This window comes from Desmodus rotundus, chromosome 3 (assembly GCF_022682495.2).
Source record: "Desmodus rotundus isolate HL8 chromosome 3, HLdesRot8A.1, whole genome shotgun sequence".
NCBI lineage: Eukaryota > Metazoa > Chordata > Mammalia > Chiroptera > Phyllostomidae > Desmodus > Desmodus rotundus.
Genome location: NC_071389.1, coordinates 176,683,473 through 176,754,580, shown reverse-complemented (window position 1 = coordinate 176,754,580; position 71,108 = coordinate 176,683,473). Strand labels below are relative to the sequence as shown.

The 71,108-nt window shown below is 46.0% G+C and overlaps 2 protein-coding genes and 1 pseudogene across 2 annotated transcripts; 1 reads left to right on the top strand and 2 right to left on the bottom strand.

The window, feature by feature from the left end:
* Positions 1 to 20,502: 20,502 nt before the first annotated feature.
* LOC112318663 (ATP synthase subunit alpha, mitochondrial-like) lies at positions 20,503 to 22,030 on the bottom strand (annotated as a pseudogene).
* A 1,350-nt stretch (positions 22,031 to 23,380) lies between these two features.
* FAM234B (family with sequence similarity 234 member B) lies at positions 23,381 to 53,523 on the top strand. Its single transcript, XM_024575555.4, has 13 exons — positions 23,381 to 23,542; positions 30,157 to 30,555; positions 33,808 to 33,906; positions 37,118 to 37,306; positions 39,723 to 39,853; positions 43,321 to 43,468; positions 43,803 to 43,944; positions 44,942 to 45,085; positions 45,257 to 45,338; positions 47,827 to 47,982; positions 48,607 to 48,724; positions 50,168 to 50,388; positions 51,023 to 53,523. The coding sequence occupies exons 1-13, from the start codon at positions 23,506 to 23,508 to the stop codon at positions 51,026 to 51,028; spliced, it is 1,872 nt and encodes a 623-aa protein (XP_024431323.2). The 5' UTR covers positions 23,381 to 23,505; the 3' UTR covers positions 51,029 to 53,523.
* A 33-nt stretch (positions 53,524 to 53,556) lies between these two features.
* GSG1 (germ cell associated 1) lies at positions 53,557 to 64,144 on the bottom strand. Its single transcript, XM_053921787.1, is given in 6 exon segments — positions 53,557 to 54,641; positions 54,644 to 54,666; positions 56,439 to 56,550; positions 58,125 to 58,172; positions 59,327 to 59,645; positions 64,104 to 64,144. Coding segments are annotated over 6 exon segments (831 nt in total). The 5' UTR covers positions 64,113 to 64,144; the 3' UTR covers positions 53,557 to 54,321.
* Between the last annotated feature and the right edge of the window lie 6,964 nt (positions 64,145 to 71,108).

Here is a 71,108-nt window from a genome sequence, read left to right as displayed (position 1 = left end):
TATTATTCTCATAGCATATACCAATGCATTTTATTATTTCTTGTTCTTGCTTTAGGATTAAATTTCTCTTTTTTGTCTAGTTTCCTAAAATGGAAACTTAAGTTATTGATTATAGACTTTCCCACTTTTCCAACATAGGCTTATTCACTCTGACAGTCTCTGTCTTTTAATCGGTGTATTTATTGATATATTTGGAGGAGTCCCGACTGTGTTTGTAACTGTTTTCTGTTTGTTGTCAGATGCTTCTTTTTCTACCACTTCTGGTTTTAACCAAGCATTTTATATGACTCCATTCTATCCAGTCTCTTAGTTTATTAATTATACGTGGTTAATGTTTTAAAATGATAATTCTAGAGTTTCAGATATACATTTTTTGACTAATCTAAGTCTACCTGTAGGTCCCACTGTACCATTTCTTGTGTAGTGCAGGCACACCCCTTCCATTGTGGTAATTTGGCAACGCTGGGGAGTTTTAAAGGTAAAAGGGTAGAAGGAGGAATGACCGACTTGCTCCCTCATGGGTGGAAGGAGGTTTGAGGCTCCCGCTGCTCCTGTGCCCCTGCCTGTCTCTTTCTGTGTCCCCGACAGGCCTGTGCTGTGACTGTTGTGCAGTGTGGTTTGGTGCCTAGACATTCATATCATTTATATCTTTACTGTGAATTACATCCTCTATCGTTATAAAGTGCTTTTTAAACTCTTAGTATGTTTTGCTCTGAACTCAACTTCACTGTGAAGATCATAGCCCCAGCTTTCTCTTCGGTTAGATTTTTCTGATGTCTTTGCCATCTATTTTCAACTTTTCTGAATTTGGGGCACACATACTTGGACAATGGACAAAGAATCCTATCTCTACCTAGATGTCCTTTCCTGCACCCTATATCTGACATCACACTCTTTATATGCAGAGATCCACCCATAAATGTATAATCAGTACCAGAGATGTTTCCAAACGTATTTGTGACACATGAGGTTGTGTATTCAAAAGTAATGTAGGATCAGGCTTATCTTCAGGGGAAGCATACTCCTCCTGACTCAGCTCCTTCCTAGCAATCAGATTCATTTTCAAATGGACAAAGCAATATACAGTAGAAAATCTCTGTTAGGTGCCCTTATATGTAACAGTTTCACTTTGGGTTGTAATCTGACAACTTTTTCTTTTAAAAGGTGAATTTAGTCATTTAACATTAATTACAAGACTAATGTTTGATCATGAAATTTTAAGTTCTATTTTCTCTTTTCATAGCTTATAGCATCTTTGTTTTTTGTATGTCCCTTCTGTCAACACTAAAGCATTTGTTTTTTTTGTATACATGGTTTCCTTTATAACCATGTTATTTATAGCACTTTATTTCACCTGTAGTTCTTGAGATAGTGCTGATTAGTTCCTGACAATAACCAATAATAAATTTAGGGTGTTGGTTTTTCCACCTCCCTCTTTGAATTTGTGTGTTAGAACTGGCGTAACACAGTAACACAAAGTGGGTGGCTTAAGCAACAGAAATGTATTGTCTTATAGTTCTAGAGGCTAGAAGTTCACGGTCAAGGTGTTGGCAGGGTTGGTTCCTTCTGAGGATTGGAAGGAAAAGATCTATCTATTCTAGGCCTGTATTCTAGTTTCTGATGGTCTCAGACGTTACATGGCAGGTAGATGGGGTTCTCCTTGTCTTCATATTACCTTCCTTCTGTATGTGTCTGTCCCAGGGCCCAAACTTCTTTTTATAAGGAGATGGTCATATTGAATTAGGGACCACCCTAATAAGTTTATCTAAAGTTGATCATCCGCAAAAACCATGTTTCTCAATAAGGTCACATTCACAGTTGCTAGGGGTTAGGATACCAACATTTTGCGGGGGCGGGGGGGAAAGGAGGGTCCTGCCCTCTCTCCTTCACTACACTTTCAGCAGTGTCTACACTTCCCTTCACTCCAGCTTTGCTATGATAATTTTATTTGTATTTCTACCTTTCTTCCTGAGCTTTCTTGAACTTTTGTATCTCTGTTTTTTGCTTTTGTTCTATAGTGATAATTGCATTATATTTTTATAATTCATGGCAAAATGTTGGTCTAAATTTTTATCTGATCTATATAGAAATATTTTCCTGTTGAGTGTTGTTTGATTCCCTTGTTTTCTGTCCCTTCCCTCCATATTGTTCCTTGTTGTGTCTCTCTATAGCTCCTATATTGTTCCATTTTGGTTACTCAGTTTGAGTGACTTGGGCTCATGGAAGGTCAATGTGGGAAAGGGGTAAGGACATGTTTCAAGTTAGGGACATTAAAAAAAACAACAACTCTGAAATATATGTGGAAATTCATGAGGCCTTTTCCCCTCCCTCTCTAGCCAGATAAAAACAATTTGCAATATAAATGGTGTCTTTCCCTTCTTATGGACAGATGATGATGATGCTGTTGATGGTGGTGGTGATGCTGATGATGAGAACGAGGAGGAGAATGGGGGTGGGGGATATACCTACTCCAAAGGATTCTTCTTTAAACCTATGTCCTGTATTTTTTGGAATCAACCTGTGCGTCCTACTCCTCCTGTGGCAAACGAATTTTGATTTTGCACTTTGGTGTGTACCTTTAACCTTGATGAAATGCCTTTGCCAACTATTTCTGAGATTGACGGCCCTGGGTGATCTCTTCCTCTCTGACTTTTCCTGAATCCCTGCCTAATCCCCTCTGCTTTTAGCATGCTTTTGCCTACTTTGAGGTCCAGGACTTCAAATGTTTCTTAATTTTATTGAACATTGTGTTTGTGATTCTCCTTCTCTTTGCCGTTTTGGAGTAACTTTCTAAGAGACAATGGATAGATTCTGCTTTTACACCAACTTCTGTATTTATTGAAAAGTTGAAATCAGCATTTTGAAAGCTCTTGCATTGTTATAGGTTTAAAAATGACCACAAATCCTTTGACATTCTTTCTGCTGAGAGGTGGAATCTAATTTTCCTTTCCCTTGGCTCTGAACTGGCTTTAGTCACTCACTTAGAATGTGACAAAAATGACACCACATGACTTCTGAGGTAAGTTAGCGAGGCCACTGGCGTCTCTCCCGTTTGCTTGCCCTCGGGGCCCTGAGCCACTCTGCACGAAGGCCGGCTCCTTGCAGTCGCCACGCTGTGAGAAAGCTGAAGCCGTGTGGAGAGGCTACATTTAAAAAATGGGGTGATAGTTGCTAGTTTCAGCTGAGCTCAGCCTTTGAGTCATCCCAGCCTAGGTAGCAGACATGTCATGTTGGTGAAGAAGACTTCATCTTATTCCAGCCTCCCCCCAGTTAGGGCAACCCCCTTGTTTAAGACTTTTCGCTGAATCATCCAGACGTTGTAAAACAGAGACAAGTCACCCTCGCTGTGCTCTGTCTGAATTCTTAACACCTAGAAGCCCTAAGCATAATAACATGGCTGCTGTTGTACGTGGCACTAGACTACCAGAATGGCTTACTCATTCTGCGCAATGAAATTTGAGAACTACTGTCTATGAAAATTTCCACCGCACTCATGAAAATTGATGGGGTGGCTTTGTGCTGTTTGAATTTAGCTAAGTTAGAACTACATTTCTCAGAATTTCATTCCCGGTGGGGTTCCAGGTTGGAGTGGGCGACAAAAGAAATTTGTGCAAGGTTTGCAAGGTGGAAGGGCAGAAGCAGCCATTTTTAATGCCCTGGAGGTCAGTGCAGGGCATCAGTTGCTACTGCAACTCAGGCATGTTATTGCTCCTCTGCGGGTTCACCTTGTTGGCGCGGAGCAGGAGCCTGTGCTTCTTTCTGCTCCTGCTGGACAGGTTTTTTGTTTGTTTGTTTCTTGGAGTCCTGGGCCGGGTGAAAGTGCAGCTCCGTGATGAAAGACACCAGAGACTGGGAGAGTGAGCACACCTTGGGGCAAAACATTTAAACACATTTTTTAAAAAAAGATTTTCCCCCTTAGAGATCAAAAAGAATGCACTGAGCAGATCAACCATGTATACTGAGGCTGTGTTTTTCTGTTTCCCCTAAGGTATCACATCCGGGAGAGCAACTGTGACCGAATCTACTACTTGGTTAAGTTTATACAAGTTTGCAGTAGTAAACCAGCAGTTCTCAGAGTCAGTGTTTTTTCTTCTTCCAACTTTCAGGGTTAGAAAGGTAAATTAAACTGGGCTATGATGCCTCCTGTAATTCACTGAAGGTGGTACTAACTTCTGTGATTCTCCCTAGGGTGAGGTATTGCTTTTGACAGGCTACCATGGCTGGAAGAGGAGGCTTTCACATGGCCACTCCTACCATAATGACTCTTACTGAACAGGTCAAGAAACAAATCTGAGGACTTTCCCAGCTTGTTTAATTAAAATTCTTTTTAAGATGTTTATTGATTTTAGAGCGAGAGTGGGGGAAGGAGGAAGGGAAGGAGAGGGAGAGGCAGGGGAGAGAGAGAAAGAGAGAGAGAGAGAGAGAAACATCAATGTGAGAGAAACATTGACTGGTTGCCTTCTATATGCACCCTGACCAGGGATTGAACTCACAACCTAGGTATGTGCCCTGACCTGGGATTGAACCTGCAACCCTTTGTTGTATGGGATGACCCTCCAACCAACTGAGCCACACCAGCCAGGACAGGGTTTTCCCAAGGATGGGAAAGTGTATATCCCAAGGATGCACTCAGAGGCCTGATAAATTAGTGGTAGGTTCATGTACCCATTGTACCCACTGCAAGATGGATGGGGGCTAGGACTCCATTTAGCTCCTGTCCTTCACAAGTTTCCACTCTAACTTGGGAAGCATGATGGCATTTCAGGTCCCCTGGCATCAGTATCAGCCCAGATTGTGCACCCCACAGCCTTCAAAAAGTCTGGGTATTCCTCTTTCCCTAGTATACCTGGAAAATGGTTGCAGGTCCCTTTGAGGAAGTGCTTATAGTATGTATTTACAGAGGCATTGCAGGATCCTTTATCAAGGGGATCAGTCTTCTTCTTTAATGGGCCCTGAGTCTCGGAAATGCCCTAGATCTGGAAAATGAGATCGCAAGAACCTGTTGTGGTGACTGATATCAGGTTTTGCTCACTAACTTTCAATTTTTCAATATAAACCAAGACATTTTCTAATCTGTTACCCACCTATATTTCACCTATTAACACTATAGTCTATTTGCCGTTGCCACAAACCATAATAGGTCAAAGGACCTTGAATATCACTCAGGCTCATTCTGTATTACGATAAATATATTCACCTTACCTCTTAAATTAGGTGCCACCATGTGGACTCTGCTGTCCCGGAATCCCAGCACCCTGGTTGATAACAGAGCCTGATCCACAGCCACATCCCCTGCAGTCACCTGTGATGCACGGGGGGCATTACTGCTGAACTCCTCGAAGGTGCTGGTGCCCCAACCCCAGTGTCATCTGTATTGCTCCTGTGATGGAAGTGCCCTCTGGGCCTTCCTGGGGAACCTAGTGAGGCAGCAGGTTCTCTCATTCCCACACTTATAACACTCATTCTAACATGTATAACACTCATTTTAACATTTGCGCTTTCCAGAACCTACTAACACCTTCCTCAAAATCCTGTCAAGGCAGGTCACACATTTCTACCTCATGGCAGACCACCGTTGTGTCCAAGCTCCAAGGAGTCGTCCCAATAGCAGTTGAGCACTGACTTCAGGTGTCCTTGTCAGGACAGTGAGGGCCAGGTCATTGAGAGTGCTCCCATGTCAATAACTGCTCCCTTATCCTGTTTATACTCTTCCCTTCCTGTCTAATATCCTTAAGCTCCATTCCCATGCATGTCCCAGTTCCGCTGATACATGTTGGCCAGGCTTTCAGATTCACTGGCTGTGTATACAGTATGCTTCCAGAAGGCGAATTCCCTACTTGGGTTATGCTGTGACTTGTCCCTAGTAACTGGTTTGAAGGCAATTAGGGAAGATGGAGCCAGATTTTGAGGAGAGCAAGCACCATTATGTGAAGTATCTGCCACAGGTGAGATCTTTTAGGAGTCTCCAATTGAATGGAGGATGTTCTCTTTTGGCAAGGCAGAGGGAGCTGCTTTTGCCAACCTGGAGGATTAAGCGGTATCAAGGCTCAAGGTCATTAGGCTCATGCACCCAGATATCCTCATCTTAGGTCTCTGATTCACACTATCATCACACCAGGTCCTTGACCTTGACATGATACCTCTTTGGACTGTTCAGCATTCTTTGAGCTCTGCTAGCCTAGCAATTAAATCCTGGACTCAGTTTTCAGCAGAGTGTGCCCTGCCTTGGCTACAAAGCGTAAGAACCTCTTTAACCACAGCCATGGAGGCTTTCTCACTTTCACAGGATGTCTCGGGTTGTTCATATGAGCACATAGCTTTTATTTTTGTTGTCTTCAAGGTTTCTAAAGCCATGAACCAAAAGCCAGCCAACTCTAGTCTTTACAATGACCTCTTTCTTACTTATCAGCAATAGTAATGCCCTTACCAATATCTGACCTGTAAGTGTCCCAGTTCCAGAATCTTTCTCAGGGTCCACTTTCTAGAGCTATTTCTACTACCAACTGTTTTAGCCCAAAGTCTTCAAAAATGCAGAGTCTGAGACAAGGTCTTTCATGATGGCCATTACTTTGGAAAATGATTCACGAAGGGACAGGAGAAGGAAGAATGAAGCGGGAAAGGAGGAAAAGATAACCTAGGGGCACCTCACTGAGTTGATCCCACTGTGGGAACTACAGGTTAGTCCTTCTCAGGACTCTTTGGGAAGTCATATAGAATGCACGTGAGAAATGTCTGCTTGAAAGGGAAGAAGGGGATATTTATCCCTTATTCCTATTCTTCTATGAAGATTGCCCCATGAGGTATTAACTTTCTTGCATTTCCAGTTTTTAGAAAAATTATTTGGTTCTTTTGTATCCTCTGAATATGGACTTTACCATATTTCATATGTTTCACTTTATTGCAATCATTTTTATTGATAGTGTGCTATATTTGACTGCTGGGAGACCCTTCAAATTGTTTCAATTTTGACCATTGGGAGCTTCTTCCTGTGACCTTTCAACGTGAACCCAGTGGACTTCAACAGCATCCTTATTTTCTACTTTGAGTAGGTACTCCAGTCTCATTCCTGCTCCACATAGGAACTCACCCATTTCCCCAAGGAGCCCAGGTTCTTTTTTGTGAGACATGGTATTTAGATATTACAGTCTGGGCACTAGGGGTCCTCGATGGGCTGGTCATTGCTTGGAGGCCTTTTCCCTGGACAGAGCTAGAAATATGTATTCTTCTAGGAAAAAAAATATTTCATGAGTTAATACTCCTATTTCCAATCCAAATACAGTTTTCTTTATCTATCTCTTTGATTTTGTATCTTTTTACTCTGTCATTAGCATAATTACTTAATTTTCTTTAGCTTATTCTATGTGTATATACGATAGTTTCTTTTTAAAAATATTTTATTTATTTATTTTTAGATAGAGGGGAAAAGAAGGAGAAAGAGAGGAAGAGAAACATCAGTGTATGGTTGCCTGTCTTCTTGGGGGAGAGAAGTCTCTAATACAGGCAAGGTCATTCATCACAGCTAAGGTCTGACTTAAATGTATATTTTCTTTACCTTCAGATTTTTATCTATATACATATCCCCTACCCCAATTGTGACCTGAAATGGGCACCCTGTACACAATTTCATAAGGACTCAACTGAATCCCAATTCAAGGAGCCACCCTTATCCTGAGCAGGGCAATCGGCAAAGCTTGATGCCAATGGAGATGAGTTTCTTGACACAGCTTGGCTATATTTTTCTTCAAGGTGTGATTCATCTTCTCTACCTTCCCAGAAGCCTGAGGACTCCATGACATGTGGAGTCTCCACTTAATTCCTAAAATTTTACTAACCTTCTATGTGATTTCTGAAATGAAAGCAGGTCCGTTATCACTCTGAATGCTACCAGGGAGGACAAAGCGAGGGATTGCTTCCTTCAGTAACACTTTTACTACCTCCAAAGATTTCTCTGTTTTAGTGCGATAGGCTTCTACCCGTCCTGAAAAGGTGTCCACAAAGATTAACGAGTACTTCTACTCTCAGACCCTTGGCATCTGAGTAAAGTCTATTTGCCAGTCCTCAAGTGGGCACTGTCTTTGATATTGCTTCCCTTCTTTCCTTTGATGGGGCTCTGTTTCGGGGTTGTTCGTCTGGCACACAACACATCTAGCCATTATTTTTCTTATGGCTTTAGCAATTCCAGGACCTGTGAGCCACGGTTTGACATAGGTGGTTAATGAGTCTCTTCTATAGTGAGTGACCTCATGCAATTTTTCCATGACTGGCTCTACTAAATGTTCAGAAAGCAGTATAATTCCTTCCTTATTCTTTTTCCACAAACTGTCAGGACTTCCTTCATCAAAACCCTAACCCTTAGCTTTCTCTAAGTCTGCAGTTGAATATTCAGGGTCAAATTGTGACAAGTCCAGAACAGGCACCAAAGGCATTATAAATGTTCCTTTAGAAGCGTCTCTGGCTGCCGTTCAGCCAGATTGTTTCCTCTACCCACTTTAGTGTCCTCTTTCTCATGCCCCAGGCAGTGCATAACTGCCACCTATAAAGGTACCTGCACAGCCGCTAATAATTTTAGAATTTCTGCTGTATGCTTAATCTACTTTTTATTTGGAGGTTAACAGTTCTTTTTCTTCCCAGATGAAACCATGTGCAAAATTATGCAAACTAGGAAAGCTTACCTTGAGTCAATACACACATTCGCTCTCTTTTCAACCAACAATTCCAGAACTCTCGTCAATGCACTCAGGTCAGCTTTCTGAGCACAGGTTCCTGGCGGCATGGCCTTGGACTCTACTACTCCTTAAGAGACACAACTGCATACCCAGCCTTTCTTCTTCCTTTGTCCATATAATTGCTTCCATATGTATAGAGAGTCCAGTCTGCTTCGTCTAAAGGAAGGTCCTATAAATCAATTCTGCTACAATACACTTCCTCTGTTACTTCAGCACAGTCATGTATTAGCGCAGCCGAGTCCAGCTCCGGGAGAAGAGAGGTGGGTGTCAGCTTACTTAGAGTCCTGAGGGAGAGGTTGGGATTGTTGAGAAGAATGGCTTGGTACCTGCCCATTCTTCCAGCAGTGAGCCACATATTCCCCTTTTGCTCCAGCAGGCTCAACACTTGCTGGGGCGCATAACTGGTATAGGCTGTCCTAAGGAAACTTTTTCGGCCTCCTGCAAGAGCTCACAGGTGGCTGCCGCTCTCAAGCAGGCTGGCCAGCCCCGGACAGTGTGATCTAATTTCCTTGACAATTATACGGTGGGCTGCAAATGTCACTAAGCATTTGGGTGAGGAATCCTAGAGCAATGCCCTGTCTCTCACGCACATATTACCGAAAGGGCTTCAGTAGGTTTGGAAACCCCAAGGCCGGTGCAGAAGGCAGGTGCACCTTCAGACACTCAAAAGCCTGAGTGCACTCCTTTGTCCAGTGTAAAGGGTTGCACTCTGGTCCTTTCAGAGCCTCATACAGTAGTGGGTTAGCAATGAGCCCAAAGTTTGGAATTCAAATGTGGCAGTCGCTTGCCATCCCCAGAAATCTCCTTAACTGTTTTCTGGTGTTGGGAGGGGTCCTCCGTGGACTTTTGTTGCACCACCTGCACCATACTCAGACTTTTCTGCTCAGGGATGCCTTTCCCCATTCCCTCAAGGAAGCATGTCTTATAGTCCTCTAAGAGAGGAAGGCCATCCCCATTAGGGTCCCCGTTCGGCTCGGTTAGAGGTATGGCCCTGGGTGGGCCCAGAGCCCCATCTGGCTTTTCTTGGTGCAATCTCCGAGCCTCTTCATTTGCCTCATCCAACACCAGCCTCCGCTCATCCCCCGTAAGCAAAGAATTGAATAAGGCTTGTATGTCTGCCCAGTTGGGATGATGAGTGGCAAAAACTGACACAACCAAAATCAGTCATTTTAGCAGGATCATCTCTATGAGAAGGGTCTGAGCTTTTCCAGTTGAACAGATCCGATGTAGAAAACAGAGTATGTATCCAGCAGGCTGGCCCTACTTCCACTGGAAGTCTCTGAAAAGGATATTGCCCTGCCCTGGTAGGGGCTTTTCCTCCACCGAATTTGGTTCCTTGACTGATTCAACATGGCGATGCCAGTTCAGGTGCACTTTCCCCATTTCCCTCATCAGAGTGGATCCCCTGGGGCTGCGGGAACTCTGACCAGCTTGCAGCAGTCATAATATCTAGATCTTCCTGGTCCCTCTCCTCTGAGCTTCTCTCTCTCACATGCAAATTCCCTTTTCTTTGAGCCTTTAACTTGTTTTCTGTTTTTGTTGTTGTTGTTGTTTTAACTCTGCATCTTTATCGTGTAAACTCAAAAACACTTCTAGGTGAGGCATTTTGTCCCATTTCCCTGATTTTTGAGAAAACAACTCTAGTTATAGTAGAATACAGTAATTTAAAACCCCATTCAGTGGCCAGCGCTCTCCCGAGTCTAAATGATGCAGGACACAGACAGAACGGTATTACAATAAAACCACATATGCTCTAGATATGTGCTCATAGGTCAATGAATTAGCCAGAACTGGCTGGCCCCAAAGGGCTGTTTGCTGGAACGGAGACTTCCCTCCCACCCCCCATTCTAGCAGATGGAGCTCCAAATAGAGGATACCCAAAGGAGAGTAGACGTCATTTTTTCAGACTGAGCTCTGTAACCCAGGAAGGTACCTTTATCAGACGACCTCAGTCATGACCCGGGATTTTAACCTGAACCAGAAAGTGCAATGATGCAATCAATCGTGACAAACGACCAGAAGTGTGGGGAGTGAGGGGGAGAATCCCCAGGTGAAACCACTTGGCAGCTGCTTGGGATTCTCCGAACCCAAACCCCTGGGGCCTCTCAGCTCAGGCAGCCAATGGGACTCCCCGCCAAAAGCAGACTTATTGGAGAATCCTAAAGCTGGTCCCTGCGGAGTTGCCAAAATATGAATGCGGAAAAGACACCGGAGTTCGGGCTGCCTGTCACTACCAAACCCAATAAGCCGAGACAGCAATTGAATCTTTATGGGCACTTTATTCAGATGGCTGGTGATCTGAGAAGATGGTGGGTTCAGACCCTAACAGACGGTCTTAAATTCCATTTTTAAATGGCCCTCTTTATAAGGAGAACAAAGTATAGGTGAGGGGTTTGGAATTCAGGGAAAAGTTAATTGGATTAAAAAACCCCCAATTTCAGCATTCTCTCCCTGAGCAGTGGTGGTCTTCAGCTGTGTCAGGGGCTGTGGTCCTCTCACCCTGGAGTGCAGTGGCTCAGATACCATCTTGAATTGCTTGCAGGCCTCCTGAGGCACACAGGTGGAACTGCTTATGGTCTCCTGGAGTCAGGGTGGGTCACGCCTTCTGTTCCCAGAACAAAGCCTTTACCTGCATTGATTACTCAGCTTATCAGCTATTACTTAGACTAAAATTCTCAAACTCTCTTAAGTCCCCTATCAAACAGCACGTGACTGCCCATGAATGGGGCATAGATGGCACGTGATCAGTGCGTGAATGGAGTATGGGCAGCACGTGATCAGCAAGTGAATGGCACGTGAACAGGGCATGGGCGGCACGTGATCGGCACGTGAACAGAGTGTGGGCAGCACGTGATCGGCACGTGAACAGGGCATGGGTGGCACGTGATTGGCACGTGAACAGCACATGAACAGGGCATGGGCGGCATGTGATCGGCACGTGAACAGCACGTGAACAGGGCATGGGCGGCACGTGATCGGCACGTGAACAGCACGTGAACAGGGCATGGGCGGCACGTGATCCGCACATGAACAGTGAATGGATGGCACATGAATGTCATGTGACCAGGAAGTGAACATAACATAAACAGCATGTGTTTAGTGTGTGAATGGGCATAACCTGCACGTGATGAGCACATAATGGCAGGTGAATGGGGACTGGGCAGGACATTATCAGCATGTGAGTGGTGCACAGAGGAGACGTGGTCAGTGCATGAATGGAGTATGGACAGCACGTGTACAGCACGTGAACATATCATGGATGGCCTGTGAACAGCACTTGAACAGGGCATGGATGGAACATGTACAGCAGATGATCAGCACGTGGATGGGTCATGAATGTGTCGTGGACAGGGTTGTGGGTGGTGTGAACATGGCGCTCCTTCCCTTCTGGCGGATGTACATCACTGTCCTTCTTTGGGGGCTTTCTCGTTTCGTGTGGTCGTACATCGGAGATTTATTCCTAGTTTTAAATGTCCACATGCCGTTTCTGGGCCATTTTAATTTTTTCCTGTTTGTTGCTTTTCTAAGGAAATCTGCTTGATTTTTATAAATTGGCCTTGAACCCATGGCTTGGATAAAAATCAGGCATCAGGTGGGCAGTTTGTGGATGTTTCTGGATCTTCGCTACAGACACCCTGTCATCTGTCCTGCTCTGACCCTCCCTCACACTTTAGTTTTCTGGTCAGTGGTTGGCTGATCACTCCTGTGTTTCCCTTGGAGGAACAGTGTCAGTGGGCACCCTGGTTCCACTTCCTGGCATCGCCCACCTGGCACCCCAGCACCTCTGTCCAAACCAGAAGCCATTTCAGAGGCAGCTGTGTATTTGGCACCATTTTCCTTTTCTAATGGGGTGTCTCTCTTCCTTCTGCGCCTCCTGAGGTGCCAGCCAGTTGCCCGGAAGCAGTGTCGCCAGCAGTGGCTCTGTGACCTGCTTCAGCTCTACTTTCTGAGCCCCTGTCCCTGGAACTGCACGCGCATGGCTGCTCCCCAAGGTCAGCAGGGAGCCCCCACCTCACCCATCACGCCCCTCAGCCTCTGCTCTGGGTGGCCCGGCACCCTCCTCCTGGAACGGCTCCTGTGCTCAGCTGAGACACTGGGTGGTGTTGGGGGGCCCTGGCCAAAGGGTACTGAGGACACGGAACCCCTGGGTGCGCTCCACAGAGGGGTGTCCCCTGCAGGAGCTGGTGTCTCTGCATTCAGGAAAGGACACGTCTGTGTTTCAGCCATCTGGTAAATTATTAAAAAATCAACCTTCCACTTCAAAAGGGTTATAAAATGATATGCTCAGTGCGGGTGGAGATGCTGCCAAATGGTTTCTTATTAAAAACCATGATGTTAAAAAAAAAAGAATGCTGTAATAACCTGACAGCGCCGAAGGGCCTGGCGAGCCTGCGGAGCAATCTCTGTAAAAGACTTTCTGTAATTTCAGTCTTTTATTTGCTATTTGTCTCAGTCACTTTGGAAGCTCAGCATGGCTCTGGTTTGGGGATTTCACGAGTGTGTTTAATGCCCGCATCTGAATGATTTGATCCATTAACTCACTGGGTGGAGGGGCCGCTGAGGCCTGTCGATGCCCCTCAGCTCCTGGCCATCTCCGTGCCCCAGGCTCCTCGCTGGGGACCTTGAAGTGGAAGTGTATGGAGGGGACCTGGCCTGACCTTGCTTCTGACACACGTCCCTCTGGGTCTCTGAGCCCTCCCGCAACCCGGTGGTCAGGGCCCGGCCAGCCCTGGTGCCCCTGTCCCTGGCTCCTGTTGGGACATTACCGATGCGGGGCACCCTGTTCTCTGTGCTGCCGTTGCCGATGGGCAAAGCTCAGGGCGACCCACGGCAGGGGCTGTGTGCTGGGTTCTTGGGCCCTCAGGGGCTCTGGGGGCCGTGATGTGCCCACAGGAAGGCTCTGCCGGTCTGGCCAAGCCCTCACACCAGCTGCCCGCTGGGCGCCCTTCCTCCCAGGTGCCTGCATGCAGGGCCAGAGGGGGCCTCCTTCCAACAGCGCGTCACCAACGTGGGGATGATTCCCCCAGGAGGGGAACGTCCACCCCAACAGTGTTCCCCGAAGGGGAGGGGAGGTCGCTGGCCCAGCCCACACAGCCTCCTGTGCCTGCAAGGCTGTCCCTTTGATCCATAACCAACTCCGTGGGATGGTGGGCCCCGCTGACCAGGAGGAGCGATCTGCATTCTCTCACCTCATTGTGCCTCCAACACCGCCCGCTGAAGGCTGGCCGGTAGGAGTCCGTGGCCCAGGCTCAGGCCAACGCATGCAGGAGACCCCCTCACCTCTGAGCCAGGTCTGGGGACCCACGCGCAGGTGGGAGTCTGCCAGATCCGACCTGACCCTCCTCGAGCCCTGGTCGCCCAGCCGAGGACAGCGGCTCCCCCTTAGTGTCACATCTGTGCGGGATTCTGTCCAGAAAACATCACAAGTGGAAAATATTTTTAAAACAAACACTGTTCAGTGGTTCCACAGACAGCCGGCCAAGTCTGGGTCTGACTATGAGAGGTATTGTTAGTTACTGTTTACTATTATTATTATTGCAATAGGACAAACCCAGTACCCCGAAGCTCGGGCTACCTGGCCTCCTTCAGCATCCCCTACTGGGGACCTGGCCCACAACCCAGACATGTACCCTGACTGGGAGTCAAATCAGTGACCCTTTGGTTCACAGGCAGGGCTCAGTCCACTGAGCCACTCCAGCCAGGGCTGTACATGGTAGTTTCAAACATCATTAACAAATTACTTACTTACTTTATCCTATTATGTTCACATGTAAAAGTTACGAACTATTGTTATTAGCAATATGATCTGTGTACAATTTAAGATATTTTTGCAATTCTATTTTTTCCTTTAGAATATATCCCAGTAGGACAGTACAAATTGCTGTATTTTAAGTTCTTGAATTAATTCTTCTCTATACAGTTAAGCAATAAACTTGATATATTGTATATTTTGTTTTCAATTTTCAAGGGTTGATATTTTCTTATGTTGATTAATTTTGTTTTATAATTATGTCAACTATTTACATGGTTTCTAAGTCAAAAACTATAAAGTAAAGTATATTCAGAGAAGTTAACTTCTAGCTCTATTCTCTGGATCCTGCTCCTTCCTTCCTGCTTTTTCCATTACATTTTCATTTATTCTTCCATTTTTGAAAATATGTACATTTTTCATATTTCCTCCATTTTTAGGTAGAATGCTATACACTTTGTCCTGCACTTGGCTTTTTTCACTTAACCATACATGATGGAATTCACTCCATACTGGTACATAGAAATTTTATTCCTTTCCACAGCGGCATCGTTCTCCATTGTGTGAATTAATAAATTGAAGAGAGCACCAATAGATTTGGAATTGGTAACAAGAAGGAGAGGATTGTCACTGTCACTTATTACACTGAAGAAGGCTGCAAAAGGAATAGGTTTTAGGGGCATTATCAGGAGTTTAGTTGAGGACACCTTTTGTTTGAGATGCCTATTAGACAACCAAAGAGAGTTATGAGTAGACGTTTTTTTCTGTATGAGTCTGGAGTTCAATGGCAAGGCCCAGGCTAGACATTTAATTCGGAAGTGAACAGCCAGGAAGTATGGTGAGGGAGTGGAGGAGTAAATGCTCCAGGCCTGTCAGTTCTCCCCTGTTTTTATTAACCCCTAACTCTAGCTGAGATCTCAGTTGCCTGATTTTATCCTAGGGCTCCAGTTTCACTGATGTGCCTGGTGCACACAAAGGCAATCAGAAGAGGGAAGAAGCAAGAGGAAGTGTGAGCGTGTTTCCACTCACCTACTTCTCTTTGCCCCAGGCTATACAATGAACCTGTCCCCCCTTCAGGTGCACTACTTTTATCTCCCCAGAGGTTTCTTACTGTCAAAGTCATTATTTTCTAGAACGCATGTTCCCTTTAAGCTTTTCCTTCTTTGATTCTGGGGAAGGGAGTCAGCAACCTGTGCCAAGTTTCCATCTTTGCAGGAACCAGAAATTCTGTTTGATTTTTAAAATTAAACATGGCAAAGAAATACTTATTTTTTCAAGAGAAAAAGATGAGAAAACTCTGGTTTATTGTCTCTTTCAAATATCCTGTCAAAACATCCCAAAAAGATTGAATCTAATTAGAGTTAAGTTTAGGAAAACAGGGCTTCCACAAAGCTGGGAACTGCATACTGGGTAAGAAAATTGAAAATTGACTACTGCTAGAAGAAAAAAGTATTCCACTCAGAGAAATGTTATAATATAAAAACCCGGAAATTGTACCGTGGCTAAACTTGTGTAATGTCTCCTTAAGAGATACTTTCCTGGTCTACAGTATTCAAGGGGAGAGATATCAAAGTTCATCACGGATTATTTCTTAGGAAAGTCACCATCAATGTTAAATACAATCACCATGAAAATAAACAGGAGAAGTATATTATAAAATTAAACTAGATAACTAAATTTGAGGTAAATAGAATTTAAATCGAGATTAGAAAATATTCCACTGGTAATTCCTATCATTTTATATAATTTCTCTTGATTGACTCTATGTCCTTAGTATATTTTCTTTTGTATTTCTGTTCTGGTGACAACTTGAAATTTTTTTTACAAGACACATATGCTTTTTATCCATGAGTACAAGTGACTATGAAGTCCAAAGTGCTAGTTTTCCTGCAACAGCACTCTCCCTTCAGGGAGGCAACACGACATTTCTCCCAGAGATAACCGCCCTGACAGTTTTGCATTTATCTTGCCCATCTTAGTCTGTTCGGGCTGCTACAATAGAAGTACCATAAACTAGGTGGCGTATAAACAGCAGGAATTTATCTCTCACCATTCCGGAGGCTGGGAAGTCCAAGATCAGGGTGCCAGTAGATTTGGTGTCTGATGGGAACCTGCTTCCTGGTTCAGAGATGGCCCTCTACTTGTGCCCTTACATGGCAAATGGGTGAGAGAGTTGGCTGGAGTCTCTTTTATTAGGGCACTAGTCCCACTCATAAGGGCTTTGCCCTCAGGACCTAATCACCTCCCAAAGACCTCACCTCCAAATATCATCACTCTGGAGACTAGGTTTCAACAGATAAATTTTGGAGAAAGCAAACATTCAGTCCATTGCACCTTTTCATGTATATTACACAATTTTACGTGTACACACACACACAGGATCATTATATATATTTTTTCTGGAACTTATTACAGTCACGTTCCCATAGTAACCCGTTTAGATCTATGTTATTATTTTGAATAGCTGAAATTCATTTTGTATATATATATTAATACATTACATTTTTGTTTTATTGAAATGACATGCAAAAAGATAAATCAAAATGAATCATATCTTCTTTTGTTTTTTTAAAATGGCAACATTATAAATACAGGGTGGGGCAAAAGTAGGTTTATAGTTGTGAGTATGTGAACACAGTTCATTCTTATATTATTATTTATTAATTACTGTATTATCTTCCATACAAACATCTGTAAACCTACTTTTGTATCACCCTGCATAATCTTTGTAAGTAGTACCTGGACATTGGTCCCAGTTGCCAAGAGACATTGGTCTCTCTTCTAAGTTGCCAGTATGCATTTTTGCCCATTCACTAAAAAAAGAGAACAAAGCCACAGATCTGTAAGGCTGAAGTGTAAAAAGCAATACATCAGTAACAGAAACAAATAGACTCTTGCATCCTGCTCTCTAAGAATGGTGATTGGAGGGACAAGTATTCAACAGTTTCTCAGATAAGAAAACAAAGATGCAGGATTAAAATTAACATTAAAGAAAGAATTTGTTTATATGGGATTACATGGGTCAGGCAGAAAAGCTTCATGCAAACATCCGTTCTCTGAGGTGCTTTCTCTTATTTAAGGTTGGCCTAGTAAAGAAGAAAGGAGCTGCATTCTTGAAATGAGAGCAAAACCTCAAGTCTTTAAGGTTGACATAGAAAGAGAAACGGAGAGAGTTCTTGAAAAACCTTCTCTCTATTGAATGTGAGGCTTGATTGCTGAAGGAAAAATAATGTCAAAGGAAACCTCTTGCACTAGGAGACAAAACTTCATGTACTTAAGGCAAAGGGAAGGGGAGAGGGAGAAAAAATATTTTTGATAAGAAGGAGGAAATAACTTCCAGCAAAATTTCTTAAGAGTCCTGCCTTAGTATTTCAGGCATTTTAAGAATTGCCATGTGGCCCGGGGATCAGGCCTTGTTCCTTTTGACCTTGGAAGGGTTAGTATTGCTGGGCGTCACCCGAATTATCCAACAGTAGGTATGATGGGGGACTCAAACGGGGCGGGGGGGGGGATTTTTAGTTTAGGTAATAGCTAATAAGCTTAGTAATTGATGCTTGTAAAAGCTATTGTTCCAGGAACTGAAGGTATGACCCACCCTGACTCCAGGAGACCATAAGCAGTTCCACCTGTGTGCCTCAGGAGGACTCAAGCAATTCAAGATGGTATCTGAGCCATTGTGCTCCAGGGTGAGATGCCCACTGCCCGGGGCACAGGTGAAAGAATGCTGCAGCTTTTATCTAATTAACTTTTCCCCTGAATTCCAAACCCCTATCCTACTCTTTTCTTCTTCTTATAAAAAGGGTCAGTTTAAAATGGAATTTAAGATGGTCTATTAGGGTGCAAACCCACCATCTTCTCAGATGGCCGATGATCTGAGTAAAGCACCCATACAGATTCAATCCCTGTCTCTGCTTACTGGGTCAGGTAGGTGACAGGCAGCCGAATACCGGCTTTTCCGGTTTCAGGTATCTGCTGCAGCCACCAGCTCTCAGGAGCTGATAATGTCCAAGCAGACAGGAAAGGCATGAAGATTACAGAAGCAATTCCTACTCAGTGGGGATTAGATTTGCAGACCTTTGAGATCCCTTTCAATATTGAGATCCAATGTTATTAAAAGAAACAACCACACATACTCAAATCCCTTCAGACATTAGACATGGGGGTGGGTTGTGAGGTGGGGTGGCTCTGTGCAGTGGAGAAACTATTGGAGGGTGGAGGGGGCTGGGGAAATATTCCTAGCAGGCCTCATCAATCTAAACAGTTTGATTTAAAGTGTATTGTGAAGTTCGTGGGCATGTGGGTAGGAGAACTCCCCGAAGTAGACAAAATACTGCATTTGACCTTGAAGAATAGGCAGCATAGCACTGTTATTTTTCTAATAAGTACATCATAAAAAGAAGAGCGAGGCAGTCTTCCCTAGTTGCCATTACACCACACTGCTTTGACATTTTAACAGCATTAAAACATGAAATGGTATTGACTGGTGAGAGATACAAGAAGTAACACTTTCTGAAAGGAGGTAGAAATGGCCGTGAGGTCTGGAGGTCTCAGTGGTACCAAGGAGGGGTGGTGACAGGGGTTGGTGAACATGGAATTGGTTCCAGGAGGAAGCAGTAAAAGCTCCTGGGAGGCTCAGGACCAGCAGAGGTGGCCATAGTGTCCAGGGAACGGTAAGTATTAGATGGCCACATTGGATCATGAATGAGCCCATGCAGGATGCTTAGAGATTTTGCACAGTACTTGGGCTATCACAAAGGTAGTAAGAACCAGCGAATATAGGTTTCCTCTGCAAGGTAAGATTGGGGAAGAATACTCCCACTGCAGATCAATGTAGAAAGAACAGAAGGGGCTCTTGTGGCTTCAGTTGTGACTTTCAGAAATAGAATTTCTTCCCTTCACAGCAGCATAGCAGTCCGGCAGGTTAGGCTCTCCACAGCCATCCGTCCCCAACCACCTTGTTTCACTTCTCCGGGAAGTAAACCAAACTGGGAAGTCAGGAAGCCCTGAGCAGTTGGCATTTTCCACAGTGACCTCAGTGGGCATTTGGGCAGTAACGACACTCATATTCCGCCAGGTAACTTATAGAGGACTCACAGGTTTTCTCTATGTAAAAGGCAAAGATCCTGATTCATCTGAAGGCTGCTTTGAATTTTTCCTTTATTTGGGAGAAAAGTACATTAAATTTGGGAAACACTGTTCTAAGCTGTGATTCCTGTGTTGAAATGGAAAACAATGTGGGGGGATGGGAGAGATTTCGAGATAGCAAGTAAGGCAAAGAGGAGGAAAGCTCCGGGAACCAGGAGTGAGCAACGCCTCAGCACCTGCTTCCCCCGAATATCATTTTGGCAAAGCTTGGGTGATTACAGGGAAAGTGGAAATGCCACAAAGTTTAGGCATGGAAAGCTGAAGGGCTGGAGATGCCCCATCTATGAGATGTGTATACACTTACACGTTTATGTGCACACACAGAATTGTGTTTACGCACACAGGTGCTTTGGGTGACTATACCATCGAAAGCAAAATTTTAATCAAACTTTAAACTGTGCAACTTCATTTGACATCCACCACATGAGAAGGGACTGTCCTGGAATATACCCTTTCACTAAGAAAGTGGGCAGATTTACTCTTTCCTTCTCTCCTGTGTAACCTGGCTGTTCCCGCCCACCGTATTCTCTCCTAGAAATGCAAGTGCCTGTTTTTCTGCAGCCAAAGTGGACATTTTCTATATCTTACTCACTTTAAAGCTTCTTTTTAAATCACTTTTCATGTCTTAAGACAGTGGTCCTGTGAACTAATCTGATATCAGGCAAGTCACCACTGACTTATTGTGACTTGATGTGTTGCTACTCCTAGATGACCTACATAGATACATGTTTTGTTTTTTGCGACATAGAACCTTTATTTTTAAAGTGATCTGTAGCATAAGAATAATCCTTTTACAAATAGAACTGATTACTAGAAGAAACAATCAGAAAACCAATTTCTGGTTTTGATCAAACCTGGTATTTGATGTGAATCCTTAGGAGTTTAAGCTTTAAATCCAGCCAAGAAGTGTGTTACCATCTTTCAGCTTTGCATTTGACTTTTCCGAGATCATTTCCTCAGCCCTGACTTTGTCCAACAGGGCTTGGTGTTGGCTGATAACAAGAGACAAGAAAGCATTCTCAAGCTTTGTGATTTTGCTGGGCTCCAGTTTATCAAGATACCCCCTTACACTGGCATAAATAATAGCCCCTTGTTCTTCAATAGCCATGGGAGAGTACCGTCCTTGCTCCAGCCGCTCAGTCAGATGCCCACCATGACTCAGGAGTTGTTGAGTGGCAGCATCGAGATCAGAGCAAAACTGAGCCAAAGCCACAACCTCCTGATACTGAGCCAATTCCAGCCACTGGCTTCATGGCCCTGGTCTGGGCAGCAGATCAAACTGGGGACACAGACAAACCAACATTAATGGCAAGGTGGATACCTCTGTAGAACAATTCTGTTTCCAAGAAGATCTGCCCATCAGTGGCGGAAATGACATTCATTGGAATGTAAGAAGGCACATCACCACCTTGTGTTTCTGTAAGTGGTGAAACGGTCAAGGAGCCACCATCAAAAGAATCATTCATTTTGACTGCTCTCTCTAGCAGACAGGAGTGTAGGTAGGACACATGTAAGGATAAGCCTCACCACCCGGGGGTCGGAGCAGCAGCAAAGGCGTCTTACAGTAAGCAACAGTCTGGATAAGTCGTCACAAGTGGTCAAAGCATGTTTGCCATTGTCCCTAAAATATTCTCCCCTAGAACAGCCAGAATAAGGAGTAGGTACTGCAGTGGGGCAGCATCAGAAGCAGTAGCTGACAGCACAGTGGTGCACTTGGTGGCATCTGCATCTGTGGGCCTCTTCACCAACGGGGAAACAGCGATCTCTTCTGACCAATAGCTATGTAGATACATTGTATGTTCTTTCCATCAGATCCATCATTGAAAACGTTTCTGGTTAATGATTGTGTCAATAACAACTGATGTTTTGTCAGTGTCAGTCACTAATAATCAGCTCACACTGACCACGACTCACTGGCTCCATGCAGTCCACAGTCTTAACGCCAGTCTGCTTTGGTTCCTGCACAGAGATTGGAGGAATGATTCCAAGGGTTTTCAGGCCAACTCACCTACAGGTCTTGGAACCAATTGAACCCTTTCCATCGACAGCATTACCAAAAACATCTACTACATGACCCAACAGATCCTTACCAATGGGGAACATCCACAGTGATTCCTGTTTGCTTCATAATACCTCCTTCCTTAATTAGTTTATCGTTTCTGAACACAGCACCACCAACATTGTCAGGTTCCAAGTTCAAAGACACGCCCTTTAAGTCTGAAGAAAATTCTACCATTTCTTCTACTTGAACATTCTTCAGCCCATGTACTTGGGCAATGCCATCACCAAGACTGAAGACATGCCCAGGCTCTTCAAGGTCAACAAAGGTATCAGCTCCAAGAATCCACCTCTTCAAGATTAGGAGACATCTCAGCATTGCCAGTCTTCTGAAGACATGTGCTAGGGCCATGGGGATTCCTTGCAACCATGATGACCCCAGAGCATTGTTGGAGACCAGCCCAGCCACCGAGGAAGGGAGCAGGCCATAGCCATGGCAACACACATGAACAGAATTTCTGCAACTTCTTGGTAGTCCCTCTGTAGCCACAGCCTCTGTAATGACTAGATATGGTTTTTAATTGCGCCTTGAGAGTAGTGGCAAACAGTAGAAAATTTGAGTCTTATAAAAGGCTGAAAAAACCCCTCATTAAATTATTATTATATATATTTTGTTATTAAATGGTCAAAATGAATAAATTATTAACAAAAGAACTAACCCTTATGAAACACTTTCTAGATGCCAGGCACTGTTCTAAGTGCTTTGCACATTATCTATTCAATTGTCAGGACAACTCTGTGGAATAGGTTCTATTTCATCCCCGTTCTGCAGATGAGGAAATTGAGGCAGCGAGAGATTGAGCAACCAGCCCTAGATCTGACATCTGGGATATGGTGCAGTCAGGGGTTGAACTCATGACCTACCTGACAGTGGAGTCCTTCTCTGTCAGTCAGTGGCATTTTTTTCCTGGGGAAATGGGTAATGGGAGTGGCTGTTAGAGAATCTCAGATTACACCCACACCATAGTCCTATCTACAGTTTTTCATGGGAGTGAGGCAGCCTCCAACTTGAGAGGTATCTTAGAACATTTGTTTGACACTAAGAAGTCACGACACCTTTTAGACCTCAGTTTTCTTTTCAGTAAAACAAGGAGGGTGGACTAGATAACACCTTCGGCATCCCTGCACTGAAACGCGATCTCTTGATGCCTGTGAGGAAGAAGCAGGTCAGTTTCTGCTTCCTAGACCCTCCAGGCTAGGAGCTGCAGGTAGGGTGTCGCCGACTTAAACTGGTAATAAGAGATGAAGGTTAGGGGTCCAGGAAGCCTGGACCTTCCTAAGAAACAAAGAAACAGTTGTCTATTGTGTGCTGTGTGTTTTAAACAGATTATATAATTTCATTCTCACAGTATATTTGTGCAGAAGATAGTATTGTCTCTATTTAAAAGAAATGAGACTGAAACTTAGTCCTACCAAGTAACTTGCTCACAGTGGCCCAGTTAGGAAGGGATGAAGGCAGGACTGAAATCACGTGTCCTGACTCCAAAGCCCAGGGCGCATTTCTTAGCCCGCGCTTCCTTTAACATCAGTAATGTCATTGCATTCTCACTGCAAGCCTACGTGATAGTCACCATCTCCCCACTTCGCTGAGGAGGAAAGTGAGCCTCAGCTCACTTGCCAAGGAAGGGGCCTTGGTTCCGAGTGGGCGGGAGAAGAGGCCACAAGAGCGTGCAGGAGCGCGCGGGGACCGCAGGCGAGCTCCTCCTTTTCACCCTGATTGGCAGCGCAGCTCCGCACCTTTTCAGGTCCCAGGCCCACGCAACGCCCTCCTGGAACTACACTTCCCGACAGGACGCGGGCGCGCGCACGCGCACCGAGGCCTCCACCATGGCGACAGTGCTGTCCAGGGCGCTAAAGCTCCCGGGTAAGGAGTGGCCCCCTCTCGACCACCCCGCCCCGACCGGGGCAGGGGAGACGCGGAGGCCAGGATCTGGGGGCGAAGCGGGTCGGGTCCTAGCCCCAACCGGGGCGGAGCTGCGTGCGCTTGGAGGCGAGCGATGCAGTCCCTGTGGGCTGGGGTTAGTGGCGCCTGGCGGGTCGAGGGTCGCGGGCACGGGGCAAGCCTGGGAGACCCTCAGGGAGGGATCGCTGGTGGCGCGCGGGGCAGGTGGCCGGGAGCGGGCTCACGCTGCAGCTGTGGCGAATGTCAGAGCGCGCGTCGCCGCCCCCTCAAGGGTAGGGGTGGTGAGGGGAGCATCCTTTCCCAAATGTCGTGGACGGTGTACCGCTGCGTCTCCAGCTCCCTCTCTCTTGGGTTGCACCTGAGCGGCGGGCGGGCTGGCGGGGGCAGCAGGACGACGTGTGACCCTCTGGAGCAGCCTGCCCTCTAATTGATATATCTAATTGATATATAATTGGTATTTTCTCCCCGAGTTTACAGAAAAGGAAAATGGGAGTTACTTGACTTGCCCAAAAGTCGCGAAGCAGTATTGGAAAAACCTAGACTTGAACCCCGCGGGTGTTTTAACGCTAGATCCTGGCCTTTTGATTCCACTTAGACTCTAGCTGTCCAGGCTACGCATTTAGGAGGGAAATGATATGGCACTTGCAAGTTGCAGATAAAGTATTGAGTATTTTTTAAAGAAGCACTAGTGGTGATGACAGCTTCCAGAGCCAACTCAGGACTTTAGGCAGCAGTCCCAAGATTTTTGTTTGCTTGTTGTTTTGTTTTTTACCTTCAGAATGGAGGTAAAAACTTGCTACTCGCTGCTAGAAACTTGCTACTTTAGTAAATGCATATACTATTCTGCCCAAATAAAATTTAAACGTTAAGGCTTTAAAAATTTCGTGGTTCTACTTAAATAATTTTTAGACATTAAACTATAATAATTTGCTGCTAGCTTAAGGGGTTAGTGGGCAGAGCAGTTGCTTTCACAGGCATTGTTAGAAAGAGCTAGTCGGGTGTCCATCCGGTGGTTATCCAGCGTAGGGTGCAAGGGCTTGAGCCACAGAAGACTGTGTTGGGTATGGATTTGATATGAATTTGCATTTCTGTCTCCAGACTTCATGACCAAAGACTCCCCCCCCCCATGGGTTTATTAGAACATTGGAAAGAACATGGATAATATCTACTTTGGAGTGTGTATGTAACATTGAGCTGAAAGGGGGGAATGTCCCTCTACCTGCAGGATTGATTAACTTTGAAGAGAGTAGCCTGTGTCTCCTTAGTGTAGGATGATATCTTCCCAAAGGGGGTGATAAGGTGTCACACATACTTAGTTTTACCTCTTTTTTCTTTTAGTTTCTTCCACCCGCACCCACTCACCTCCCCCAGCATAGGTAACAGTTATTCTCTGAGGATGGGAATGCCAGAAAATCTTGCTTTCAAAACTCAAGAAAATCTTGCTTTCAAACACCTGAGCTCTTCTTCATTCTCGTATCCCGAAGCTGCGGCATTTTGACTCCCTGGAGTATTCAGTTGCAGTAACGCCGCCATCTGATAGGGTAGTGAAACCAGTCTGGTGCTTGGGCCTGTGTTTGGTCAGCAGCTTGCCCTGAGCTGTCAAGTGAGTTTGATATTTTTTAATGCTCAGATTAGCCATATATTCTTTTCTCTGATATGGGTTGGTTCTTTGTTTTGAGGGGTTTTTTGTTTGTTTGGTTTTTTTGGCTTATACTTCAATTGTCTCTTGCCTTTTCTCCCTTCCACCGCAAATACAATTTTTAGCTTTTATATTAAGTAAAATTTGCTTTCTTTTAGCTCTACACTGCCATTGGGATTGTGAGATGGCTGTCCTGTTTGGGTTACTGTGTCATGCTACCTTAGTTAACTTCCTCATTATTTTTTAAAGGGGTGGAAGTGACATATGTAACATTATATTAATTTTAGGTGTACATAGTGATTCAGTATTTGTATGTATTGCAAAATGATCACCACAGTGGTGTCCTTCCTATTTTTATGTGGAAGGAAGCAGAACAGAATGGCAGCTAAGAGCCTAAGACAGGCTTGGATTCAAATCCAGTCTTTACCAGATTGGTTACTTAATCTCTTTAAGCTTTAGTTTCTTCATGTATAATAATAATATTATTATGGTACATTCACTGTCTTCCACACAGTACTACATATTGACCTCATGGTGTTATTTAGCAAAGTCAAAGAGACGGATATACTTGAGAGGTTTGTTAACCTTGACATGTGTTAGTTATTCAATAAGTGTTAGCTATTATTATTATCATCATTCACACCATGGTCATTTATGAATGTGATACCGGTAGGAAGGTCTATGTAATAGTGAGTTAATGACAGATGTCCTCAACCTCGTGAAGAAAGAGCAGTGGCTGGGACTGTACTTCACAGTCTCATACCCTTCCACTAAGCTCATGATGGAAAGATGTTTGGCTCACATGCATAGAATGAGGTTAATTAATAACAGAAGGACAGTGTGACATTTATAAAGCAGCCTGTGAGACTTTATCTTTTAAGTATATATATATATATATTTAGTTCATTTTAGAGTTTGAAGGTCAAACACTGAAAGGAACATTGGCATAATGTTATTGCAATGATTTGGTTTACTGTGTGTGACCTGGAATGAGCATGTGCCCTGCCTGAGTAAACTAACCCATGATGTGGATTATTTACCTTTAGTTGCAGTAGAGTGCGTAGTATAGTCTATGTAAAGCACAGTACATGTCAGAGAACAGTATATATTATATATGTTCTTGGAAACCTTTGGGGATGGTACAGTTGCATCTCTTTCCTATTTATGTTTTCCTCCATACTGCTTTGGGCATGGTGTGTAACTGGTGTCCTAAGTCTTTCTCTGGGGAAAGTGATAGCTATGGAAGGCTCACTTGTATTGATGTATTGTGAAATCAGTGTCTTCTCCCCTATTCTTTGAAAACCTTTCATTGGTTAAAAGTGTGGGTGGTAGCTGAAGTCATCAGAGAAGAGAGTTCCAAAGTGCCCTGAGCTTAGGAACATGGTTTTGATGTTAGCTCCTCGGCCTAAAGAGTTGATGTTTATACACCCGTATTGTCTTTCTGTGAAACACAGATGGAAAAAAACAGTCACTTAGGAGTTCTCTAATCAAAACTTGCAGTCTGTAATAATTAAGCGGAGGTTTGTCTTTGAACTACCTGGAAAAATATGTACTATTAATAGTGTAAAAGTAAATATTTGTCTTAAGGGTTTGGACAAGCTTGGGTCCTCATCTTCTGTGATCTTTAAAAGAAAGACGCGAGAGTGAGGTAGCCTCTGAGTTCTTGCACGCTTGCCTTTTATACTTCACAAATGTCGTGTCTGGACCGGAGTTCTTGGACTTCACACGAACGTGTGCCTAGTGTGGCATGGTCTTTTAGGAATGTATGTTGGTGTGGAGAAGTCAGTCTGATTTCTGTTACCATCGTTAGTGACTTGATTCTTTTTCCCTTGGCCTGGCTACTCATTTGTTTCTTTCTTTGTCCTTGAAGTTCAATGACTTTACTAGACTAAGTGTCAGTATTGATTAACCTCTATCAGTTTTTCTCAGGAGTCATTGTATTCTTTGTTCTGCAGTTTTAGGTCTGGCTTTATTGAGGGAACTTTTTTTGGTATATCTTTTATTTTATTATTTTTTTTCTTTACTCCTCACCCAAGGATATATCCATTGATTCCAGAGAGAGAGGAAGAGAGAGAGAGACATCGATGTGAAAGAAACATCTATTGGTTGCTCCACCTCACCCCCCTGTACACGCCTTAACCGGGAACCAAACCCACAACCTGGGCACGTACCCTGACTTGGAATTGAACCTGTGACCTTTCGGTTTATGGGATGATGCTCCAACCAACTGAGCCACACTGGCCAGTGCTGTATATCATTTAAATACTGTTTTTGGTTCCATTCCCCCACCCCCCATTCTCCTCTTCAGTTTTGGATCATCTTTGTTTTCTATAGTCATCCCTTTTTTCCTAGACCTAGTAAAAGCCTTCCTTGTTTCCATGGGAGGCACATAGGTAGTCGGTGCAGACTTCAGAGCCAGATTGTCTGGGTTGGAGTCCTTGCACTGTCACTTGCTTGCTGTTGAGCCATGGACCAGTTAGTTAAATGTCCAAACCTCAGTGTCCTCATCTTTAAAATGGAGATAATAGTGTGTCTAGCTCAAAGAGCTGTCACGAAGACTTCCTGAGATAAGACAGTAAAAGGGTTGAAAGGGTGCATGGCAGAGGCTCAGAACTGGTTATTTCCATTTCATTTTTCCTAACTTTCACCAGTCTGTCCTTTATTGTCTCTGACTCCTTTCAGCATGTCTGTTATTTCTGCCGATCCCAACAAAGATATCGTTTCTAAAGTTGTTTTATTATTGTCTTCCACTTCTCTTTGCCCTGCTTGTTTACTTGGTATCTTCTCTGTCGAACTATCATTTCTCCTTAGAAATACAATTTTTCTTTTTTCAGAGAAGGCTATTTTCTTTCATTTCTTGGATTCCATGGGGAAGTATCTGTTCATTATTTCTTACATTTCGTGGTGTCATTTGTTCTTTGGTGGGTTTTGTTGGATGTTTTGCTGTAACTTCTTTCTTGATTACTGGTAGAACTTTGTAGTATCTTACAGAGTGACTGCTAGTGATGGCTTCTTTCTGATTGTTGTTCATATGTACATGGGCGGTCGTTTTACGATGGGCAGAGGCTGGGCCAGAGGAGCCAAGTAGGGCACCTGGGATCCAGAATTGAATGTAGGCCTGCTAACTCAGATTCCTTTTTTCCTAACCGCTGCTCCTTGGTGATGTCACTATCCTGGCTGGCAGGGGGCTGCCAGTTTGTCACCGGGCCTCGGCGTGCTGACTTAGCATTTACTTCTCTTGGTTTCTTGTGCCAGTTATTAATTTATTGCCCCTGAAAGTGGATCTGGGCCCATTTATTTTTTATTTTTTTAATGCTCACCCAAGGATGTGTTTTTATTGATTTTAGAGAGAGGGAGGAGAGAGGAGGAAGAGAGAGAGAAACGTGTGTGCGAGAGAAACATGGATCTGTTGCCTCCCGTATATAGCCTGACGCCTGATACCTGACACCCGCCAGGGGATCCAACCTGCAGCCTTTCTGTTGGAAGGATGACTCTCCAACCAACTGAGCCACCCAGCCAGGGCTGGAATGTTCATTTCTAAATCAAACGTTTATTGACTTTCTGTGTACCGAACACTAAACTTTACACTAAAGATTTTACTTCCCATAGGCCCTGGTTGGGTACTCAGATGGTTAGAGCATCGTCCCAATACACCAAGGTTATGAGTTCAATCTCCAGTCAAGGCACGTGTAAGAATCAACCAATGCATGCATATATAAGTGAAACACCAAACTGACATTTCTCTCTCTCCCTCTCTCCCCATCTTCCTCTATCTGTAGAATCAATTTTTAAAAAAGATTTTACTTCCCATATGGTGTTTCATTGCTTCATTTCATGTCTTGAGCAGACTGAGACATAATATATGAAGTGACATCACCAAGATCACAGTGACTAGAGGCAGAGATTAACATTTAAGAATTCTTTTTCCCTTTTAAATTAGATTTTTATATTTCTTCTTAACAGAACATTTAAAGTAGCATTTACATTAGTAACAGTTTACCAGGTGCCTTCCAAAACCAGAAACTTTTTCTTGGTTTCTACGTGGTTATGACATGAAATAAAGGATAAAACCATCCAGTCGTTGGCAGTGAGGGCCAATGGGTGGCCTGCGGGGAGGTGCGCGCGCCCTCCTGTAATTTCCACCTCTTCGCCACCCCCAGATAAACATAAGGTCTGAGTAAAAGCAGGCCCTTGTTGTGTGAACCATCCTTAAGACAAGCCCTCCTACCCCCGAGTTCCTGCTCAATCCCAACCCTCCCAGAATACATGCTCAGAATAGCATTTTTAGAGATAAACACTGTTACTGAAACAGGTACTTGAAAGGGCATCAGAATCCAGGAAGGTTCTCAGGAGTGGATTCCCAGGGAAGCTGCTCCCCATGGCGTTTAGTGTTCATCTTCTCAGTTGTTTCGTAGAAACAATTGGGAAGCCACAAATACTGGACTGTGAGAGGCAATGTAGAGAGAATAAAATCCTTCTAGAAGTTTAGGGAAGTCCCAGGAGAGATTGGAGCACCGCATACCTAAGAAAATATGGAAGGTTTTATGGAAGGCATATGGAAGGTTGATGATGTAAGAGCCATCATCTTTTTGCGTTAGAGAGATTCAAACAAATTAAAAGAAGTTTTAAATAAACAAAAAAACCTAAAAAGGCATTTGAAATTTGCTTTCTCTTTTCCTTCCCAATTTCTTAAAGTCATGCAAGTGATACTTCTAGAACACCGTGATTTTCCTTCCCTCCATGCCACCTCCCCCCCCCCATTCCTTCCTCCATGCTGGTGTCTATTTTATAGAACCACAAAGGACCCGCTTGTAAATCTGCTTTGTTCCATTTTGTTTAGTTCTGTGTATTTTCCTAAGTGTTTAGAGTTGCCATGTGCTTGGTGAGGGTTTCTCCTTCCTTGTTCTCCTTGAAGCTTCTCTTTCTGATTTTTCAGGGAAGAAGAGCCCAGACCTAGGCGAGTATGACCCCCTCACGCAGGCCGACAGTGATGAGAGTGAAGATGATCTCGTGCTGGACTTGCAGCAGAAGAACGGAGGGGTCAAAAATGGGAAGAGTCCTTTGGGAGAAGCACCAGAGCCCGACTCTGATGCTGATGTTGCAGAGGCTGCAAAGCCTCACCTTTCGGAGGTCACCACGGAGGGGTACCCCTCGGAACCCCTTGGAGGCCTGGAGCAGAAGGCAACCTCCTCCCTCGTGTCCTACGTGCGCACATCTGTATTTCTGCTGACTTTGGTGATCTCGATGATCCTGGTGCTTGTGTGTGCTTTCCTGATCCCCTGCCCCCCGAGAGACCTGCACAGCACTTGGAGCCACCGCCTGGGCCCCCAGGGAGGTGAGTTGTGGGATTTTCAGCCCTAATTCTGTAAAGCTTCTGATTGCATTGAAAGTTTCCTCCAAGTCTTTAAAAACTAGTGTGTGTCATATAACATTTCTCCCCGTGTGTAGAGGTGCGTGTAGGAGCTTAAGATTTGAAATCAAACAAAAAGACGGATTGATACAGCTCAAAAAACTTGGGAAGATCACTGCTTTGTTGTGTTTCTGTTGGTGTTGGGGTTTTTTTAGCTTTTATTTTTCAGTTATGGCTTATTTTCAGTATTATTTTGTATTGGTTTTAGGTGTAGGGCATAGTGTTAGACAGTGGTACACTTTACCAAGTGATCCCCCCGATATTTCCAGTACCCACCCGGCACCATATATAATTACCACAATATTATTGGCTTATGTCCCCTGTGCTGTACTTTACATACCTGTGACTATCTTGTGACTACCAATTTGTACTTCCTAATACAATGGAATATTATTCAGCCATAAAAAAGAATGAAATCTAACGATTTGTGACAGCATGGGTGGACCTAGAGGGTATTACGCTCAGTGAAATAAGTCAGTCAGAGAAAGACAAATACCATGTGATTTCACTTTTATGTGGACTCTAAGAAACAAAATAAATAAACAAAATTGAAACAGACTCGGACACAGAGAGCAGACTGGTGGTTGCCAGAGGGGAGGGGGACTGGGGGGAAGAGGTGTTGGCATTGGTCTTCATTGGACGTAGATGACAGAGCGTTGGTTGCTCGGTGCAGCCAGCACTGTCCGGGCGGAGCAAAGCAGCAGGGAGGGCTGTTGAAGAGAAAAGTAAGGCTCAAGGCCTGGCCAGACCAGAAGCCAGTGCTCCTGCAGGACCTTCAGGCAATCATTGATTACAGAAACCTGACCTAATTTGAATTTTAAAATAATTTCTTTTCAAGTAAAAGAGAGTTGCTTTCTTGCAGCAACTTTTCTTCCTTGTCCCTAATGGTTAGTTAAGATGGTGCTTCCCAGGTCATTCTAGCTATTTTGTCTCGTTTTTGGAGGAGCACTCTTCAAAATAGCTTGCTCTGGGTCCAGAATGGGGATTGCATGTAACGTGTCAGTGCTGAGCTGTCAGCCCTGTCTTTTGTGAACTGCAGGAAGCCGGAAGGGTTCAGAACACACCACCCTCAAATATGTCGCTTTGGCCTATTGATTAGTTGGACATAGAGGCACTTGAACAACAGCAGGTACAAGAAGGCCACTCTGACCTTCAGTTCTTCCTAAAATCAAGAGATGAAGCTCCCGTGTGAGAGATGTTCTTCCTATCCCAGCAGGAGAGAAACATTCTTATCACCAGAGACAGGAAGTGGAGGCCAAGAGAAATGTGTACAAACAGACCTTTTAAGAATACCTCTTATCTTCCTCTAGTCTCCACATATATTTTAGTTACTTTTTTACAGTTGCCTCTCTTATTGAACCTGGGATATAAGCACTTAGGCCTAGCCACCGCTGGACCTTCATTTTCCTGGGGGAACTTCTAGTACATGTACAGTTTTATTAAAGAAAATTTAAATGCTTTTTTTGTTAATCTCTCTCATGTCAGTCCCAGCTAGAAACCCTAACAGGGCAGAGGAGCAGTTTCCCTTCCCCTACAATATTCCCACACCCCTGTACAATCTTGATCTAGAAACATTTCATCTCTGACATTTCTGTGATCCTAGTTGAATTAGCTTTTGACGAGTTAGTTCTGCGTTGTCATCATTACTTTCTCTTAGGGTGAAACTGGGAGACTGTGACGGAAGTTATGTTTCTACGAATTAGAACATCTCTTCCCTTCTTTTCTGATTTTTCTAAGTGAGCTCCTGTAATACTGATAGACAGTGTAAAAACTAGGAACAAACTTCTGGTATACCCAACACCCAGCTGAGGAAATAGGGTATCATAACGACCTCTGAAATCCCCATGTGTCCCTCCGGACTGAGTCCCCCTACTCTTCTGAGTTGATTTTTTTTTTTTTACTTCTCTTTATAGTTTTACCACTTATGTATCCATAAACTATATGGTCTCTAATTTGGCCTAGTTTTGAATTTTATATGAATATAATGTAGTCTTTTGTGAGTGGCTTTTTTATTTAACATATTAAAAAACATTTTTGTGGTTCACCCAAACTGAGGTGCTGTATCTGGCGTTGGTTCATTTTCACCACCGTGTAATTTTCCATGGTAGGTCCATCTTATGAGTTATTAATTCATTTTACTGTTGATGAACATTTGTTTAGGTGGCTTCTGTTTAAAGACATAATGTTGCTAAGCAGATTCTTGTACGGTATTTGCTGACGCACTGTATAAGAATCTCTCCAGGGCATACACCTAGGAGCCACGCTGCTGGGTCGTATGGTATGTGCCTGTTCAACCTCACATTTGCCGCGGTGGTTGCGCCAGTTTACACTTCCACGAGTCGTGTGTGGGTTCTCTCCAGATTTGGCAGGCACCCTCTGACTCCACACTGTTTGGGGGTGGCGGGTTGGTTATCACTGCCAGGTGGAGATGGAAGTCCAGCCATCCCCTAAGCCTCTGCTGACGCCACCCTGGTGGTGGCGAGAGAGGGGGATGGGGCTCCCTCATTAGGGCTGGGTGGGCTAGAACTAGAGACTTTCTGGGTATGTGGGGGGCCTCAGTGGTGCTAGAAGGTGACAGTCGTGGCTCCCCGCTTGGCCTTCATGTCAGAACAGGACCCTGGTGGAGGAGGGAGGGGTGCCTTGTTACCACCGGCAAGGGTGAGAGACTAGGCTCTGTCTGCACTTGGCCTTTGCTGTGGGGGTGGGGCCTCAGTTTTATCTGTGTTGTTTGGCTGGACTAGAGCAGTTATTAAATAAAACGTTTCTGTCTTGCCAGGGTAAGGGAGCCAGCTTTTCCAGGGGCTTTTTGCCTGTACCTGTTGGCATTCCTGGGTTGCTGGCTTCTGCAGCGCCTTGTCTGGGATAGATGAGGCCAAAAAAAAAAAACCCCAAAAAACCCCAGGGGAGTCATCACCTTGTCACTCCATGGGTTTCGCAGTCCCTAGCTGGTCTGCCTTCTCACCACCTTCCAGAGTCTTCTGTTTGTTTTATGTGTAATGTCCAGGGGTTGCAGCTGTATTTAGTGAGAGGAATAGGCAGAACTGTGTGTGTACTCTGTCTTACCTAGGAACCAAAAGTCTGCCTGATTTTTATGGAAGTGCTGGCACTATGTGTTCATTCCTTTTTTAACTGGTTTGTGGTAACTTGCTAAGGACTTTTTTTAATTGTGTTTATCAGGTGGGGACCTGTCTCCATTGGAGTTGGCTGATGTGAATGGCGATGGCCTGCGTGATGTACTTCTCTCCTTTGTAACTTCAAGGAATGGGAGTGCAGTCGGTAAGAGACACCCACTGCAGGAGGCGCTCGTTGATTGGAGGGGCTGCGAGCTAAGCAAAGGCATTGTGAGGGGCACTGTAGAAAAGGGTCTGCGTCAGTCACCATGGAGCTGTCACACGAGATAAACCCTATCAGCAAGTTCATCAGCAAGTTCCCGTGTTTGAGTAAAGCTCATTTCAAGAAATCATAAGCCTTATAGCTGGAAGGCTCTTTTTGTGGTCAGCAGTCCCGTGAAGAAGCTGAGACCCAGAGAGGAAGTGCCTTGCCCACGCACCTGCAGTGCTCACCGTCAGTTCTTAGGTTTCTTGAGTTTTCTCCCAGTCAGTTATCGATAGCCTCTTTGGTTATAATGAACATTGACGATCCTACCTCCCCACCCCGACAGAAAGCTTTTGTTCATGTACTAATATATCTTTCACACTTCTACTTTGGCTGGGTGTTTTCCTACTACTCCTTCTGTTTACTCCTTTGCCTCTGCTCTCCATCCTGCTCTCTGCTTTGCAAGGCTGACCTGTGTGGGTTATGTCAAGGGTCTCCCTTGTGTGCGGACTTCCAATTGGGTTTGGCCAATGGGAAGCACAGGCAAGAAATTGGAGGAGGGGAAGGGAGCAAGGAGAGAGTGTATATTCCTCTGGCTCCCTTCCTGCTGCGGTTGCCTCAGGCTGGCTGCGTCCTGATCCCAGGTTGCAGCTCCTGTCAAGGTGATCCTCTTACAGGACTTCCTGGATTCCAGTAATCACCTCCTCCACTGTCCCTCTGGGCCTGGGAGCAGGAACAGTCCTGAGATTTCGCTGTGCCCTAACCACAGCTTGTCTCTTTATTAACCCTTTCACAACCTACCCTAACCGAGTGTGCTGTTTCCTGAGGCCCCAGCTGTTACACATGTCAACTGGAGAGAAAAGTGCTGCATTTTCGGCACAGGTACACGGGAGCTTTGGTTTGTCTTGTAGCCTCCATTAAAATGCATTTGAACTGTAATCTGTAAACTGATACAGTAACTTAAGTTTGAGGCTGAGGATACCCTAATAACTACTTTTAGGTCCATCTAGGTCCGTTTTAGAGGATTTTAGGCTGTGTGCCTCTCTGATGTTATAAAAAAAACACCATTCCGGGGCTTGTGCACTGTATAGAAGCAATTTGGGCATAGGTCTGTTACAGAGAACCTCCAGATAAGAAACTCACTTTTCTATGATTGACCCTGAGTTGTATGTTTTTCTTGCATATGGCTAATTAGGTAGCCTTTCAAGTAAACATTTTCCCCATCCACTTTTAGATTTAGAGATTTTTTTGTTGTTGTTGTTATTTGGTATTTTGCATATTTGCTATGTATTAGGAACTTATAATGACAGGGTCATGGGTTTGGTTGGACACAACACGAACCAGCCTCATTTGACCATAGGTTGTAAAAAGAATAACATAGCTAACATATGGTACTTTCTGTGTACTTTCTATGCATTGTAAGTCCATAACATATATTATGGATGAATTTATCCCTCAACTCCATCCCATGCGGTAGACTAATATTATTATCCCCTGTTTGCTGATGGGGAAACTGAGACAAGTGAGGCTAAAGAACTTGCCCAATATCCCCAGCCGGTAAATGATAGAGTGGGGCTCCAAGTCCTGGGAATCTGGCTGTGGAGTTCAAGTTCTTGACCGTTGTATCAAAGTGCTGTGCATGAAACTCCAGACACTGGGTTCAGAGATCTGTGCTACTGAGCATACGGAGGGTTGTGTTTTTTTATTTGTTTGTTCTGTCGCTCATCCATTCATTCAGGGACTGTGCATTGAATACCTGCTGTGTCCTTATGTAGAGCTATGCTGGTTATCTTGAGTGAAACAAAATGAGTGTGGTCTTTGCCTCAAGGAGTCACAGACTGGTGGGGAAGGGATGACCCATCATCGTCCAGAAAAAGACGAGTCACAGAAGTCCATAGGGACCTGAGGGAGGACGCATGATGCGTTAATCACAGCATCCCTGAGAAGTCTGGGCACTGACATTTATTACCACGATCTGTCACCTGTATCACTGCTTCTGGCAACCAAGGCTGAAGGAGTGAGCTACCGCTCGCCCCTTGTTCTTAGGTCGTCTGTTCAGGCAGCAGCACTGAGGCACAGGTCCCACGTGCCGGAGGCGGGAAGTGTGTGAGATGGGCCAGTGCCCCACACTGAAAGTGAATGTAAAGCTGGCACCAGAGAAGGTTATTGTTCTGCTATGTTAACTGGCATAAAATACAGGGTCCAGCAAAAGTAATGCCTGCTTGAGTGTGGTTGGTAGGGTAATAATATGGGTGTCATAATTTTAGCTTTAATTTGAACATTTCACCTAAAATGTCCTATGGTGTGCTTGAGAGTGATATTGTTATGTTACAGAATTACATGCTTATGATGTTGTGATGAAAGATTTTGTAATAAAAAAGGGGGCATTATTTGTGCTGGACCCTGTATTATTCATTAAAGAGGTGAGCTACTCAAATTTTTTACCAGCTATCCTTGGGCCTAGGTATTAAGTTTTTCCAAGTATTCTGTTCTGACTGGGGCCAAATCAGTTGATTCCAATGAACTCTAAACCAGGAAGACCTACTGATTGTTGCTAAATGTAATTTTCAGGTTTATTTTCTAAAATATTTTTTTCCTGCTCTCAGGGAACATTTGCTTGTGATGATCAGACTTCATATATTTTTCTCCCTGCTCTGCAAATATTCTATTTTAGCCTCACTTTTCTGAGCATACCTTTCCCCACTCCTGTTTTTTTTTTTTGTTATTGTTCTCAATAACTACTTTTTCATATTCTTGATTTTTTTGCTCCTTTTTTAATTTAGAAAACAATTGGCTGCTACTTATTAGGTGCTTTGTAAGGCACTGAGGGCACAGAAATTAATGCCTTAATGTCTTTATCCTTAGGGATATCAGTGTTTTGTGGCACTCAGGTGACAGACGCGGAAACAAAGGTCTTGGGAGAGGTGCGAGAGTAGGTTCCATAAGGCAGCCTGGAGGAGGTCCATGGCTGTTGTCCTGGAAGAGACATGTGTTGAGCAGGCATGACAGGTACTCTGTTTTCAGACCTTGTTGCCAGAAATATGGCAGGGAGCTGAGTACACAGGTGTGGGCTGCTGCCTTCCTACCATTTATTTTGGCCTTCTGGGCTCTTGCTCATCTCCATTTCTTTTTTTCTCTGCCTCCTTTCCTTCTCTCGCGTGTATGCTTTTAGGTGTCTCAAGGCCAACTGCTGTTCTCGTGTGCCTTTCGGGGATGAATGGCAGCACGCTCTGGTCTAGTCCCCTCCCTGAGGAGGCTCGAGATATTACATGTTTGGATCTGATGCCAGGAAACGTGGCTGGGACCATCTGCCTTGTGACAGGGACACACAAGATGTTCAGCGCATTCAACGCGACATCAGGTAAAGATCATTTGCCACAAAAGATTTCTGCTTCAGTGAGCTCTCATCTCAGATTACAACAATCTGGTGAGCAACGTACCTTCCCACTCTCACATGGTGGAAAATCTCACCCACTGCTTTGGAAGGTGTTGTTGAGGGAGATAACAGAAAGAGGGGTAACAGATTGAGTGCCAGATCCACGGTTTAACCTGAACAGAAACTGCCTTAAGGTCTTTGATTTCCAAATAGTCTCCCTCCTCTGTCATTTGCACAAGACAGCTGAGCATTGTCTCTTTGTATTTGATATTTGTAGGGCCCATGTGTAAACTCGGCCTTTAACTACTTAAAAATACGTCAGTGAAGAAAGCGAGGTTTGTTGAGTTATGTTGATTTGGCCTTTTATCTTCTTATTTTATTCAGACAGGCATGACACGGGAATGAAAAGGAGTCGCATATAATGAAGGCTCTCTGCACAGTCAAAGTGTATTGCAAGTGTGCTTGTTAGCACCCTAAGCTCAAGTGAAGCTGATAAATTTCATTCTTCCCAGTTTTAGAGGTTGGAGTTTGGTTGTGGGGTACTTCAGAGTAAAAATAATTGAATGTGAGTTAACTTTAGAATTGAGGTCATCTTAAAAATCTTCTACAATTTTTCTACTCATGTGAACACACTGAGGAGAATTAGTTTTCTGGTTGGCTGCCCTAGGGGTTCCTTAATAGTTGTAATAACCTCTAACAACAGGTTAATTCCTCCGTCCCAGACAAGTGGGCTCCTCTTGTTACTGAACAAAAATGGGGGTTTGGCTGCCCACTGCCACCAAAAGGCAAACTCGAGAGAAACTGGTGAGAAAGGAAAGGTTTTTTATTCAGATGCTGAACGTGCGGGAGAACATGCTCCCTGTCTCAAAGCTCATCTCTTCCGCAAAACCCAGACACAACCCAGCTATCCTCAGCAAGACCAAAACAAAAGGCAGTGCCCAGAGATCCTGCCCCATTTTAAAGTACCGTCCTTTGGAGCCCAAAGCGGCTGCTAGTGATTATCCAAGTAGCTTAGCTTGTTCCCAGCTGCTGTCTGGCTTCAGGCTCCTTCCTGGAGGGGGGCTCTGTGTGGAGTTGGTGCTGCCATTGGCCATGCAGCTTCTAGGGCCACAAGTTCTCATGGCTCCTGGGCCAGAGACCATGGTGAACACACTGGCAAATGCTCCACCAGGTCAGCGGGAGAGACAGAGACTCCCTCCTGGAGGCCATGGGTCATGTGACTGCTGAGGTCATGGGGCCCATGGAGAGGACAGGCCAGTGCACCAAGTGCAGATCCTGAACGGCAAGCAGTGAGCAAGAGAGAGTTTCTTTTTCCCCTGGTTTATATTAGTTTTGGATGTGGGGTGGACCAGGTACTTTTGAAGAATGATCAATTAACTTCTAAATTTTTGTGTGCTTTAGGTGGGCCCACCTCCCAACCAATCCCTTCTTTCCCCGGGCCAGACTGACAGGCTTCTTTGGTCCAGGACCCCTGCCTCTACTGCCATTTTAACTTCTATTACTCTAGTCCCACCCTCAATCTGGTACTGGAACGGGAAGGAGTGCATTTTCCCTCTATCCAATTATCTTGCTAGCCTTGTGAGCGCTCAGTGTAAGAACCTCTTCCTGTCGCCATTACAGCTGATGGGGGAAACTCCCATGGTGCTCCATCAGCTCTGCGCCTCCCATGCCCTAGGCCCCATATGAAGCAAGTTGCCCACACTCAGGCCCCACTGGCAGCGAATGACTGAACCAAAAGCCTAAGTAAGGAGACCCTGGGGATGCCACGTGGCCTCTCAAGCAGCACTGAGGCAGCCTCAGCGGGAGGGGCAGGGCATCTGTAGCCAGGAGCAGGACCTCCACACCAGGGGTGGAGTGTCTGCAAAGCAGGAGCTCCAGTCAGCACACATCATGGTCCACCCCCAACACAACCTGGCAGACGTACTGTGAGACTCAATGTCCTTGCCGTGACCCTGGGCAGTCCGCAAAGGTATTGTCTGGCTGCACGCCATGGCCTCAGTGCCCCGAGGAGCATGGCTCAGCGGCTCCCAGGTTCCATACCCATGGCCTAGCTCCATCTCCCCTGGTGACCCTACCTATTTCCTACCCTGAGCCCTCTCCCAGATGTCCAGACAGGCCGTCTATTGGTATCACTCTCTCCTGTAGTGCCTCCATTTTACCTAAAAAGTCTAGCTGTGACATTATACACTGGTTTGTTAGCTAGATACTTGGGGATTTCAGCTCACACTCCCTGTTCCCTTCCTCCCCTTTTAATAAGATAAAAACTGAAGGAAAAAGAAAGTAGGAGTTGCTGTCTGTTGTTCGGCTACCGAGTTTCTTTTTTCTGGCCTGGGGACATTGCAGCTGCCTCTTCCAGAGTCAGAAAGCCGTAATTGTGATCAGCATATTTGTCCTCCCCTAGGGAAGACTGTCTGGACTTTAAACCCGAACTACTTATCCAACAGTACCCTGGCTGCCCCGGGGGTGGTGCTGCCCGATGTGGATGAAGATGGCGTTCGAGATCTCGTGGTTCTGGCTGCTGGGGAATCACAGGTAGGCTGTATATCAAATGGTCCTTGTTTCTAATAGAGAATCCTTCAACTTTAGCTAGTTCTTAGTATTGTTATTATAAATGCTGCTTGAAACCTCTTATTATAAGGGCTTAGATTTAAATAAATTTGCCTTGTGAAATTGAATGGATAAGTTATCATTCTGAACCCATTGCCCTGGCAGTTTCACTGTGGCTCCAGACTATGGCGCGGTGCTGCCAGGGAGACCTGTGTGTGAAGTGACCGCTTTGTAGCTTTGTGGCCTTGGGTAAGCCAGGAGCCTCCCGAGCGTGGGCTTCTCTGTGTGTACAGTGGGGGTGTCAGAGCCACCGCATTTCATGTGCCTGGAGTAGTGCCTCTGTGTATGTGTTGTTTTATCACATTCAACTTGTATCATAACCATAAAACAAAAGACAGACGGATAGAGAGTTTATAAAGCAAGCATGTAGGAACAAGTATAGAAAAAATTATAAGTTGACAAGAAATAACAAAAATAACGAAGAAAAGAGAGCAGTAGTTCAGGCTGCGACTGTACAGACTTTGATTCTGGTGCAGGGTCCTTCCCTTATGCTCCTGCATCAGGCTTCCCTGGGGCTAATTATCCTCTGCCCAGGTGAAATAACTGTTAGGTATTTTGTCTCCCTAAAGTACAGGATTAATGAACATAATCATCTCAGTTTTAAGTTTTTATTCCTGAAGTTTTTCTTGAAGCTTTTTCAAAGTCTCCCTAAGACTTCCGAGTGTGAGTCCGCCAGGGGATGTGTGTGGACAAAAGAATTGAACAATTTGGAAAGAAGAGTTGTGGAAAAGTGTGGTTACAGATCATTCGGTCTCATTTGATAATTTTCATTTTCATAGACTTCGTGTTTGCTGTTGTGACTTTTGTAATGCATATGTAGAGTGGAGTTGTAAAATCCGCAAGTCCTACTATTCAGAAAACAGAATTAAATCTATCAGTGTTTTATGGTTTTCTGCCGAGAGCCCTGTGAACTACTTGAAGTGCCCCAGTCACGAGTTTGCGGAGCGCTGCTCTAGTACCCCAGGCGGAGCTGGTGATTGTGAGAGGAGAGGAAGCATTAGGTGAGGGGGGTCAGAAGGCCAGGCAGTTTTAAGGGCACTTTCCATTAGTTTTTCTTCAAGTGGCCAGTTGGTCTTGAAGTAGACTGAACCCAAATTCTGGAATTATTCACATAATCTTTTTATTCCCGTCACTGGGAGTAAACATGGGGTCTAGGGCAGATTTCCAGGGGCACATCCGTCAGGCAGTGATTCTCCGAATGTCCCGAAGTGGGAAGTGGGGGGGGGTTCTTTTTGAAAGAAATTACAGTTAGCAAGACATTGAACAAGTTTATAACCTAGAGCTCAGTGGTGGTTGATGGGGTGACGCTTCAGGCCTTCCGAGACCCTCCATAGTGGGGTAGCCTGTCATAGAGGAATGGGCGTCTTGCCGATCCTACTTTCTGCCTCTTGTCTTTTGTCTCTGCCAGAAAACAAGATGGGCCCAACTTGCCTCAGAGAATTTACTCATTTGCCCAGTAGTGTACAGATATGGAGTAGTCTCCATGCTGCCCCAAAAGTGATAGACTGTACTAGAAAAATCTTGGAGAAGCGATGGGTTTAGAGCAGTAGCTTTATCTTTATACTGACCACTTTTGACCTCTACACCAGCCACAGAGAAGCTGAGGAACCTGCTTACTGTAAGCTACAGACATGGGAGGCTTGTTCTTCACAAGGAATGGAGCGTAATAGGTCTATGACTTAGAGCGATTGCATCCTGAGGTCTAGTTTAGGGCGAGGTGGGCTGGGGGCAGCTGACCTGGCGTGGGGCTAGAGGAACTGATCTGGCCTGGAACGTTAGTGGGAAGGGGCCTTAAAAGCCACGTGGTTAACCCCTTCATAGCATGCTTTACTCTCTGACGCAGTATTCCAGACTCATTGGCACCCATTCTCTCCTTGAGTACTCAGGCCGATGGGAATGCCACTGATTTGTGAAACAGTCCATTTGATTTTTGGTCAGGTCTAGAAAATTCTGTCATTGATGAGAAATCTTCCTTCTTATAGCTCCCATTCATTGTTCAGGTTCAGCCCCATAGAGCTACTCCGAATGGATCTAATCCTCTTTCTGCACGGAAGCCCTTTACCCGTTAACCCTGTCCCACTAAGCCTGCTACGCTAAAGGCTAAATATCCCCAATTTCTCATACTGTTCCTCATGCTACATGGAGTCCAGGCCTCTCTTTTTTGATTTCCTTCTCTTTGTACTCCAGTTTGTCCATATCTCTTTTAAAACTCTATTCTATTTTTAGTATCAGTTTTAGTGACATAAGAAAATTGTTACTTCTTTTGATATAGACTCTATTTCCATTAATGCAGCCAAAGATTGTGATAGCCTTTCTAAGATTCAGGTTTTGCTCATAATCAGTTAAAACATCCACATTTTTTAATTAATCAACTAACTAATGTCCCAATTTCTTCTTCCAGATTTTGGCACATCTTGGAGCCTAAGACTTTCTTGAATTTTGAGTTTGTCATAGAGCATATTAACTATCTCTCTCAGTTTTTTGATGAGCTTCAATTCTTTTCATTCAAGTCTTTGATAGGAATGATGATAGGATTGGGACAAAAGCAGATGCTGTGACATTCCAATAAAAACCTCCCTCTGGACTGTCATGGACTCCTTCTCTGGACAATCACTGTCTTTATCTTGTCCATAAGAACTCAGGGTGATAAACTTTGCCAAAATCCTTACTAAAGTCACGATATCAATACAGTCCTCACATTTCCCAACCGGCCACTTTTCCCAAAAGAAAATCCTTTAGAGCAGGGGTTGGCAAACTATGGCCTGCACACTAGATTTGGCTATTGCTTGTTTTTGTAAATAAAGTTTTATTGGGACACAAGCCTGTTCGTTTATGTATTACCGATGGCCACTTTTACACGACAGTGGTAGAGTAGTCACTACAGAAACTGTTGGCTGGCAAACCCGAACATGTTTACCATCTGCCCTTTCACAGAAGATGGTTGCCTGTTTTGCGTTAGAGTAGGTTGAGAGCGGCCGTGCCAGACATACAATGTTTTGATGGGAGATCAGTGTCTGCATTGATATTTGTTGGGACCAATAAATTACTGGGTATTTCTAGGTCTGAGAATAGAGACCCAGGGTTCAGCTGTCCTATATTTAGCTCTGGGCTAGACTTCTGGTCTCAGGTGACTATTCATCATCAGCTTCAGAGAAATGCCTGAGCTGTGGTAAAGATGCCCTTTGCAGGTATCTCAGTGAGGGGCTGGGACAGTTGCCTCTTTCTTACTTAGAGGGAAGTAAAGTAAAGCAGGTTTGGCTTGGTGCTTTCCAATGTTGGAAAGCGTTTCTGAACCCTTAGTTAACAAGGAAGCAATGACTGAGTGGAGAAACGATTTGGTTAGGAAATGATAGGGCTTCTATTGACTGGACCCCCTTCTTTTAATTCTTCAGCAAGATTTGTGCTTTCTGCTGGTGTCTGGCCGGACGGGGAGTCCAGTAGGCCGACCTGTGAAGTACAGCATCGTGGGAGAGGGGAATCTGATTGGTCCTCAGGTTTACATTACCGCAAATGGAGCTGTCTACATCCTGTTTGGATTTGGTAAGAAGCAAGGCTGGTTTCTGCTGCTGCTCCCCAAGCTATATGTGATCGGGTCTCTTTTGGGAGACAGGGCTAAGGCTCGGGAATTGCTGATACCAGCCCTTTCCTTACTTCCTATAGTAGGGGCTGCTTGCTGCCCCCACCCACTGCAGGTTATTAATTTTGCTTTCCCTTGCTGCCTTCTATAAAGAGAAGACTGTTTAGCATCTGCATAATCACTTCCTGGTTCACTCCGTGTTGGACCAGTCGGGGTGGGCTGTATTAGGCAGGTCCTCATCCTGGGAGAGTTCTTTCAAATTCAACTTCTCAGTGTTGGCTCTTCCTGTGGTGCTAGGAAATATCCAAGCCGTCGCCCTGCGGGACATTTTTGTTCAGGCCCAAAATCGGGACAGCTCACCACCTTCTCTGCAGATAGAAGAGCCGGAGTGGGAGAAGCGAAGATCTGTCAACCTGTCTGAGCTGATTGACATTTACAGGTAGGGCCTTGTCACTGGGGTCCCATAAGCTGTCACAGGCCATGGAGTCTCTGAGTTTGGTTGGGCTGGTGAATGTGTGGGCAGAGTGTTGGGGAGAGACAGTGATAGCCTTAATGTGCCATGTTCTGGTCTGGTTAATGTGAGAGAGAAATTTTCTTTTCATGGTAACATGATGTGTTGATGTCCATGAGTTAGTGACCGTGACGTGTGATCTCTTTGCACTTAGATTGCGAGGAGGGGTTTTTGTTTAGGTTCTGAGTCGGTGGGGCAGGCGAGGCTGGAGGGCCTTCAGGTAGGGGGCCAGATTTCCTTAAAATAACTGTCTGTAAAACTGCGCCGAAGTGTCTGCCCTTCTCTTCCTGCAGTTTTCTCTAAGTTGTAGAATCAATTTGGCAGAAGCGAGGATAGTCATCCATGAAATCTTATTTTTTGTTCTTGTTTATTTCTTAACTAATAGCAAGTAGTTTATCTGTCACATACAGTGGATTTTACCCGTTTAACCCTAAACCTGGGTAATAGTTGTCTTCATTATTTTAATACTAGAAGTTTCAGATCATTTTCTAGCATTTTCTGAGGCAGTATCGTGTTCCGGTGAGTCTGACAGATGTGACACAAAATGGTTCCAGTCGTGCAGAACAGCGTTTGACAAAGTGTGCACCAGGAGTTGCTGTCCAAGCTTAATGACACTTTCAGGACTCCTGTCCAGATCTCCATCCCCTCCCCGGTTCTTCTTGGCTCTGTCTTCTTTCCCAGAGTGTCCAGCATGAGAGGTGTGCGGCACTTCCGTGAGTTCCTTATGAACCTACACGGATTTTCTAGGGACCCTTGGTTTCTAAAGATCAGGAAAATGACGTTCAGCTGAACAGCAGACTTCCGCTAGGTGGGAGGTGACTACAAGAGTCTATACAAACATGTGTACCAAGAGAAAAAGTCCAAGCCAGTGGGGCAGGAAGCTCAGCTAAGCTGGAGACTAACTGTTGGGGTCTTGGTGATTCAGTGATGGTGTCGAGCAGCTCCAGCTGGTGAAGGCCCCGGATTCCAACTGCAGCAGCCTCCTGATTACCACGCAACAGGCCCTCATCCTGCTTCGGGGGCAGAATCTCACACCTCTCTGGACTCTGAGACTTCGAGGCTTGCACAGGTTTGCAGTGTGCTCCTTCTCATGTTTGCTGTGCTGGCCCACTTGCCCATGTTGAAAGACTGCCCGGAACAATTATTTGCCGTCAGGCCTGAGGCAGAGGGAGGGAAAGAGTTCATCGTTTTCCTCTTTTCCTTCCTCACCGTCCATCACTTATTTTCTTCTCGTTTGTAGCCAGCCTACCCCTGGGTATTTCACTGACGATCAGGCGTTAGACTTCCTTCTGCAGGTGGAGGATGGAGTGGGGATGAAAAAGGTAAAACCGTGGGACTGAAATCAGTCAAAACTTATATAAACTATAATTTGTGTGCAGCCCTGTGCGAGGCATTGGGAGAAATAAAAACAACCTAAAGGTATGGTCCCTTCCTTCAATATGACACAAAGTCTAGCAGAGTGGATCAAGTGAAAACTTAAGTTCATGCTAAAATCGGCAGCATCGGAAGCTTTTCTAGCTAACCTTCTTCCTGCATGGGGCTACCTTTCCCTGGACCCTAACTTACAGTGAGGCAGTTAGGCCCCTGGAGCCTTGCTGGCGCCTCTGAGTGAGGAAAGGCTGGCATGGATAAATCTCATACTTCAGTCCACACCGTCCACACCGAGATTTCAGAGAAGGCAGGACACCCAGGGTGGCTTCCTTGTTAGAGAGGGCTTTCTGGAAGAGGGAATGCCGAGCGGGGTCTTGAAAGTTGAACTGTATTTCTGTGAGGAGGGGTTGGGTGGGGAAGCACGCCAGGGCTGGAACCCAAGGCCAGAGGCCCAGAGACAGAGCGTGTGGCATGGCCCCAGGACACTGAGTAGAGCCTGCTGACTACGTGAGATTGCATAGTGTGAGGATGTAAAGGCTGGACAGACGATTTTCATTTCTTTAACATTACAGGCAGAATTAGAGTTTTTAAAATTTCTTTTTGATAATTGACCGAGCTTTTTGGTTTGTCTTCGCTGTAAAATATGTAACTGTATGTTGCGTACTGTGCCCTGAGAGGGAATTCAACACGCAGTTAATCATCAGCTCTGATGTGTGTCAAATTCTGTGCTGGATACACGGATGATGTCTGTGGAGACGCGGCCAGAAGATGAGGCCACAGTCTGTAGCTCTCAGTCACTTGGGCGCCTGTTTGCACACAGTTCCGCCACGTCGTGGTCAGTGCTCTGAGGAGGCTCACGGTGCCACCGGGGTGTGGAGAGCAGATTGAGTGAAGGGAGTCACGAGCCGCTTCGTGTTGCCCAGGGGTTGGATGTGCAGAATCATGGGCACGGAAAAGAGGTTTGCAGGGTGGGCAGACAAAGATAGGGTGAGGGGTGTTCCCGCCGGAGAGCAGAATGAGCTTAGCTGGTGGAGGGCCGGGAAGGCAAGGCTGCAGAATTTGGATGAGGCGCGGATGGAGCAGGTTATTTGGTCACGTGCAGAGGACAGATCTGATGATATAAGAGTCATTCAGGGAGAGTCTTCCAGCAGTGCTGTCCGGGAGAGAAGCAATGTCTGATTGCCTTTCAAAGGAATTTCAGGTGGAATTTTCATTGGCATTCCTGGCAGGGTTGGGGGAGAGGGTAGGTATTGTAGGTTGGTTGAGGGCTGAGATGCTGAGGGTTAGGACTTGGGTGTTAATCCTGGCTGCACTACTTGTTAGTGACCTCGGGCACATTAGATAACTTCACCCACCTGCAGTTTCCGCATCTGTAAGATGGGTCACAACACTGCCTACTGCCTCCCTAAGGTTATCGTGACAGTTAAATGAAATAGTAAGTGTGACTGGACTAGATTGTTTAGTGCGATGTCTCTAGACTTGTTTTCTTCCCAGGACTGTCAGACGGAATCTCGGACTGCTAGCCTGTTTCCCTGTGTGCTTGCTCAGAGGGGTTTGTCTCCAGGTGGTTCTGAGAGCTTGGCGAGGCAGAGTCGGACCACGGGCAGAGAAGGGCAGGACTCGAGAGTCTGGAAGAGTAGGGCGGGGATTGTAGACAGAGGTGTAGTCCTTTCACACACAGAGGGACAGAGACGTGGAGGAGAACGACTCGGGGGCTGGAGGTAGACGGGGAGTTCCTGGGGGATTTTGTCAGATGACAGGCTGTGAGGAGTTTGGGGTGAAAGGAGATACAGATGCTGCCAGGGATAATGCATCAGTTTCTTTAATTATCCTTTGAGAGATTCAACAAAGGAGCGAATTTTTTCTTCATTTGTTTTCTACCTGTTTAGACTGTGGCCTTTTAAATTTGAGACTACCCTGGGGCTGAGCTGCATATGCCATGACACCCTCAGTCCAACACAGACAGCTCTTAGCCCGGAGTGTGGGCCCTGCGTTGCCGCCGTCGGGGAGGGAGGCAGCAGGGATGGGGTGCTGCTTTTGGCGTCTGGTTTCAGCAGCACCACTGCAGACTGGCTCTGTCTGAGGACCGTCAGTGACACGGAGCAATCTAGGTCACTTTCTGTCTCTGAGCCTTCATTTTCTCATCTGTGAAAAGAGAGGTGGACTAGATGCTTTATACTGTCCCTTCCCACCTGAGGATTCTATGGTCCTTTGAACTCTATGGAGTGGGAATAAGGGCTGGGGAAAATCGGGTCCTGGTTCCTAGTTGTTACTTAATGCTCTCTGAACACCTGATTTGTTCACATGTAATGAGCTTAACCTGTTAATAGATGTGATTTGGGGTGCGTGTGTGTGTGTGTGTGTGTGTGTGTGTGCGTGTGGTGTTTTGGCCTGCGGCCCTTCTGAGGATGGGCTGTACCCACTGTCTTCTCGTTACAGATAATGGTGGTGGACGGGCACTCTGGCTCTGTTACGTGGAATCACAGTGTTCCCTGTCACATGAAACGAACACCAACCACCTCAGCAGTTACTTCAGACCAGAAGTCTGTCTTCCTCTTTTGGGCTGAAGGGCTGTCAGCCGCATCTCCCAATTCTGTGAGTGAGCCTGGGAGGATCCCTTTGTCACTCTGTCGGATGGCAGCTGCCCTGCGGGGCGGACTGGCTCTGGAGGTTTTATTAGATCCGCGACACTTCCAGGGGGTTATGGGTGGAACAAAGCAGCCTTCGAGTGGGCAGAGCAGGAACCTGCTTCCCCCTGAGCTCTGCTTAGTGCCTTTGCCTTTCTGCCAAGCAGTGTGAAAGCTGCCCGCAGCCCCTTGGCTCCTGGCTATGGCCGTGGAAGGCTAGGTAAAGGGTAGAGTCCTCTCGAGGCCCTAGGGCCACATGTACAGATGCTTCGCAGGTGCTGCAGCTGCTGAAGGGGAGAGTTATGACTGGTCTGGAATGGGCAGGGAAGGTTCCGTGGAGGGCGAGGCTGGGCTTTGAGAAGCATTTTCTAACTTGTGGTTTGATGAAGTTAGCGGTTAGTCAGTGTTTTGAACTCTTTGAAATATGTCTCTCGTATCTGGGAGTTTCTCTCTCCTTGTAGTTGGGGTCAGGTCTCAGTGTCTGGGAGGAATGAGGAAACTCCACGGTTCCCTCTGCCCTCTTCCTCCAAGGGCCGTCACGTGTGGGAATGCAGCGTGGCTTTCGCTTTTCCTTTTTGCTTCTCCTCGTCAGGATGTCATCCTAGGAATGGAGCCATCCAGCCTCCACCACCTTTACCTCCTGCATCCAGCGTTCCCCTCGATTCTTCTGGATCTGGCCAATGCCACGGGCACAGTCACGGCTTCAGAGGGTGAGTCCCGGCAATGGCGGGAGTCTGTGCTGGCTGTGTGTGGGAACACCACTGTCCTACCAAGGGACGGAGGTATGCTTTCAGGCGACAGCAGGGGGTGTGCTGAGCCACTTTTGTTTTCCCTGCTGTCCCTGGTGCCCCAGCCCATTGATACAGCGTTCCCTTGGGAAGAGCACCAGGCTCAGCGGGTGAGGACCTGTACCCTCGGTACCCTCGGAATCTGCAGCAAGCTGAGGGGAAAGTGCAGTCCCATTCCTAAAGGCTTCTAAGGGGTACTGGCTCATGCATCGTGCGCTTGGCAGGTGTTGAGCATCAGGGGTATGCCAGGCACAGCACCGGGGGCTGTGAATACAAGTAAGAATAGTTTCTTGACCCTTCAGGCGCTCAGGACGTAGAATGTTTTCTGAGGGCATTGGTGTAGGAGACTTTCCTTTGGCTAGTAAAAGGAAACATGCCCATTGCATAGAAATGGCAGAAAAGTCAAAGGAAACAAGAAAAATGGCCCCTACTCTGACCACTCAGCACTGCTGTTAACATTGTGGAAGTATTCTTCTACTCTATATATGTATCTAAGTAATACCGTATAGCTAAGTTGGGATCCTGTACTAGGGGCCCCGTAATTCAGGAAACTTAAAGCCCTGGAAACTCAGCCACAGCTGCCTGCCAGGCTGGAAGTGTCTGGTGGTCCCGGCCTCACAGGTTCCTCGCCTCAGGCTGGCCCTGGGAATCTGCTGTTCCTGCTGGGGGAGGGTGGGGAGCACCGGACGGCACGTTTCCTTTACGGCTTTCCACGTTCTCTCGCCACGCGAAGACTTGCTCTCTCCTTACAAACCTATTTGCCTTAAAGTTGAAGTTAATGCTTTTTCAGTTTTTTGGGAACTTGCAGCACACCTACCCACTGGCTTTGTGCGCAGTGGGGGGCGGAGATATCGGCTTGCAGAACCCCGTGATTGGATCTAAATGAACTATTTTTCAATATCAGCATAAAATATTGTCATTTGGTGAACATTGAATAGTGGTAATTAAGAATCAAGACCATTTTTACTGCAACACCTGTTTTAAAGGTGAGGCAAAATAAACACCAGGGCACTAGCTTATGTGACCACATACTGACAGTCTAGGAATTCTAGTGCTTGTGCTCACTGTCACCGTAGTTGGCCTAGCCTCTGGCTTCCTGATCTGGGGCTTTCTTAGAAACAGCTTCAGAGAGGAAATGATACAAAGACCCAGAGGAATGCACTGCTTTGCTGGCACCCAGTCCTTTACCACTGTGCACCCACTGGTTGGCTCAGTGCCTTGCATCTGTTGGGTGCTCAGTAAACTTCTTATATGAATTATGAAGGAGTAAATGAATGAATGAATCTAGTTGCTGAACGAAACCACTCTACTGTTAGTAGAAGTCTTCTGTCCTTATTAGCTGTTCTTGTTTTTGTCCTTCCTCAGTTGGAATTAACGACCTCTGGAAAGATGCCTTTTATGTTACCAGGACAACGGGGCCAAGCTCCAAAGGCCACCTAGCACCCCTGGTGGTCAGCAAGCTTAGTCTACGGTGGGCATTGATGGAGGGCCAGATGGTCCAGCTAAAGGAGACCACCCCCAAAATTGGCCGTGGGGAGTTGCGAAGATTCCTCTCTCGAATCAAGTTTGTTGATTCTCCCTTGCAGGTGAATAGCTTCTGACACAAATATTTGGTTACTATTGAGGGTTTAGGGTAAATTCTACCAACTCCAATATTGCTCTTTAGAAGAGGGAGGGAAGGAGGGAGAGAGAGAGGGAGGGAGGGGGAGAGAGAGAGGGAGCAGGGCGGTGGGGGGAAGAGAACGCGCCTTTTTGAGTAGCTGCATATCAAGAACCAGTGGTTCGGACTGGCGCTGTTTCCTAAGGGTGCTTCTCCACCACTGAGAAATGGTACTCGGTTCCTTTCAGCTGGAAATGTGGTACCATCTCCCTTAGGGGACAGTGGAAAGGTGGGGTCATGGTTTTTGTTGCACCAGGGACTGAAGGGGTGGATACTACTGCCATTTTCTGAGTAGGGGCTAGTGATGCTAACACGTGGGGCTTGGGGCAGTTGCATAGAATTGTCTGGCTCAAAATGCTAAAGCCCCTCTTTTCCCCAGGTACTGTGATCTAGGTCAATATTCAAGAGCTTATCATGGAAAAATATAAAGTCTCTGGGCCTTCTTGCGGGGCCTCTTATGAACTATTGGGGCTACAAAAAGGACAGGAAAATAGAGGCTTCCTCCACTTCCCTCCCGTGAAAAAGGTTGAAGTCACTGATATTCTCACCTTTCTGCCTAGATCTAGTCTGGTGGAGTCTTCAGCTGGAGAAGAAGTGAGCAAAATGGGTACTGTCCCTCCCCTGTGAGTACAAAATCAGCCCTTCGGAGAGAAGGAAGACGTCTTCATCCCCACCTCGCCACCCCTGTGGTTGCTGCGGAGCACCTCGGAAGGCACGCTGGAGTTCTCGGATAATGGCCATTTGGTTGGGGTACTTCGCCTGCTTTTTCAGTCTGTAAATTACCCCCTCCACCAGATACTCTGTAGATAACTTGGAAATGTGAATCTTATGTTTTATTTTTTGTATGTCTAATTTATAAACTCTTTCTGGGAAATTCTAGTGAAGTTCTTCACTGGAACATTTTATTTTGCATTATGCCATGCGTGTATTTTTCAGCGTTGTGGTGAAATGTTTTCTAGACATGTCCTAAGCTCCAGGGGCCCAGTTTCTTGTCCTAAAATACATCTGGTTTGTTTGGTCACCTTAAGGCTTCCAGATGGCCCACATCTGATTTTTAGGGCCACTCATCATTCTCTCCTTATTCTCTCCCCACCGGTTCCTCAGCTTCTTCCCAGCCTTCGCAGCAGAGAGAATCACTGACAGCTGGAGACCGCGCCAGCTGGCTAAGCATTTGCTCCCCTCCCTTGCCTTCTGTATCCTGCCGCCTCACACGTCCATGCTTATATATTCCGTGACCGCACACCAACCATGTTCCTATCGGAAGGGGAGCACAGATGAGGGCCATGTGTCACCGTGTGGTTTTGCTTGTTCTGCGGGTCATGATCTTTTTTATTGTGGTAAACGTGTGTGCTGTGCTCAGCTTAGAGGAAAACTGAGGTCAGGAACAACGGAGGCAGATATTCTTCTCTCTGCTTCATCGCTACTCTGCTTCCTTAGCATCTTCTACTAGGTGTCCTCCTTACTGCTTTTCTTTTGCTCTTTTATTCAGGGATATTTTTGCTTTGCTTGCATGAGAGCAAAGCTGTTTCTGGACTTCTGTTCTTGCTCTTGAGTCCAGTGTGCAGCCAGTGTGCCCTGCACAGCTCCTTTCCTGCAGCGCCTTTGAAGCACTGTATTTTGAGAAAACTCATATGTAAATACTATCACTTTAATAATCGGTTAAGTTCTTTGGAATTTTCTCGTGATTCTCCCTTCTCCTGGATAAATATATAACTTCTATTAGGTTCTCTCCCAAACTTCAAGGTCATTGTTTATTCAGCAGAAGACCCCACGTTAGCTGAAAAAGAGCTGCTTTCCTGCTTGAATAATGTGGATAGGTCACTGCTGAGTGCAACTCAGGTTCTCTCTTTACTAGATCCTGTATCTATTTAGCTTATGTTCATAAAGGAATTCCAGAAAATTTAGAGATTACAGAAACTTAGGGACCCTCAATTCAAGGAATATGTTGCCCCTCTGGTAGGCATTGTTGACACCACAGAAGGTTGGTAGCAAAACTCCCCCCAGGCACTAGCCCAGCCTGTAGGTTGGCCTTGCCAGCTTTCTGGACACCTTGCTGCTGTATGCCTGTGAAAGCAAATCTGGTTTTAACACTTTGGAGGGCATGTGAGGGGCATGTGTAGGTCAACTTATTGTAAACTTGGGGCCATTTACAGGATACCCATGAGTGTGGGGATGATTCCATATGTACTTCTAGGGTTTGAATCTACTGGGTAGAGCCGCCTAGGAGCTAGTTCGGTCTAGTAGAGGATTCTAAAGACTAATTTATAGTTGACTGAATAGCTAAAACTTGGGTGATGGTCCTGTGGCCTGGGCCAAGCCATCAAGGCCTAAACTTGGTTCTCTACCATGTTGAGGTTTTCTGGGAAGGCAGCCCCTTTAGGCAGGAGTAAAATGCGAAGATGTTTCCTGAGGACCTGATTTGGGGGGGTTGTTTTGGGCAGACGACTGTATTTATGCTGGGTGAGTCCCAGAAACACATAGAGGAAGCTAAAAAAACATAAAGTCCTTAAATTCTTCGTGGTGTATTTGCAAACTAACTTAACCTAGACTATTTTGACTGTGATAAGTTTGAGTCTCTTTGCTAAACATAGTACAAGCCCTAGATGTCTTCTTCCTCTTGCAGCAAGTACAGAGGGTGTAAATGGAGGCAAAGATTGAGGCAGCTCCACCTGACCAGCGTAGGTGCTGGTCTGTCCATTCTCTCTCGAAACCTCGCTGGCAGCCGCCCGCCCAGACTTCTTTCTTCATTCCCAGCATGGCTTTGCCAGCAAAGCCAATGTGACAGCTGCTTAGAAGTGTTGTGACTTCTGCAAATGCAGGGGTCTTTCCCCTCCCAGTCTCTCTTCTTCCTGGACAGGCCTTCCCCTACTCTAGACCACGTCCTCCCCATCCCTCAGATGGCCTCTATTCTCCCTTCTAGTGCGCTGTGATGATACCAACCCCTTGAATGTGAATTGCTATCCTTATTGCCCATGTTAAAGAAGAGCCAGCTGGTATATTGTCAGGAAGCACTATTTAAAATGTGAATTGTTACAGAACAAATAAATACTGTGTACGGGAACATGTGTGTGCCATTCTTACTTTTTAGCTATGAAGGATGGTTGGTTTTCCCCTGTGGATGGATGAGAAGGTGGGGATCCAGAGAGGGGTGTATGCTGCAGCCTTGTCCACTGCAGACGTCTCCTGTGCGGTTCTCCACTGGGGAACCATAGTCCTGTCCAAGCAGCCTCAGCAGGCCATTCCTGGAAGTGGGCCTGTCTCTGCATGTGGTGGGAGACTTCTCATCCGTGCACGTCTCCTCATGGCTTCTAGGATAATATTTAATGAAACTTTTATTGGGTGTCCACTGTGTGTATGCAGAACATGTCATAGACAGGGTGAGGGACATCCGTTGAACATGTGAAAGGTCCTAGGAGCGCCTTCGTCTCCCCTTCCGTGACTCCCAGGAAACTCCAGTGCACCCTGGAAAGCCGAGCCACAGTCAGACTGCCGATCTGCTCACCTCCATTTCTCCACGTCCCAGACAGGTGACCAGAGTGGTAAACCCCTACAGGGCAAGAGCTGCATTTTCCTGCTCTTTTTACCTCCACTGCTATGCTGAGAACCAGCACGTAACAGTCAGTCAGTAAAGGAGAGAAGTGAACGTGTGAGGTAAGGCGGAGGGTGAAAGGTGACAGAACTGTGAGAGGAAAGGGAGCAGTGGGACCCAGGTGCCGCCCCCCTGCCTTGAATTTATACTTGAACATACCCTTGTTCTTAACCTGTAAAAACCATTTTCCAGAAACAGACTTTGGCTCACTCACGTGTTGATACAAACATGTAAGGTTGGGCTCAGCCTGCTCTCCAAACCCACTTATCCCTAACACTCTTCTTCTTCTACAGATGACCCAGCCAGCTCTTCTTTTAACACCTGGCTGGTGCCTTGTTGGAATCTCTTGTTCTATAGCTCCACATAGAAGTCAACCCCTCCAGAGATGGAGCGGAGGGGCTGAGTGTGGTGCTGGTGGTAGCCGGGCAAGGGCCCCCCGGGCTGGGCTGCGCCTGACAGCTGTTGGAAGAAGCACTGGTGGTGGAGCGGCAGGCAACTCAGGTTTCCTTTGAAGCTCTCACTGTTCTTGCACTTGAACTCCAGCACCAGCTTGGTGTATGTGTTGGAGGTTGTGACAGCTGATGCCATGAGCAGGTGAAGGAAACCCAGGCCGTGCTAGGGACAAACATACAGAAAAATTAGGTGGACAAAACGACTATGGGGAATTTACACAATGGAGTGTACTACTTGGCTGTAAAAAAGAAGAAAATTTTACCCTTTGCGACAGTGTGGATGGACCTAGAGAACGTTATGCAAAGTGAAATAAGCCAGTCAGAGAAAGACAAGTACAACACCACGTGACTTCACTCATGTGGAATCTAGTGAACCCGTAGACCTGTAGCTTGGCTGTGTACAGTGGACATAGCCCAGTGTAGTACCTTCCTCTTCCGTCTGCCCCCCTCCCCCCAGCCACCCCACACCCTGCCAAAGAGTTTTCTTCACTCAGACACCGGAGTGATCATCCCTCCTCCATCTTCCCTTGTTTTGAGTTTAGCAGTTTGGAGGGCCCACAAAGTTGCGTCTCTGAGGGCCACTCAGGGAGCACTCACTACAAATCTGGAGGTACTAAAGGTCGCACTAGGGGAATTTGCCTCTCATGAAAACTGTGGTTCTTGGCTTAAGGGAGTTTGTAATGGATGGAAGTGAAGCTGAAGATTAAGAAAAGATTAAAAGATTTAGAAGAAAAGACATTAGGGAACTTTATCAAACACAGTCTTAAACACCTAGCAAGTCAAACCTCTAAATCTCCCCATGATTCTGGGGAGAACAGGAAACAGGAAGTTGTGAGGGATTCCATGAGGCCAAATGATGGTTAAAACCAGATCACATGCTGACACGTGTCCTGTCTGCTGCCTCTGACAGACTGAGTAGACTCAGCCTGGGCAGGCTTCTGATGGGAGTTTTGTAGTCTGAGCTCTATAGTTGTAACGCCAAGGATGGCTTGAAGACAGGCAAAAGGTGAGGAATGATGGGTCTGGGAAATGAGCTAAACTGATATGGTGGCTAGAGGAGTAGACTGGAGACTCCTGGGTCAAATAGCACAGACTATACCATGAGAAAAGGGACAGGATCTTGTAACAGACATGCGGAGCTTTCCATGTTGCCTACTGGAGCTTAGAGACTCCAGCCTGGGGCTGTGTCTTAGCACCGTTAAAGCACTTAGTACTCACCCAGGTAGTTCATGTAAGATCAAGTTGCACCTATGCGTTGAATAGGGTGTTCTTCAAGGGAGAACGTGAGAAACTTATGCAAAGGGGACATTTACCTTGACTCTATTTGTTTTGTCATAGTTGCTGCTTTTCCTTTTTAAAGAGAAATCTAAAATCACTCCTTAGTTTTTTAAGGGCTAGAGAATGACTGTAGAGGAGGTTTTATTTACAGCGCAGTTTGGTGGAGTAAGAATGGAGGTAGGAAGAAGTTACTCTTCATTATAGAAGAATAGTAAGCCATTCACAGGGAATAGAATTGAACCCAAGTTTCAAGACTAATTCTCCATTTCTCTGTCCTCCAATAGCTAGAATCATAAAATATTCAAAATATAAGGCATCATTTTCATAAGCCATACAAAATCAGTTTCATTTCCCACGGGCAACATACTTAATCAGGTCAAAAAGCAATTGCTGCAGTTGTACCAGCAGAAACAAACTGGACAACGGCCTCACAAAACAAGCTAGAGGGACCCTCTCTGTACCTCTTCAGAAGGTGGGGGAAGAGTGGGTGTGGCCTGATGGTCCAGCCCTCTGACTGACAGGCTTCTGGGATGAGGGATGAAGAGAAGGCGGAAGGAAACAAAGTAACTGACTACTTGACTGACTTCATTAGGGAGCAAATCTAATGGAGGTTGGCTGGGGGAGGGGTCAAAGCCTCAGGAGATGGTAAGCACTTACTAGAAGGCCCAGCCGTAATTCCAGGCATGTGGCCTCCAGTCTTCTGGACCCAAGTTGGCGGTTGCCTGGAAGACTTGTGAATATATCATATGGGCCACCATCCCCAGAAGGCCTACAGAGGGAACAGGAAGGCCACACCCTCAGAGAAAGGCTGATGTTGCCGTCTACAGGGAACCTGCTTTCAGAGCAACCTCCTCCTTTTGTGTCCGGTGCAGCCTGTGCCCATCACCCGTGTGCCACCACATTTCCAGGAAGGCTAATCTGTAATGGGGACTTCCTGAATGCGGATCTTTGACCAGGATGCCCCAGACTCTAGGTTTAGAGCTACGGAGAAGGTGTGAGTCAATGCCGCACTCAGGGCCTGTACTTCTTCCAACTCACACCCCTGCTGTGAGCTTTATTCTTGATGCTATACATGCTTCTCTTTAGCCAACAGTCCTGAAGAGCTGTGTGTGTATGTCCCAATTGAAAAGTAAACCAAACTAGTTTACACATTGAGAACATTTGCAAATAAAAAAAATTCATTGCCATAAAGTACATAATGATCTAATACAACATTCCACATGTTATCTCAATTTGAAATGAAAGATGCCTGCAATGTATCTCCTTCCTCCAGTGTTTATGCTGCCTTCTGGCTCCTCCTTCCTCCCCTCGGGATGTAGACTCCAGCCTGCCAGCTAGCACTTCAGAGCCAGCGGGGGACACCCACCTCCCCAGCTTTGGGGGCACTTACCCGACAGGACGGAGGAAATAGCTGTGAAGGCCCTCAGCGTGAGCCCACACCCAGGGTTCCCAGTGAACAGCAAGTTCGTTAGTAGCTGGAGGAAACCGATGAGTTCAAGTCCGATGTAGGTGAACTGGGCTCCCAGTGATAACCACAGGATCTCTGTCAGAAAGCAGAGGAAGAAGCTCCGTCACCCTGCCCATTAAGTAACCGAACGGTGGGTGAACAGCTAGAGAGAAGTTAGATATTGCCGATTAGAAGAGAAAAGCCCCGCAGCGTCAGAGAAGGGGAGGAGACCTGAAACCAGGTGGGAATGTTCCTTAATTTGGGCTTCTTTGCTATCACCCCACTGCTCTCACTTGGCTCAGTATCCAATATATAATCAAGTAAACTTGATTGTGAAGACTGTTGAGAGATTTGAGAAGTCATCTGAATCTTGTCAGAATATAGCTTTGCTATTTATCATTTTTATTTTTTTCTCACTTAATTTTTGACAGATTTGTTCCCTCCCTCCTCCTTCCTGCCCTCCCTTCCTCTATTTTCCAAAAAAAAAAAAAAAAAAAAAAAAATTGGAGAAAATAAAAAACCCCTAAGCTTTCAACTTGGTTACTTGGCAACAAGAGTAGGCTAGAGCTGTGGTGGTTTTCTATTTGTGAGCATATCTGCCGCTGCCATTCCTGCTTTTGCATTCCTGTGTGTGAATGAAAGTCAGCTCTAGAAGGAATCTGTGTCACCCATGGGGCTCAGAAGAGGAGAAAAGCTGGAGATCACAGTACAATTTAGATGCAGAGAAGCCCCCAAACTCAATGGCAACTAGATTTGTTATGAAAGCCACATACTTGCCACAAGCCCCAAGGGAGGGTGGGGGAGGAAAGGCTTCTCCATTAACCGCTTCCCTCCAAATCGGACAGTGGGGTGATGTGGGCCTTGCAACGTGGCAAATTCCAGTAGTCCTTTCTCACCTCTCTTGGTTGGTGGTGTGAGTTCAATGAAACCTCGGCACCTCTCCCCTGAAACAGACAAGGGTCAGCTTCTTGGAGGTGCTTTCTTGGAAAACCGGGAGGCAGTCCTTCCCCAGTCCCATGCCCAGTGCCAGCACTGCTCCGTTTGCTCTGACACAGTGCCTGCCCAACGTACAGCAGGCTGGCAGTCCATGTCTCTTTGAAAGCAGTTAAGGATGCGTGGATGAATGAATGGTATGGACAAGAGCCATCCAAGATTAATTTCTCTCTCTCCAGTTCCTGATAGTGCAGACAACTACGTTTCCTAGTGTTAACCAAACCCATTTGCCGCCGCTGTACAACTGGTCAGAGTGGCTCTAAATCATTAAGGGACTGGGGTTGGAGCTGTGTTAAGTGGCACAGTAATAACTTCAATATCGGTGTAAATACACACACATTTGTATTCCTCCTGCATCTTCTTTTCCCCTTAGCCCAAACCAGGAGAAGTAGCAGATCACAAATTGTCCATGACTTTGGGCTTTAGAAAAACTTCACTACCAGCTGACCTTTGCATGCTTTGCACAGGAAGTGGGAAGGGTGACTTGAATCCAACTGCCCCTCCCCTGGGGACACAGGCTGACCCAGGAGCCCTGGGAGGGTCTGTCTGCAGGGCCTGGAAGGCGTCCTTACAGGACCTGGTTACCCTGCTGAGCTTCAGTTCCCCTACTTTAACAGTAGTAACAGTAACACTTAGAGGGGGAAACACTTTGGGAGACGAAGAGGAGAGGAAGGGTGACCTACTCCGATCCATCTCACTAATGAGAAAATCAAGGCCTGTGGAAATGAAGTTATCCATATAAGGTCACAACTGGGCAGTGCGGGCTTTCTCTGTAATAGTCATCTCTCCTTGTTTTGTTTCTAAACAGCAATTCTGGTTTGCTGGAATGGAAAATCTTACAGTGGTGAAAGTCTAAATGGAACCCTTTAAAGGTAATGCTATTTTAAACCAGAAAATCTACTAGACAGGCAGGAAGTGAAAAGACAGGTAGACTTTCGATCTTATTAAAAAGGATCCTAAAGAGAAGGGACACAGTAGAGAGGTGGCAGATGTTGAGCTTGGTAGTGAGGCCCGTGGGGTATGGGGGAGCGCTACAGACTTCCCCTGGTTCTTTGCATAAGATCCCATGGGGGAAAATTCAGGCAGCCGGGGGTGAGGGGGCTACCTGGTTCTTCCACAGTTTCCTCACAGGATAGCCACATGCCACTGCGGAAGGTGTGGAAGGAGAAGCCGTCATCCCCAGTCTCCCAGCTGTAGTGCACCACCTCCTGGGATGGTGTGCTGTTGCGGCCCCCATCCAAGGGCACTGGCATGTCAAGGCACTTGGTTGCCAGACCTTTTCCGCACAGGGGCTTGGGCACCTTCTGTGTGCCCACAAACCAGTATTTGCCGAGCAGGAATGCTGTGGAGAGGCTGAGTGATAGCAGGTTGAGGATGGCAGATAGGAATGTCCGTTGGCCAGAGAAGCCCTTCGGGAGCTCCATCTGTAACAGACAAACAAAGGGAGAGCCTGATTCCAGAGCCTCCTTGGAGATCCAGGCACCCGTCCCTGTGGTTCCCTAACCTCAGGCACACCCAGCCACTGGGGGTTTCCTCCTGGGAGCCCTGTGGAAGCTAGAGTGGCTGGAGCTTATTACATTGAAATGCTTACTGGGGATGGTCTGAGTCAGCATTGGGTAATAACCTTGGTCAGAAAGTAGTTAAGCCAGTGAGGCTAGTATATGTATCAGGTTGAGAAGAAGGACTGGGAGCACTCGTAATTATTTTTGGGTTTGTCTGCATTGAGAGGTGCTGGCTTGCCGAGGTATGTGTTTTGGTAACGCTGTGAGCTTTCAGTGTCCTCTTCCCTGCATTACAGAGTCCTCTGAGAGGAGTGGAGGGGTATGTCCTGTCAAACCATGCTGAAGTGGGTCATGGGCCTGGGGTGCAGACAGAGGCTTTGGGGCCTTGAGGGTAAAAGGAAACAGTGGACCGACCGGGATGCGGGGCTCTTGAAAGCCCTGGAGAACCGAGGGAGCTATGGGTTCTGAGAGAGGTGGTTGTCTGGGTCCAGCTTTCACCCACTGCCGCTCGGATGCATAAATCAAATAGGAGATGGCTGCGTGGCACCCATGGAAGCTGGACACCACGTGTCGTGGCCATGGAGCCACACAAAAGGTGACTTTGGCTGGTGCAGGGGAACCTGGAGGGCGTTGCCACAACTTGAGGCAGTAGCTGTGCACGACTCACAGTGGAGACACCATGTGTGGAAGCAGAAGGATCAGTGGCCCGTGTGGCTCTGGCTGGAGCCCTCACCGGGTTACTGTTAGTCTAAGAGAAGACAATGGCTAGTTGAAAAATGACCAATATTAGACGTTTCAACGTTGGGGAGTGGTGGGCTGGAGCCAGACTTATTTAGAAAAATAAATCTGACAGGTCTTGCACTTTCTGTTATGGAGTGGTTTATACTATTGTGTTAATACATGCTGAATGGAAAAGAAGCCCATGCTTAGCTGCTGACAGACGCTTCTTAAAGTAAACCATTTTGAGCTTTCCAGCGGACCTCTCATAGCAGAATTAATGAGACCCAAATCTGCTTAGTTTAAGAGACATAAATAAAGCCATTGCTAAATGGGATAGGCCCATTAATCTGCCTCTCTCATCATCTCCAACTTAACATTTTCTACATTTAACATGCAACTTTATCTTAGAAATGTAACAGTTTGTTCTTTAGACTTTACAAGGACTAAAACAGTGCCTGCTACAGACAAAGTGCAGATTATTTTATGGTGATAAGAAATATACAAGATTCATGTGTATATAAAAACCATCATACAAAATATGTTCTGGAAAGCAATCTTCTAATTTGGTCTTTGTTTCTTAAGCACTCAAAACAAAGTAAATCCACCAAGAATCGTCAGAGTGTGCAAGGCTCTGGGTGATGTTGGTAAGGACTGAAAAACCACAGCGCCTGGAATAAGAAAGATCTTATATTGCCAGATATGGGAGTGATATGTCCGCCTGTCCCAGAAAAAAAAAGAGAGAATGTTTTCATCTTGTTTTTAGTTAGGAAAATCCTATTGATTTTAGTTATTGTTTTTTTACTATGAGTTACCCCTTCTAATTATCTTCACATCCATTGCCTGAACAGGAAATAAATTTTCAGGAGAACTTCTTCATTAATCAGTTTGTCTAAATATTGAAGTAAAGATTTAGGCAATTCTGCATTTCCAACAACTTTGTTTTCAATCTTATATGGCTTGGAAATTTGTTTATTATCATCACATCACATCAGATTTTAACTTTACCCTCAATTTATTTCAAGTTATGCATATTTGTACGTTCTGCAGTTTTTTCAGAAATAAGAATAATGAACACAGGCTTCTGGCCAAGATGGAGGTGTAGGCAGACACACTGTGCCTCCTCGCACAACCAAAAGAAGGACAACAACAATTTAAAAACAAAAAACAACCAGAACTGACAGAAGATTGAACCTCACAGAAGTCTGACAACTAAGGAGATAAAGAAAAAACATTCATCCAGACCGATAGGAGGGGCAGAGACGGGCATCTGGGAGGAGAGGACTCGTGGCAACACAGCGGCTGGCAGATGGATCCAGAGATGTGGTGGATTGCAGAATGAATGGGGCAGGCAGTGCGACCGCTAGCAGACCCCATGACCCCACATTCGCACACAGATAAACCAGGAGGAACTGGAGGGGAGTGAAGCAGACCACGTAACCCAGGGCTCCAGCGCAGGGAAATAAAGCCTCAAACCTCTGATTGAAAACACCCGTGGGGGTTGAGGCGGCAGCAGGAGAGACTCCCAGCCTCACAAGAGAGGTCATTGGAGAGACCCACAGGGTCCTAGAGTGTGCACAAGCCCACCCATTCGGGAATCAGCACCAGAGGAGCCAGTTTGATTGTGGGTAGCAGAGGGAGTGAGTGAAATCCAGCAGAGAGTGGAGCAGACACCATTGCTCCCTCTCGGCCCCTCCCCGACGAACAGCATCACAGCGCAGTGACCAGCGTTACCCCGCCCCGAGAACACCTAAGGCTCCGCCCCTTTATGCAACAGGCACGCCAAGACCAAAAAAAAAAGGCCCAAATGAAAGAACAGATCAAAGCTCCAGAAAAAATACAACTAAGCAACAAAGAGATAGCAAACCTATCAGATGCACAGTTCCAAACACTGGTAATCAGGAAGCTCACAGAATTGGTTGAATTTGGTTGCAAATTAGATGAAGAAATGAAGGCTATGCTAAGAGAAACAAAGGAAAATGTACAGGGAACCAATAGTGATGGGAAGGAAACTGGAACTCAAATCAATGGTTCGGTCCAGAAGGAAGAAAGAAACAGCCAACCAGAAAAGAATGAAGAAACAAGAATTCAAAAAAATGAGAGGCTTAGGAGCAACCAGGACATCTTTAAACATTCCAACATCCAAATTATAGGGGTACTAGAAGGAGAAGAGGAAGAACAAAAAATTGAAAACTTATTTGAACAAATAATGAAGGAGAACTTCCCCAATCTGTCAAAGGGAATAGACTTCCAGGAAGTCCAGCAAGCTCAGAGTCCCAAAGAAGATGGACCCAAGGAGGAACACACCAAGGCACTTCATAACTACATTACCCAAGATTAAAGATAAGGAGAGAATCTTAGAAGCAGCAAGAGAAAAGGACACAGTTACCTACAAAGGAGTTCCCATGAGACTGTCAGCTGATTTCTCAAAAGAGACCTTACAGGCAAGAAGGGGCTGGAAAGAAGTATTCCAAGTCATGAAAGGTAAGGACCTACATCCAAGATTGCTCTATCCAGCAAAGCTTTCATTTAGAATGGAAGGGCAGATAAAGTGCTTCCCAGAGAAGGTAAAGTTCAAGGAGTTCATCATCACCAAGCCCTTATTATATGAAATGTTAAAGGGATTTATCTAAGAAAAAGAAGATCAAAAATATGAACAGTAAAAATGACAGCAAACTCACGGTTATTAACCACCACACCTAAAACAAAAACAAAAGCAAACTAAGCAAAGAACTAGGACAGGAACAGAACCACAGAAATGGAGACCACATGGAGGGTTATCAACAGGGGAGTGGGAGGGGGAGAGAGGGGGGAAAGGTACAGAGAGTAAGTAGCATAAATGGTAGGTAGAAAATAGACAAGGGGAGGGTAAGAATAGTATAGGAAATGTAGAAGCCAAAGAACTTATAAGTATGACCCATGGACATGAACTATAGGGGGGAAAGTGGGAGGGAGGGGGTGGGCAGGATGGAGTGGAGTGAAGGGGGGGGAATGGCACAACTATAATAGCATAATCAATACATATATTAAAAAAATAAATAAAAAAAAGAAAAAAGAATAATGAACCCTGCCCCTTGTTCCAAGAAGACAACTAATTTAAGGAATGAGTGATTTGAGAAACAGAGGATGAGAAGAGCGTGGAATGAAGTCCAAAGAGGCTGCTTTCAGGGGTTTCCATCAAGGACAGACACAAGGAGCCTCACTGAAGAATTGGCTTGATAATTGAATGGGAATCCATTCAAGATCCTTTTCAAGAATTATCTTCAACACTAGTACTGTGCCCCTCATCATGTTTTTATTTCTCCCCCCAAACATGCTTTTTTTCTTCCGGAATCCACATACCTCTTGAACTGGAAGAACAAATCAAATCTTAAGTGGTTTCCTTAAGGTGATCTTAAAGAAGTAGCAGCCATAAGAAAAGTTATATTTTTGCATGTGCTGACAAGCCCCATGCCAAGATGATTCTACTCTAGAAAAGGGACAAAGAGTGGCTTTCCCAACACTTGGGTTCAGATCATTAGAAAGTGCATAGGCACCCAAATGTCACTAATTCTTCCATCAACAAAGGTTAACAGAAAAACTCATAATTAACATAGGCTTAACATAGACAACGAATTGATGAGACAGGCACAACTGTTACGAGAGTCAGGGGAAGCTGGGTACCTCGGCCATGGTCAGTCTTGCGGTTTGTCTGGAAGGACCGCAGGATGATGTCTGGGCTCCAGATCTCTTTGGTTTAATGTTGAAAGATTGAACACTAGCATTCCCACCCTCCCCCTCCACCCTCTACCATCCCTCCCCTTCTCTTTCTCTCTCTCTCTCTCTCTCTTTTGGAGTGCCTCACGATTAATCGCTGCCTTGCAGGGAACTTAGGCACTTAATAATCGATAATACAGTTGTGGCCCAGCTCTTCTGGGAGGTCACACAGGAGAACTTGCCAATGGGGATTTGGGATTAATCACAGAAAAGCAAGAACCTGCATTCACAGAGGGAAGTTTGTTTAAAAAGTAAATGATGATTTAGTTTCCATCTCTCTGCCATTCCCTAGGTAACTGGTGTGAATGCACTGGGCTTGATTTTATGGCAGACACACAAACATTATAGGGTTGGCATTAGTACAAAGGTTCCCATTCCCTTGTGCAGGGTTTTCTCTCCCTTTAATAAGCTCTACCTTCTGCAATGCCAGGGCTTCCTAGAACCCACAGATATGAAATAGCTTTCTTGTGTCTTCGGTGGTCTCTACCCTCCAGTTAGCATCCTGAACAAGGACTGTTAATATCATCCCTTCACAGGAACTTGAGACGGCCAGGGTGTTGGGTGGGGTGGGGTGAGGCCAGGGTGTTGGGTGGGGTGGGGTGAGGATACAGGTGGAGTCAGATGGGAGAGGAGGATCCAGGGTCAGCCACGCTGTGGCTGTCTGACGCTTATCTCCCGATCTTCAGGCAAAAGAATTGCAATTTTTTTTAAAAAAGAGTTTCTAAAACTTAAAAAAAATCTGACAAATGAATAAGGGGGTTGATTGCATCTATTCTTGCTGCTGGTCACCTAGAAGTATAAATTGTTCATTCTGTCCTCACAAATCGTGCTAATTAGTTGGGATGACAAGGAGCGGGGGAGAGAGGCTGCACCTGCGCACGTTTTCCTCAACACCCCTGGGATGCTCGTCCTCCACGCCTTCGCAGGGTTCTTCTGCCAGGAGTGTCCTTATTGTCTTTCCACTGGTGGTCTGCCCCTCATCAGGGTTAGCGTAAAAGTCTCCCATTCCTCAGAAATGTTTCTTTTCTCCCTAAGAGCACTTCCCTCCTCTCTGTCCTTGTCACACTGCGCCCCTCATAACACCTCCTAGATTCCATTAAAATCACTTGTCTTGATTGGTAAGCTCTCAGAGACCTCTCCTTGATTCGAGAGCAGTAGTTCAGCATTCTAAGCATCAGAACAATTTTGGAAACTTTGGGAAAATGCAGATTCCTGGGCCCCATCCTGAGATTTCATAGTAATCCTGGGGTGAGGCCCAGGAATCTGTAATTTTAGGACACTCCTAGTAGATATCCAGGGACGGCCTTCTTGTTCTGGTTCCACACAGAAGGAACTTGGAAGTCGCCACTCCGACCTAACGACCAATAAAAAGCTGAACAGACTGAAAAATATATCCGCAGGGAATTAATGTACCATAAAAATAACACCTGTTTGACTCATTGTGGGCTTATATTGAACGGAACCCTTCCTTCACTGCTCTGCCCTGCCCCCACCTCTTCCAGATTCACCACTAACCAAGTCATGGTGTTTCCCATTCTACATTCGTGCAGTTGGTTTAGGGAATCAAAGTCAGGCTCTCCCCAGCGTGTTTGAATTGATCCGTATCTTAGCCAAATGAGCCTCTCTGGATCTCACTTCTGTCATCTATTGTTTTCTCTGTTCTTCTTAGACTGATGTTAACAGCATCTCTGACACACACATGCTTGTGCCCAGACATGGTTCCCCAAACACCCAGTGGCCCTTTATTCATCGCAACACAACTGCCTCTCTCCTTCGGATGGGGGAGCGGGAGCTCTATGGTTCCAATTAAGGGTGGAATTGGCCGCTGGCTTCCTGGCTCCAGTATTCATTCCAACACTGGGTGGCGCCCTCGCCTCGGACTTCTTCCTCTTTAGTCACGTGTTCCCCCACCAGGCAGCAAATTTGGGTGGAGGTGGTGGCTCCTCCCTGCTGGATTGTTCTCTTTTTCTTCCCTGGCCTCCTCCCCACACCCTAATCTATATAGAACACTCATGTCAGCCTCGTGGCATTCAGGGCTCAGAACGGACTCAGGGTTGTTTCCTTGTAGCACATTTTTGTGGCCAATTTCAGTTTCCAGTGAGTCAATTGATCCTTAAGTGCTTCCCATGGGAAATGCAACACCACTGTATCAGAAAATACAGTTAGCCAATGTTTCCTGATGAATTCTGTGCACATTTTTATTTACTTAATCGCACCCCTCATTCCCTGTCCACCTCAGAACAGTGAACATTTCTTTTCCCCTCTCTCGGCTGACACCCTTCAAATGCTTGCAGACACCTCTCATATCCTGCTTGAGTCACTGTTTGGCAGAGTCTTATGTCTTTGGTTTTTATTGCCTCTGCTCATAGACCGCACCCCCCCTGTTTTCATAGACTGAAATTTGCCTTTTCCAGGGAAAAGGGGATGGAAATGGCAGTCTTCCATGAGGAGACCTAGAGGTGGATATAGGATAAAACGAATGAGACTTCAGCTTCGTTGTCCCCCACTTATGCGGGTCCCTTCCAAGACCATATTACATAATTTGTACTTGTCATTTTGTATTGTTTTTCTTAAAGAAGTTCTCCAAAATTATATTATTTTAGGCCTCCCCAAAGCCTGAATCTACCCCTTAGGAGGCTGTGCGTTTTGTGTGTGTGCTTGGCTGGCTGGCTGGCTGGCCGGCTGGCCGGCTGGCTACTAATGGTGACCAATCTTGAAAACCATACCCTTCCCCCCCACCCCCCCCCCCCCCGCCCCCAAGGATCCTGGGCCACAACATCTAATTTCCTCTTTTGACAAAACATGAGTTTCTCTGCCTGGCCACAAAAATCAGAGCCCAGCATCCCACTCACTTCCTTTCATTGTAATTTAGGCGTGCTAATATTTTTTTCTTCTCTTTCCTCTCTTAGAAGAAGTAATTGCTAGTCAATGCAACATAAATATAATTAGGCTCAGCTCAGAAGCTCATGACTCAGCACAGACACGAAGATCCCACAACTCAAAACAGTATTTAACTTCTGTAGGTCGGACTGTTACCATCCCAGGATGATCCCCACAGGGACAGACAGGCAGCTCAACATTGATGACATCACAAAGCCAAGGGCTGGGACCCACCTGTCTTTGCTAAGGTTCTCAGTCACTGTTCCCTGCACTCTACAAAACCAAATTTCATAGGCATCCATAAAGAGAAACAATGGTCTTGGGACACCCACACATACTTTGTAAACAGGAATTCAATTTATTGTTTTTTAAAGTATACTGTAGATAAGAGGCGATTAAAACAATGGGTAAGAATGCTGAGCCAGAAAAGATTGTGTAGCACACAACTTCCCTAATGTCAAAGCCTAGGGCTGAGGGATCCAGTGGGGTTTTTTCCAACATATCAAGACTGGCATCTTCCCCCAAGAAAGGTTCACTTGCCCTCCTGGGCAGTAGTTCTCTGTCCTTCTCCCAGGAGTCAGATTTCTGACCCATGTCCCATGAGCTAACTCCTTCCCGTCACTTAGTAGATAAAACACTGGAGTGGAGTGTAAATGTGGGCGCTCTCACTGGCTCTCATCTACACGCCCCCGTTCTCTGCTCCTGCATGCTCTACTGTGTGCCTCTCCCGTGTAACTCGTCACATTGTTTACTTGTCTGTTATGCTCACTTGACTTTAAGTAGCTAGAGATAGTAGCAGCTATGTGTCATTCATTGACCCTTAAAGCCTAGCTACGTCTCACATACATGAATGAATGAAGTTTGTTCATGGAAATGAGGCTCGTGCATACAATTAGGGAGCATATTAGGAATAGATAAGATGTGAATAAAGAGAAGTGTCTCAACAGCCTCCGATTGCTAAAGGAGACACAAATCCCTGATTCACATGCACAACAGCAGTGAGAAGCTAAAAGGAGGGTCCACAGGTCCCCCAGACACAGCCTCTGCCTTTCTACACAGAGGAACCCCTGGTGTCATCACACAGATGCTCTGCCAAAACATTTCCTCCCACCTGTGGAAACATTCCTGCTTTTTGGTGACCAAAGCCCAGAAAACAGCAATGATCTCATGAGCGAGCATTATCTGCAGTTCACAGAGACCAGGGTACAAACACATTGCTCAAAAGCCAGTGACGGATTGGAAATGTTTTGTTCTTTCCCAAGCTCAGTGATTCCCTGCGGATTAGAGCCCTTATGGGTGATGTATCTTGAACCATCTGAGATTTTGCAGCTCTAATTATTATTATGTTTTTTACTTCAATGGCTCATATTTGACTCATTCACTGATGAAGATAACAGGTGGTCTTCAAACTGGACATTTTGACCCTGGAAGGGAAGGGTAATGCCACCAAAATGCCCATTAACATCACTGTTGGACACAACTCTGGGACTTCCCTGCTTCAGGTTAATCTCAACTGCTCACGGAACATGGGTCTTCCTAACATGGGCCCCAAGTTCTGGGAACACCTCTAATGTTCAGTTAGAACATTAACTGAATGAGGGGAAGGAGCAAAGAAAAGCATTTTAAGGCCTCTCCTCTCTGTCGCCTTTCCATTTCCGCTTTTAGTGTAATTGTTTGAGGATTTCAGCTCTAGCAGTCATTTCCAGTAGAGGAAGCCGCCTTTCTTCAAAGTCCCAAGCAGCCGGAGTGAATCAGAGGGTCAGCCACTTGTGTACATCCTGTGGGGCAATCGCTCACGCGGGGGTGACAGAGCCCTCGGAGCCTACTGGGACTGCGGGCTCTTGGGGACCGGGACGGGGCAAGACTGGGGTGCCTAAAGCAAGTGGCTTCTTGAGTGGTGCTTAGGGCGCGGCTGCCCTCAAGGCATGGCTGGGCCGCCCCATTTTTATTTCTTGTGCGCCGCCCTCATCCCTTCTTCCCTGCTCTCCCCTCCTCCCCCTCCGCAGTCTGGGTGCCAGAGCCCAGCCCAGTCCCCGCTGGCTCCCTTCCGCGCCCCTCCTTGGATGAGTAACAACCAGCACGCGGTTTACTACGGCGCCCGGATCGCCTAGCAACGGGCGCGCGTTACCCGGCAACGCGCCGGGAGAGTGTTTTGAATTGTTTGGCCAGGCCTCGCCCAAGCAGCCCAGAGCCACGACCTCCCCAGCGTGGCGGGGCGGGGCAGGGAGCTGGGGTCTTTTCTTCCTCTCGGCCCCCCTACGTCTAATGAAAACCGCGTCCCGGGGCCCCTCCCAGAGAAAACCTGCGAGATCCCGTTGGAGAGAGGACGATCCCTGGGGCCGAAGAACGGGATGGGGCGTGGCGGAGGGCGCCGCCAAGTGGGCGCCGAGCGCGAGGCCGGGCGGAGGGAGTGCTGGGACTGGGTGGTCGATAAATCCTCACTCCCAGGCCTGCCAGGCCCGGGCTAGGAGGTGCCGGGCTGTCGGGGAACCCGAGGTCAGGCATTTCCCAGCTCCTACCGTTTCCCCAAAGGACGGGCTCCTACCGTCCCTGGCTGCTGTTCTAAAACAAGGCTGTCTTTGTCTCGTTTCGTGGGTCTGACGGGACCGCGAATCCCTAAGCGGATCTGAGTTCTAGTCACTTTTCACATTAGGGGACTGTGTCCTTGGAAGTAAATTAGGAGAACGTAAATTACGAGTTGGGGAAGGAAACCACACGGTGTACCAGACACCTTGCTAGGCTGTTCCCAAGCATCTCATTTAATCCGCACAACCAGCCCGAAGGAGAGGGGTGGCCACTCCCGTTCTAGACCGGGAATCCGGTTCGGAGCAGTTGACTTGCTCTGACCACAGCGCTAGGGTGGAGGCAATGTGCAAAACTGCCTGACTCATGGGAGGCTGCCACTCAGTGAAGGCACAATAGCATCGCGTCAAACGGTTCACTGTACAGGCCAGATTATGGAAACTCACCCAGAATGAGGCAATGGATTAGTGTACTTTATACTTCGCAGGAAGACTGATAACAGACTCTCCATATTCCCTCTGTGCTGCTCATAAACTAATAGTAAAGAGAATAAAATTTACTCTGGCTGGCTTTTTCTGTAATTCCTATCCACTTTTGAGGGTTCTTCTATTGATGAGCTATTCACTTTGGGCTGCCTCTGAACTCAGGAGCTGTCTGAGCCCAGACTCTGATGGCTCTTTAGAATCACGAGCTCTGCTCTGCAGTCCCCAAAGTGTCCCTTTCTTCGGTCCTGTCTTATCCTTTCGTCCGAGATCCCTAACTTCCAACCAGTGAAGAGCATACCAGCTTGAGTGCTCTGTGTGTGTGTGTGTGTGTTTTTCTGGCTAACCGCAAGTTTCATTTTTCTCTGTTGAGAAAGGCAAGATATATAGTAATGAAACCTTTTGCTTTCTTAGGAATCCTTTGAGCTGAAGGTTGGCAGTTCCCGACTTTTCCAAACGGGAGGCAAGTCCCTTCCAGATGTGGGTTTTACCCTAAAGAAGCCAAGACATCTTCTGCTGGCTGTGGGGGTCTTCCAGGGTCTGGAAGGACCTCTGCAGATTCAGATTCTCCGAGACCAGAAGAGCCTAAGGTCATGCTCTCCTTCTTAGTTCCAGCAGATTCCAGGCCACAGCTGGCTTCCAGCAGGACCATGGGGCTGCCTCACCATTCCCTGGCAGAGAACCTAATGTCTATGTACTCTTTCAGTTCAATAGAATGATACACGTCTCTTTTGTCCCCACCATTGGGCCTTTTAGCATGGGCCAGATTTTGGCAACACGAATCATACAGTTGGAGGGGGGGAAAAGAAAAGCTAGGGGCCCTAAGAAACCCTGGGAGCAGAAATGAAGAGTAAGATGAAGAGGCAAAGGAAGAAGAAATGGAAGCTTTAATGGAAGAAGATGGAAAAGACGAGCTATTCATGAGACTTCAAAAATAAAGGTACCTACCTTCTGGGTGAGACGAACATTTTGAGTCAGTTGAGAGGGGTTGCTCATTCACTTTTGAAGTTCTCAAAGATGTTTCAGT

Bases quoted from the DNA above. Each gene is read 5' to 3' on its own strand.
- FAM234B (XM_024575555.4), top strand. From the start codon at position 23,506: ATGGCGACAGTGCTGTCCAGGGCGCTAAAGCTCCCGG. The intron at 33,907-37,117 runs GTAAGAGACACC...GTATGCTTTTAG, and splicing joins AAGGAATGGGAGTGCAGTCG to GTGTCTCAAGGCCAACTGCT. The intron at 48,725-50,167 runs GTGAGTCCCGGC...GTCCTTCCTCAG, and splicing joins CACAGTCACGGCTTCAGAGG to TTGGAATTAACGACCTCTGG.